The sequence below is a fragment of the Labeo rohita genome, chromosome 1 (assembly GCF_022985175.1).
Source record: "Labeo rohita strain BAU-BD-2019 chromosome 1, IGBB_LRoh.1.0, whole genome shotgun sequence".
In the NCBI taxonomy this organism is placed as follows: domain Eukaryota; kingdom Metazoa; phylum Chordata; class Actinopteri; order Cypriniformes; family Cyprinidae; genus Labeo; species Labeo rohita.
Window position 1 is genome coordinate 37,943,075 of NC_066869.1, and position 72,089 is coordinate 38,015,163.

The window sequence follows — 72,089 nt, forward strand, 5'->3', positions numbered from 1 at the left end:
ACAGAGTCTTTCTCAGGGCTTGACTTGGAAACAAGAGCCCTCTCTGGGCATAACTCGGGTACAGGAGCCCTCTCTGGGCTAAACTCAGGAATGGGAGCCCTCTCTGGGCTGGACAGGGGAACAGAAGCCCTCTCCGGGCTAAACTCAGGAACAGGAGTTCCTGTTCCTCCCAGTTACACGGTTCCAGATCCATAACTAGCTCACCCTCAGCCGTGATGCAGTAGGTGGAGCTCCTCTCTGTGACTTCGCTGCCGGCTCTCGCACCTGGTCTGATTTTAAAATGCAGCCTCGGCTCCGCAGCAATACTCAGCTCTATCGCTCCTTATGTCGATGGCTCGTCAGTCGTGTCGGGCTTGGGCTCTCCGTCATCGAGGGCTTTGGCATGCACTCCATAGGGAGATGGTGGGTTGGGCACTGGATCTGGCTATGTTCTGGATCCGAGATAGATGCTCAGCAGATACCGAATGATCGCTTCCCTCCAGTTTAATCCGGTGGTGTCTGATCGATGGAGCAGTAGTAATTTGCACCATTCAGAACAGTGAGTTCAGCGCAGCATGAACTCAACCACATACTCCAACCGTGAAAGGTCTTTGGGAGCAATGGAGGTGAATTTTGCAGCAAGGGGATCCATGGGGGAACACTACGGGAATGAAAAAAACTTGTGTGAAAACAAATAACAAAAACTGAGGCTTTTAGGTCGGGTCTTCTGTCACTGTTGCATGAAGCACACAGGCACAGGGGTAAATCCATGACAGGAGCAGGAACACATACATAACACGTAGATCCAACACGAGGAGAACTGAACAGGCAGGAACTTATGTACAAAGGGTAATTGGGAATCACAGGTGCATGGGATTATAATCAAACTAAACGGGGACAGGAACATGGCCAAACCCTGGTGAAAAAACCAGGATATGCTGGTAGGTATGTTTTGATGCTGGGATGCTGGTTAGGTATGTTTTGATGCTGGTTTAAGCTGGTCCTTTGCTGGTTTATGCTGGTCATGTTGCTGGTCAAAGACCAGCACAAACCAGCAAAGGACCAGCATAAACCAGCTAAGGACCAGCTTAAACCAGCATCAAAACATACCTAATCAGCATCCCAGCATCAAAACATGCCTACCAGCATATGCTGTTTTTTTCACCAGGGAATAGGAAGAAACAGGAACAGACGCAGAGGCTAAACAAGACATAGCAGGTCCATGATCCTGACAGTTCAGTAATATCTGGTAAAAGTAAAAAGGAATTTATGGGTAAGCAAGCTTATCCTGCATGCCAGCACTTGAGCAAATATTCAAAGGAAGCTGCCTAAACTACTATTTGAAGTGTATAATAGCTAAAATGCAAATCCAATACATTGTGATTTAAGATGTGCGTTTATTAATCAAGGAGATCATATTTCTCTGTCATGGCAGGTTATGTTGACTGACTGAACGTAGCTGAAGGGAGCGCTTGTTATTGAGTTAGAACATACTCTCTCAGTCATCTGATAATTGCGTGGGCTGCACAAAGACTTATTGCAATTATGTTGTTATCATCTTTTGATCTTAGTGACATTAAAACAAATGGCTTTTGCCATGACATGCTCTAAGACTTCTTGTAAATTTACTAACAATTTTCAGTCTTCAAAAATGCAGTTTATTTATTATCTGTTCAACTGGACACAATGCATGTGTTCCAGTAAAGCAGATTATCAACAATAAAATGAAAGGTTTCAGTAAAGGAAGTACATTTTTATATCCTAGCCATTATTTCACGAGACAATAAAGTAACTCTTGCCATTTTCTCTGCATTCTGTCTGTCTGATTATTGATTTGAGGTACAGTATGACCACATATTGAATACTATAGTGGGAAAAGATGTTCTATGGCTTCACAAAAGCAGAACTAGATGGTCATTTGTAATGCTGAAAGTACTGAATTATACAGGCAGGCAGAATGGCCCAGAAGGGCAGTGTGTGTATGTGTGTGTGATATCAGCAAGAAGCAGCTGCAACATCAATGAAACTGTGAACCTGCTCAAGGCTCTGCACACACTCAGCTTGTGTGTGTGTTTGGCCAAGTTGAGATCTGCTATGGCTTAAAATGTTAGCTATATATTCATATTTAGTCATTTTTAGTGTCGCCTTCTGAACAATGACAGTATCTTCTGTTGGGAAATTTGAGGCAAATATGAGGGTCTTGTATAACCTCTAGAGTATCTGAGCCTCTGATTATTTGGACTAAAAATGACTGAAAAACCCTTGATGATAGGTAAACAGTGGGACAGTTACAGTGTTGTAGCACTGAATATTTGTTTGTTTTGCCTGCCTGATCGAGTCGCTCTTTGGAGAAGAGGAACAGATGCTCTTCCATGCAGGAAGTGTGTGGTAGCAAAATCTCTGAGGTAACACATACTGGGGGTTCTTGGTCCTCTTCCAAGTCTGTGCAGATGGACCCGAACACTAGGGAGACATCACAATAACAAACCAATCACAATGAGACACCATAACCCAGACCAATCAGAGGCTTTTGTCCTGAAGCAGTGCTCACTGTCATATTACTACTGACAGGGGTATTTTCAGTTTACGGTACTGTGACGATTTTTATTTTTTTAATGAAAGAAGTTATAGTTAACAAGTCTTGCTAGTGAGTAGTGACATTCCATGTTTCCATAGGGAAATGCCCTATTTGCTGCAATATGATAACATGTTAAAAAAAACCATTACAAACATTAAAAAAAAATTACAATTTCTAATGCAAGTTCATTTATCCATTTATATATTGCATTTCAAATTGTATTACTATTTTGGCCCACTGTAAAAGGATGCTACCATCAGTCAGTGCACACACAGAAAAAAAAAAAAGAATAAAAAGAAATCTAATTCATAACAATCATTTTCAAATACTTGTCTTTGTAGTAACCTTGTTATACCAGTGCTTCACATTAAGGATGCTACAATTGGTACACAGATGATGCCAGCTGTCATAAACTCTGAAGCTTCTTACCTAAGATAACCTTGAACACACTCTGGCACATTATTGCTCCTCCACCTACAATTCTTGCACAAACAAATGCTTTCTTTTATTAAACCCCAAAGATTAAGAGCATTATTGAAAACTGAATGTGGCATTCCCTTGCTGTATAATCATATCCGCTCTCATAAATGGATTTATTGATGAAACACTCAAACAATTTAGTTGTTAGGAGGATTCTAAATCACCCTGAACTTCAAACAGCTCTAAAGGGAAAAAGTAGAGACGTGTATACACAAGTGGCCCGTATATGTTTAACTTCACTCCGTATAGTCCATATTTACACGTTAAAACTAGTTATAGAACTGATGAATGAAAAAGCTCTCTGACCTAACAGGGTGTCGTACAGGATATTATTGTGCACTAGAAGGAAGGAAGAGTGAATTATACTCAATGGGTATGTGGGGCTAAATTCGTTCTTAGCAATCAATACTTAGCAATCAAAGTATGACAAATTTATCCCAGTGGCATCTGTACTCTTGATGGTGACAGGGACTCAATTCTCAATTGTCTTGGCTTGCATGTATATTTTTATGTAAATTACAGGCGTGCATTTGTTATTCAATCACCTGAATGCTGTCAGGTTTAAACTTGCGTATTGTTATAAGGAGAGTGAAATTAGTAACAGGATGTTTTTTTGTTTTTTTTTGTTTTTTTGTGCAGTTTGAGTGATTGCTAAATGCTACAAAGTGTGTTTGTAAGTGCACATACAGCTGTTAGCTCTGCATGGCAAGAGGTAATCAGCGGCTCCATCCAGGTGGTAAAATACGTTTTCTTAAAAGCCTCTTTGTGCAAAGATCACTCAGAAATGCCTGGATTTTACTTTTTTTTTTAAGAATAAAAATCTCCATTGTTAAACATTCAAGGTCATTTTAACATGCACAGAAAATGTTTTTGCAGTCTAATGTTTGATACTAGCTGTTGGAAATTCTGAAGTTTTCAAAGTTTTCAACTTCAAATGATGTCAAACAATTTTTAAAGTTGGAATAGATTTTGGTCTTTGCATAAAATATTTAGATATGTACAGGGTTAATCACAAGACTGCCATGTACACTCAGGAAAGCTGGCGATATGTAAATCCTTTCATGGGAACGGTGATTTAGCAATATTTATTATCTTGCTTTTACCAAGGTAATCTGTCAGATATTAACTTTTTTTGGCAAGGAAGATGGAAACTTTTCCGCTGGTTTATCAAGAAACGGCTTGAGGTTTAATTTTGTGCAGTTACTTTACAGTGCAGATCAGTGTTGTTTAAACTAAAACTATTAAAAATGACATACATCCATTTATTAGCCAAGTTGCTTGTCCTCTGTAGTGGGGATGCTAGACACTATCTATAAACTAAAAAAAAAAAAATCTATATATATAATATATACTGAATTTAAAATAAAAGCTTAAAATATAATAATAAAACCTATAAGTCAAATTGTTAATGAATCCTATAATAGTAAATAATTTGTAAAATAACACTGGTGCAGATATGTGTACAAGCCCTGAGGGAAAAAAAAGTATGTTAATTTAAAGGGATAGTTCACCTAAAAATAAAAATTCTAGGGCTGCCCTCAACTAAAGATTTTTTTGGTCGACTAGTAGTCGTTAATTTAAGTATTAGTCGACTGTTAGTCACATGCTTATTAACAAACCATATATATCATAATAATGTGCTTTTAATTGCCTACATAGCCTAATAAGCGTTCAAGTGCACACACAAAAAAAAAGCTTGCAACAGCACACCGGCAGTTATAATAATTATGAATGTGTCAGGGAAAAACTGTAAGGAGACTGCAATAACGTTTTAATAATTAAATTGATAAACTACTGCTTTCTTTGTTTTCTGCCTAAAAGATGAAGTTGGCGATACTGACTCGTCTTCTCCGCAGTAGCAATGTGCCTGTATCTATGTTTCATATGGATTACATAATCAGAGAATATTTGTTTTCTATTTGAATTGGTTCATTTAAAAGTGGACATTCAAAAAGTTGTATTATTCTTATCTGTATGACCAAAAATGAGCAAGTGACCGCACCAGCACCTCATCTGTCATGCAGTAAACATGCTAGTATTCAGCTTCCACACTCCACAGGTTTCAATAGCGCACATTTTTTTTTAGGTTAACATTAGATTGAGCAGCCACGTGAAGCTGCTGCTACTGACAATTCAGATGATAAGCCATATTTTAGGTTGATGAATGATAGGTGAGCATTTGGATGTCCTGCCCGATATACTGTATTACCACATAGACCAGCCATTAACGATCTGTCCGGACTGTGTGACCTTGTCACTTTTTTTTTTCTGTGACTAAGCAACTAATAAAATTTTGGTTGACCAAGCCTCTTCTCATCGACTAACGGTTAGTCGACTATTACATACATAAAGTTTATACTTGTAACTATAACTGTAGTCTATTTAAATCTGTGAAAGTGAAACTGAGCAGGAAGTAATCTATTTACACTCAAAAGTGTTTATTTTTTTATTATTATTATTTTTTTTTTGTGATAGCATTCAAAGCTGAAGTATCACGTTGTGATGCAAAATAACATGCTGCTTATCATGCTTGCTTTCTTTTTTTCGTTCCGTTTGTGACTGTAACCCCTAGACCCTCATTAAAATACTGCTTGGTTGTTATTTTTGCCTGAAATACCTTTTCAACCACAAGCAAAATTTGAAGTGTTCTGCTCCTTGGTCCTTAATCTTGACTTTTTTTGAGAAGACCTCTGCACTGCAGCCAAACCACTGTCAATGATTTATTGCTTTGTCCCAACAGGCCCATGCCTGGAAAAAAAGTTTTTATGACCTAGTACCATGGCACACATCCCCTGAGTACCAAAACCAGGGTTTCTGACTAGGTTTACATTTCTCATCATCAGATGCTTCTATTCTGATTCTAGCGAGAGCAGGATTGAGGGCAATGTCCGGCTGCTGTGGCATTTCTGTTTGATCTTAAAGTTGATCTTGACCAGTCCTTTTGGATGCTATGTTTAACACAAATGCCACTCCAGAATTCACACTGTGCTAATGACTTCGGCAGCTGCTTGACCAATTTAGCTGCTGTCTTGAAATGGTTCATGGGAGGTATTAGCGAAATACATATATAGCATGTTATTCAACTAAAACTGAGGTCTGCAATTCAGTGTGACTCACATTAACCTGTAATTTAAACATTAATTTAACTGAATTAAATACTAAATTTAATTCAATGCACTATATTTGAGACAACACAAACAAAAAAATGCAATATCTAAAACTTTCACATTAAAAAGCTCATTAATTACTGGGAAGCCTCCTTAAGTTTATGAGTAATTGCTTCCCTGTGTACTTAGTACAGTGTGTCTGACTCACGCAGAGAAGAGTTATGTGTTTATTTTTGTTTATTCAAATTATGGCCCTTAATTTCATCTAGAACAATTATCCTCATGACATACGCACATTAATTAATTAGGACCTTATTGACATCTGCTGTTAAAAGCAGTGAAGAAATTAATGGACTTTTACATAGAAAGTGCGAGCAAATGTTAAATGTTATTTACTTTTTTATGCGTTAATATCCTGAGGTCATAATTTTGCAGTTGGAATTTCTTTGTTTTGTCAGCCTAAGTTTATATTAAAAGTTTAAAACAATGGAGCATAATATTGCTTAAGATAAAATATAAAGAGAAGATTATCATCTATCAACAAAAGATGCTCATATCCAGCCAATATTCTCCTAAATAAGACAAAAAGAGCCACAAAGTGACCAGTGAAGTAATGTGTTTTTGAGTAATAATCTAAATAATAATCTGAAGTTTACGGTATAAACTACATTGGATTTACTTTACATAAAAATATAAACTATATGAAATGCACAGGACATATAAGCTATGGAAAATTTAATGGAACAGAGTTACATTCAGAAACTTTAATCTTTTCATTTAGTTTTGACACACTTCTGATTCTATCCAAATACAGATAATTTTGTCATTAAACCAGATATAGATATGTATACTCATAGTGGGAGAAAACACAGATAAAGACAGGGACAGAAGATAGCTGTGCATCTGCATGTTTCTACATGTGTATATATTATTTGTCCATTTCAGAAAGAGGTTAAACCAGAGGTTTTAGAAGAAAATAATGCAGGATAGTAGTTTACAATGCTCATAAGTGTTGCTGCCCACTTTGGAATGAGTGGGAAGTGTTAAATGTGCTGCTGCAGTAATAATGTACTGCTATAACAGAATTGGCCAGTTACTCTAACAAGTGTAGTATGCAAACCTCAAGACAGATTCTGTTGCGATGCCACTGGACTGAACCCAAACAGATTTTCCATGCAGTCAGGATCTTAAGAGCTCAGTTCGGGCACCTGTAATCACAGCATCTGTTAAAGACCATTTGAGGAAAAATCAATTGAACACACACACATACTGTTTAGCTAAACATCTGTTGATCATGTCTTTACCTGCACAGTATGAACCGAACCAGTGCCGGGCTCTACATTTGGCTCCTCTCAGACACACAAACACACACACACACACACACACACGATTGAACAAACACACATCCCTTCACAGTCCAAACCATCTGTCTGCACATCTGGGACTGAGACCTCCTATCCAATTGGCCACCACGAAATTGTCAAAAATCCAACAGTGTAGCGTTGGATTTGTACCATGTCGGAACGACAACCCATCTGTGGAGTTTTTTATTTATTTATTTATTTATTTAAACAAAGGATTTGAATTGACTTAACAAAGAACATCAAGTCACAAGCACTCCGAACATAGACACATCCTACGTAATTTTGCAATCATGTCATACTCATCACAAATACACTGGATGAGCTAAAGACAACCATCTAAAGGCCTTAACACCACTTTAGCCTGTCTTATCTCAAAAATTCATATAGAGATACACTGAAAAATACAACACACATACACAAAAAACAGGCCTGTTAGGCCTGTCATTATCAGGGATTATTATAGGAGCAGGGACAGAGAATATTTCTACATACTGGGCAGATTAAGAATGACCTGCTTTACATGACAATAGCAATAACATTTTATTTCCAGCCAGATTATTGGATTAAATGCAGGATCCCACTTAGGCCATGGACAATGCTTTGAGAACCCCTGACCTGAAAAAGGCTTTAGCTGTCCTGAACACCAATGTGAAACCACCACAGTCCGGTGCTTTTTGACGCATACTGCAACACAACATCAGCAAGAGCTTGTTAAAAATTAGTAGTTCCAATCTGATTTGATCAGATTCAGTAAACACCATTAGGTGGGGGCAAATAACTGTCTTTATGAGTGAATCACTGAATCTTACTGAACTAAAACACTTCATCAATCGTTCATGCCTCCAGTAGTGGGCGCTCATGCAGAGAGGCAGAGGGAAGCTAGTGAGGGAAGGACATAACGAAAGTGAAGTGGAGTGCACCAATAAACTGTCTTTATGGGTGAGTCATTGAATCATTCATTCAACCGATTTGTTCAAAATTTGATTCATTCAGGAATAAAACACCATTACTGCGCATTCAGGCCACATTCACACAGCAGCAGAAAATGGTTGTCAATCCTGTACTGTACTTGAAGGTATTTACGGGCATGAGAACCGCATCCTGTAACCAAACTCACACCCATACATTTCCAGGACCCACAACTGCATTCTTGGAACACATGCACTGTGTGAACGGAACAGGACTGGACAACTGGTTGTCTGCCACTTCATACAGTGCAAAAGAGGTGCACAAACGCACGTTTACCATGTGTTGCGTGTTTTCATGTGTGGCTTCAGTAACTTACAATGACGGAAAAATGAGTTGTGTGTTATCTAAAAGTTTTTACGTTTTTAAGTTAAGTTCTTAAGTTTTTAAATATAAAAACTGCTGTTGGTTCATGGAGATTTGATGGAAGAACTGGCAGCTTGATTGGGTTCATGTCATGACATGACAAGACATAAGATTTTCAGTTTCATGGATGTCGCCATTTTTTATATTACTTTGATCACTGCCGCTGTGGTTACTGGTAAGGAATACAGGCTTGATTCCCCTTGCACATTCATACAGACAGTATTTGAGATGCCGTGTTTATTTAACAGCTGCTAGTGCTGGATGATATACTGCTTCTAATGATAAGCCGGTTTGAATTACACACACTGTATGAATTTTTTTTAAAAACGGAATACCGGTGTTGTGTCAAATGACATTTTGACAAGGAATACGTAATAAATGTTTTTCTTCATATTACTGTACTTACTGTACTGTATCTACATGTATGTTATCTTTATTATTACAGATCATGTTTCCTTTCTTAACATAATACAATCAGGCAGGCAGCAGAGATATTAAACAGTCTGTGAGTCTTCAGTTGTTGTTCTTGTTTTTCTTTTTTTCTTTCCTTTTCTTGCATTGATAACACATCTAATTTAATTTGTATTCTGTTGTTCCTTATAAATGTGAACTAATCTCTACAAAGGTGGAAAGCTGAGGTACAAGCCGTTCCTCTGTGATTGTGCTCGGTGTATGCTAAAAGGCTCTCAAGGGCATTGGCTCTAATGTTGGGCTTTTAAGAAAAGTCACAGGGATCTAAAGTAAATGGTTGTCCTCCTCATCCTCTCAAACACTAGTCCGGTCTGAAAGTGTGTTTTACGCTGTAATTTCCGCCAAAGGCGCAAAGTGTTTTTTCTGTCTTTCTCTTTTTTCTTTTTATCTTAAATTGACTTTAAATTGAGCAGTAAAAAGCATCTTGCAGAGGACATTTCAGTGTCCATGAGCTATACTCTCGGTGCGTTCGGCTGCGTGAGTGCATGTAAACATTTAACAATGTCTATGTGTGTCCATCTTTGAACTCTCAGTCCATCTGTGTGTTAGAGACTAAAACAAATAATAGCTTGCACTGAATTGCATCACAAAATCAAAGCTTTTTGCTGCAAAAAGAGGTTTCTGATTGATTAGTCAGTTTGTGGTTCTAAAATTAAGTTTTTTAGAAGGTTTACTATCTGCTAGCTTGTGTTTAAATTTGACTACTCATTTTGTTTTACTAAAAACAGAGCTGTGCTCTGTTATCTTTGACTTAATACAAACTTCATATGTAGTGTGAGGTGATGATCATTCATAAGTTATGAAGAGAGATTTTGCTGACAGCGAAGAAAAATATTGCTGACATAAATGCCCAAAAGAATATTTCCTCAAGAGATTGCTCTTTTATTGCTCCCAAGACTTAATGGAGTTCATTAGTGTCAACAGAATAATCTTCAGAAATTCCTTATAGAAAATTAAAATAGGCACAAATGAGACACATATTAAGATCAGAGAGCTATAAAATGAATGTGAATAGCGTAACTCAGAAGTGTTTGAATATGATTTTTGATTGTGGACTTTGGTGTCTTAGCAAATTTGTGTACAGATTGAGACACTTTAGATCTGTTCTGAAGCTATAGAAGAGATGGGAGATTGCTGGGGACTTCTCAGATATTTCTTCTGAGCTGGAGATTTAGGCAATATGTCCATTTGATCTCATTTTATTCGCATTTTATGTCAGATTGATGTTTCTCTTCTTCAAGAGCTCTATTACTGAACCTTTCAGCTGGAGATAAAACAAATAAATCATCTGGTGTGACTGCATGTTCACATCCGCTAGACTTTCAGAGCTTCTTGGTAGGTCGACCACACCTTCAGTGGAAACAAGCATTCTCCGTCTGACCGCAAGGTCTCCTTCTTGGCTCTAAAGACATTTGGAAGCCACAGCATTTGGCTGGCAGATTAACAGTATCATGCTTTCATCCAAAGTGGTCGTCTGCTTGGCAGAACAGAGTCTGTCTGCAGGATGAGCTGACCATGACCCTTGGCACAAAATGAAAAAAAAAGAGAAAAGAAATGGGAAGAGGGCAGGAGTCTGAAAACCATGAACCATGTCATTTACAAACATATAATTACTTTAATAATATTATTTACAGTGAATATCAAGAATAACTGGAAAAGGTCTGTTTATTTACACACTTCTTGGCTAATCACATGAACGGTATTATTTTAGCAGGATAACAAACATCACACGTGGATTAATGTCAGATGCTGAGAGCTAAACACTGAGGCAATTGTGTTCAGTAATTATAAGATACATGACATTTCTGTGCTTATGTGGAGACAACTAATAATAAGTGTATGTATGTGTGTGTGAGAGAGAGAGATTGTACTCATACACATTATTTGTACTTGCGTGCTGTGTCAATGTGTAGTTACTTCCTCTCTGTCCAGACGTCCCTGCCCAAGAATTTCATTATTCACACTGTCTAAATCTAGACTCCCAGACTGACGTTTATTTTTCAATGAAAGGAGAGAAAGAGAGCGAGAGGATGAGAAAGAACAAATATCTCTCCCCTTTTGTTCCTCCAACAGTAAAGGCTGTGACAGTTCGTTGGATTTAACAGTGCATTTCATTTTGAAAGACATTTAGCAGTTCACTCTTTGAGCAGTCAATAGAGAGCACTGCTGATGTTCCTCAAGTCAATATAAAGGCTAGTATATGGCAAGATAGGGAAAGTGGGTCTGACTGCTTCCTATGATGAAAATATTAGGTGTGATTTATCAATGTAATCGCACTTTGCTTTGTGTAATGTCACCGTCGATATTCTACTACTCTCGGCTCAGCCATGTTGAACCGTAATTAACAAAATTAGAGCATCTATTAAAAGATCACTATTTCCTAGACCACTGAGGGAACTGTGCAGGAAATCCATAATGAAGCATTTCCTGCAGTGATGTAGTGGGATTAGCTTTAAATAGCTTTACGTTAACTTAAATATAAGGCTTAGTCCTCAGTGGCATCAGTCCAGTGGAAGTAAATTGGCATATGTATACAAATGAACTTAACATTCTGCCTGATATCTCCTTTTGCTTTCCAGGAAACCGAAAGTCATGAGGATTTGGAACAACATGAGGGTGAGTAAATGATGACAAAATGTTCATATTTGGGTAAGCCGTCCTTTTAAGTCCCTGACGCAATTTTATTGCAAATGTACACTATGGCAGTTCAGCCTCCCCTGATTTTTCAGAGGAATAAAACAAACATTTACATCCATATGTAGCACACCGTCAGAGACAATTGTTTCCAGTGTTACAGATTTTCCTGTGTTTCATCACACTAGTCATTTTTTCTGTTTTACAAACTTTGCTAATGCTACAGTATAAGTAAACCAAGTCAGATATGAAGTGCTAATGAATAGTTTCCAAAAAGTGTCATTGTTCAAAGTCTTCCTTTGAGATCACACTTTCAGGAGACTCTTGACAGGAACTGGTTGTGAGGTACAGATGCACACATTCTGACTTTCAAGCAGCCTGTTGGGTTTTTGATATGTGCAGGCTGCTATTAGTGAAGCTGAGGCTTGCAATCAATGAGAGTTTGGCTTTTCTTTTCCCATTTCTTTTGCAATTATTTCTGTCTGCATCATCAAATGAGTGTTTGATTTGTCTGGGTTTCATAGGTGTGTGTCTAAGATGCAGACCTGAGGAGCGGGTGGAATGACAGTCATTATTATTAACCTCAATACTGCAGTGTAGAGGGTTGTATTGCTAACTAAATTGTTGAAATGTCACCTGCCTGACTTTCCACTTGCACTGAGTAGAGTTTCAGTTTAGTTAGTTGCCATCAATGGTTTATTTAAATCTCAAATGGCATATGTAGCGTTAAGATATGGAGAGTGTAACTTAATTTCCTAAAAATCAACTGAAGCAACCCTAGCTGGGACATCAAAGGCTGTAAAGAGCTAAGCCCATTTCACACTCCAAAAATTGGGACCTGGTAAAGGATCTATTATAATAATGAAGCTGTCAATGGAGTTTGCAAAATTGTTATGGGATCTACCAGCAGGGGTCCAGTTGTCATCTATCATCATATAGTATTGGAACGATTTGAGGGTGAGTAAATGATGACAAAACTATCCCTTTTTTAGACAGAAGACATTCCGATAGAAGGATGGTTTACTCAAAAATAAAAATATGCCAAAAATGACTGAGTTTGTTTCTTCATCAGAACAGATTTGGAGAAATGTAGCATTACATCATTTGTTTACCAATGGATCATTTGCAGTGAATAGGTGCCATTAGATTGAGAGTCCAAATAGCTAAAAAACATAATAATTCACAAGTAATCCACATGACCCTAGTCTGACAATTTACATCTAGTGAAATGAAAAACTCTATGTAAGAAAGAAATCCAGGATGGTCTCAGCAAAGGAAAACCAGTCTCTTCTTGGCTTATATCATCATTTTTATTTACAAATCCTCATTTTGTACTTCTAATTCATGACTGGTGTTTTGTTTTGCTCTATTCTCTGCACTTCCGTGTTCATCATTTCTCATCAGAGCTTACTCCACGTCTACGCCATCCACTGGAACACAACTCTCTCATGAACGTGAGTACAACAGTTAGCGTAAGATAGAGATTACGGTTCATGAAGTTTTAAATATGGATATTTTTCTTACACAAATGCATTGATTTGCTTCAGAAGGCCTTTATTAACCCCCTGCATCTGTGTGGAGTACTTTTAGTGATGGATGGATGCACTTTTTTGGCTTCAAAATCTCAACACCCATTCACTGCCATTATAAAGCTTGGAAGAGCCAGGACATTTCTTAATATAACCCGTCTGTATTCGTCTGAAAGAAAAAAAGTCATATACACCACGATGGTTTGAGGGTGAGTAAATCATGGGGTAATTTTCATTTTTGGGTGAACTATCCCTTTAAGCCATTTTAACTTTAAACTGTTATTAAATGCGTAATCCACTGGGGAAAAATCATCAAAAACCACTTACATCATTGTTTAGACTATTTTTGGGTTGTTGTAAATGGAGCTAGATCTGTGCATATTACTTTCTGATTCAGTCAAGATGACTTTTTCACTGGAGAAAGCAATATTATGGTTGGGGGAAGCAATGGTTTGAAAGTAAAAACATGTTCATGATAGATTGGTTTATTACCAACGAGTACCTTTTCACTTCACAATAAATTAATTGATGAACTGTACCATTAACTTATGACTGTCCAATCGAGCAAAAATAGGAAACATACAGTCTGTGCGCTTTGTTGTTTACTACTCTTTGGCAAATGTAGTAGGCCGTCGAAATTTTCTAACGCTACAGAAAAAAATCTGCATACTATACACACTGCAGAAATGGTACATGGTAGTATGCTTTTTTGAAAATAGAAACAAGTACGTTTACTAAAACACATGCTGGTTAAAATCTTGTGATATCCATAAATATGCAGTCTGTTCTTACAACAGCATGATTGAAAAAAGGAATTAAAAAGTTAGATGCATTTCCATTTCTCTCACATAAGGAGGGAGCTGCAAATATACTTGATTGGATTCAAGTCATTTTGTAATTCCTGTTTGATTTAGGATGGCCTTAATTAGATCCATGCTCGTTTGTATGATAATGAGCACCGCTATATGAGCACTGATTTCAGTCGCTAAGAGCGACCTCGATCATTTAACATCAAACAAGGTTTTACATTTCCATGTTCCAGTGGGTTATAAAGGAAATTCAATGCACTTTAGTGTTGTAATGGCTTCCTGTCTTGCCTTAAAGGTGCGGTAAGTGATGTTAACCATTTCACTAACTGCATATCAGGAAACCCGATATCAGCAAACCCTTGCTGAATGACTGACAGACAGAGAGCTGAAAATGACTGACAGAACTTCCGATAAACAATAGATTGTTAAACAATAGATCATTCTGTGGTGTTTACAGGGCCTAGGGCTGTCACAGTGACAAGTCTGATATCTCATGACACTTATTTCAGTGATATCTGTCAGGTTGTAGGGATCTTTTTCTCAATGCTTTTCCATAAAAAAAGCACTTAGAGCACATTTAAACCAAAACACAGCCAAGCTTTATTTTACTATGCTTGTGCATATCTCTAATTCTATGCAAGCTGATCATTTTGTCTTAATTATTATTATTATTTAAGGAAGAGACAGCTGTGCATAGTTATTGTGTTTTGGATGTATTATTTACCTATCAGAGAATAAGGTTTAGCTGGCTAGAACACACATTGCCAGAAGGTAGATTTCATTTTGTACCTGTTTATGATTCCTGGCAGAATGTTTCTCACAACCAAAACCTGACATCACAGTGCACGTGTGGTGCCGGAGGGGGCAAGAAAGGTGACACACATCCTCTGACTGGCCTGAACTAATCCGATCCAGAAAAGGCTGAAAGCATTCACTCAGTCTTTCTGTCCACCAGCTGGTACGGGTGAGACTGAGAGAGTGAAGGAAATGCAGAGAGCGCCCAACTGTTAATCCAATCCCACAAAGAGAATTTCTCAACTCAGTCCAGTTCATGCCCTGTGGTGACAAACTTGTGACCAATAATTACTTTCATCCTACAAGTCATTTTTCAAAATGTGCAGTTAATATGTTCCAACGGGCAAAATCATGTTAGATGATACCAGCACACTGAATAACAACATGTTATATTATTTTTGACGGGCACTCGTACATGTAGCCTGAAGGCCTGCAATATCAATATCTGTGGTAATATTTCATTAGTTTGTAGCGGATCAGCACTTTATAATTCCATTATGTTGAATATGCCATGTTCTTAAAGGACCAGTTCACTCAAAATTAAAATTTGCTGAAAATATGCTCACCCTCAGGCCATTCAAAATCTAGATGAGTTTGTTTCATCATCAAAATAGATTTGGAGAAATGTAGCATTGTATCACTTGCTCACCAATAGATCATCTGTAACAAATGGGTGGCATCAAAATGAGAGTTCAAACAGCTGATAAAAATGTAACAGAAATCCACAAGTAATCCACATGACTCCAGCCCATCAATTAAAGTTCTGTGACATAAGGAGCTGTTTGTAAACGAATCATTCATGGAGGTGTTTTAAAGGGGTCTTGATTTTGTTTTGGGGGTGTACTAGAACATGCTTTCATGTTTAGTACTTAGTGGTACACTGTAAACCCAAACAGTATAACTAACTTATAATGTAAAGTACCTGGTACTCAAAATGTGCCAAAAAGTTTAGCTAACTATTATTTTTCAGTTTACACAACATCTATCAGAGTTTTAAGTTAACAGTAATTTTTAGTTTTAGTTTTTTACAACTACACTAAAGTTATGAGTTTAGGGAACTTGAAAAATAGATTCAACCATAATCAAATATTTTAATGTCAAACATACGCCCTCTAGTGGCGTCTTTTTTTTACGAAAAAGTGACGTCATCGCTGAACGTGCACTCAGGCGTGTTTCAAACAGATGCACAGAAGTTCGCGCTCTATTTGGATGTCTACAAACATATGCAAGTATTCAGCTGTTTCAAATAATGTTGCCGTCTATTTATAGTTGGTATCGGCTACACTCACACCATCCACGCTCGTTAGGTTTTCTAGTTAATGTGTACAGTTTTTCAGAATATTTAGAATAGAGCTACCAGTTAAAAGTGTACAAGCATATCTAAATTTCTCTAACGTTAGGATATTAAATGATGCAGCGCACATAAACATTTTTAAACATATTAAGTCGTGTATTCTTTCTATACGTGAAGTCAGCTGCAGGTTATCTGGTGAAAGTGCGTGTTCTATCTTTTTTCTTTGTGTTATGGATAGTTTTCTTCGACGATTTGATGCATAAAAGTAGTCTGAACTTAACAGGCCTGTCCGGTCCATCTGTCCACGCTGTTCCCGCAGTTTCAGTTCCCAAGGTGAGACACGAACATTTTTGTAACATAATCCTTACACGAACATAGATTTTGTTTAATGAAATTTCCCCCGTTGACGCTAAATGTTTACGTAAATCTGAAGTTAAAGGTTATTTCATTGGCATTATGTTTTTAGGATTGTCACTGCCTGTTAAAATTCAACATTTTTTAAGAAATACCAAATAAGGTTGTCTTTTGTTTTGAAAGAATATTACAAAAAAAAAGGATATTAAATGATGCAGTACATATGCAGTCTTACAGTTTGGACTTTCTGAAAATGTGTGTATTTTTGTATAGGTGGAGTCAGCTGCAGATCATTTGATGAAAATTAGTTTTCTTTGTGTTATCTTTTCTTCGACCTTTTGATGCATAAAACTAGTTTGAACTTCACAGGCCTATTGAGTCCACGTTGTTCCTATTGCAGTTCCTAAGGTGAGACACACATTCTTGCAAATATAATTCTATTACAAAATATAAAAATTTGTAAAAAAAAAAAAAAAATAAATAAATAAAATACTGAATTAAATGTTTATTTATTGCATCTGAAGTTTAGGTTTAATTTCAACTTTTTTTTTTTTTTTTTTTTTTTTAGGATCTCTGCTGAGCAAGTTGAAAGTTACAGTTACAAAAATTGGGACAACTTCCAGGTAAATTTGTCTTAGATTTTTGTTTGGTGAATTAGAGGGATGGCTTGGGACTGTAAGCTGTGTACAGCCTCATTTCAATCCAGAACACACTTGCTCACACACATTCAATTGCAGCATAGTCATTATTCAAAAGTTAGTCCATCACCAGTGAAAGAGATCCTTGGATGCTGGCCAGCTCTACGTTTGGAATCACAGATATAATAAACTCTAATTGTGTGTTTAAAAATGTATTTAATATATTCAGTCGGTTTGTGACATGCTTTTCTTGTCTTCTGTTTCAGGTATGTGCTGAATTTCAGCGCATTACCAACCAGAATTTAACAAACACATTTTACGCAGAGCTAGACCGCCACAGTTTTCGCCTGATGACTTTATATCGACAGAGAGCAGCGAAGACTGGAAAAACTGCTGATGCACTTTTATGACTTAAAGGTATTATCATGGTATTATTGTTGTTTAATGCTTCAACAGACATTGTTTTGACTGTATATACTGAATATTATCACTTGATCCAAATATATAAGTCTAACTATGACTTGGATTTATCATGTACTAAGTGATGAGTAAACATTTTCTGAATTTTTGTATTTAATTTAGAACAGTGGTTCTCAAACCTTTCCTGGAGGACCCCCTGCCCTGCACATTTTGTATATCTCCCTGATCAGACACACCCAATTTAGTTCTTGCAGTTTCTACAACAAGCTGATGAATGGAATCATGTGTGTAGATGAGGGAGACATACAAAATTTGCAGTGCAGGGGTCCTCCAGGACAGGTTTGAGAACCGTTGATTTAAAATACATTAAAAAAAAAAAACTTTTAAAGGGATCGTTCACAGAAAAATGAAAATTCTGTCATGAATTACTTGCTCGTTGTTCCAAATCTGTATAACTTACTATACTTTGTTTCGATGAACACAGAGGAAGACATTTGGAAGAATGCTGGTAGTCAATGGGGTCCAATAATTGTTTGGTTATAAACATTCTTCTCAATATCATCATGTGTTCATCAGAACAAAGACATTTATACAGATTTGGAACAACTTAAAGGTGAGTAAATGATGACACAATTTTTATTTTTGGATGAACTGTCCCTTTAAGAGTTTTATCTATGCCTTGATCAACTTTTTGGCATTCATTCTGTGTCAAGTTAGCATTGTTTGGTTTTGTGCTGGCTAAAACGTGTGTGTTCCACTTTTAACATTGTTTTCAATGTGAACTTTAAGGATCAACATGATGTACACACAAGGCGAACAACAGCGCTCTGTGCACTTCCTGTGTATCTGAGAGAAGACACCTCAAAATTCTTTAAAATATGCACGGTAAGTCACTTATTCTGCATATTTCTTAGGATTATATTTCAGCATTTTTTTTTCACACTGGTAAGATAGCATTTGGTAATTGTGTTTCAATACTTTTTACATCCAGATTGAAGATGATTCAGAAGAGCCAGATGTTGATTCATCAGTTGCCCTTTTGACAGTCATCCGAGAACTCCCAGACATTGCAGTTCGGTACAATACAGAGAAGATTTTGATCATCCTTGAGAATGGAGTTGTCATAACAAACCTTCAGAGACTCTGATGCTTTCCTTTTGATGTTTGGCTTAATCTATGCATTGGATCTCTCATATCCAAAAGAGATGGCCAACACGTTTGAGTTTATTTAGAAGGTTCTTTTGGGTCTTGATGATGGCAAACTTAAGCCAAGGGTGCTGGCTCTAAAGAATGACTTGCTGATTCATGCCAGGTATGCCTTTTTTTTGTTGCACAGAACTGTGGTCACAGTTTTTGTTGGCATAATGGCTGTTAAGGTAATATTTTAATGTAATTTATTTGAGCTGGTGTGCCTTTTTATTGCACAGAACTGTTTTAATGTCTCATGTTTTATAATAAATTTTTGTACTTTGTTTAATGATTTCAGATTTGTAATTTGTACTGTTAAGTTGTAAAATGTAGATATTTGAGTACAGGAAACTTAAAAAAAACAAGGCAATCAGTTGCCACAAAATATTTAAGTAACATTACTACTACAATTTAAGTTATGTAAATTATATAATTTGATTTAATAACACTTAAAGCTCCTTAAACTAAGTTTAGATCAATTAAAAATTTTTATATATATTTGAGGGATATTTTAATTAAGTGAAATAATTAAAGTTGTCAGTACTCAAAACTTTGAGTTGCACTAAAGTAAAGATGAACAAAACACTAAATATATATTTTGATTTAAATTAATGTTTGTTTATAATTTACAGGTACTCAAAGTAAGTAGCTATATGCTTACTGATGATATTTAAGTTTGCAAACTTAAAAAAATAGCGGCAATCAGTTGCCTCAATTTTTTTAAGTTAGTAGAACTTATCCGGGTTTACAGTGTATTATTTCTTAACATAATTTACATTATTACAATACATTTCTCCCCGCACAAATGGCTCGATTACACTGTAAAAAATAAAAAACACAATTTGTTGAGTCAGCTTAAAATAATTTGTTACCCTGCTGCCTTAAAATTTTAAGTTCAGTCAACTAAAATAAGTTTAGTCAACTTGAAATGTTAAGTTGTACTAAGTAACAACTTTGATATTTGAGTCTGCTAAACTTAACAGATGGGTAAGTAACCCAGCTGCCTTAAAATTTGAAAGTCAAAGTTGTCACTTAGTATAATTTAACATTTCAAGTTGAATAAACTTTTTTTGAGTTGACTGAACTTAAAATTTTAAGGCAGCCAGCTTACAAATTATTTTAAGTTGACTCAACAAATTGTTTTTTACAGTGTGGTTCCGGGTTTAATGAAGGCCTGCCTTTTGAAAAATTAAATACTGTGATTGGTTAGCTCTCCCACTGCATTGCGATTGGCGAACAGCTTGGACGGTATTTCAGTACTGCCATGCCCCTTGTCAAAGAAGCAAGTTCCGTGTAACACAACTGATTCTTATGTTTTAATTATGGATATTTTTCTTATAAAAATGCATCAATTCACTACAGGAGGCCTTTATTGACCCCCCCGGAGCCATGTGAGGCACTTTTTATTATGGATGGATGCACATTATTTGACTTGTTTTGGACTGATGAGGAGAAACACCCATATGCTATTCTAAAGCTTGGGAGTGCCAGGATAAATTTTAATATAACTCCGATTGCATTAGTCTGAATGAAAGTAAGTCATATACACCTAAGATGCATGGAGGGTGAGTAAATAATACGCTCTAATAGTGCTGGGTCCTATCGTCAGCCTGCGAGATCGCCAATACATGATATTACTGTGCTAATTTATTTAATTATTTACATACACTGTAAAAAAGTTTTCACCAGTTTCAACTTAGTTCAACAGCTGCCCTGAAATTTTAAGTTAAATCAACTTTAAACTACAAGTCATTTCAACTCGCTACAATAAAATGAGTTGAAAATGACTTGTACTTTTAAGTTGATTTAATAATTTAAAAATTTTAAGGCAGCTGCTGAACTTTTTTTAGTTTTTAAGTTGAAACCGGTGAAAACTTTTTACAGTGTACTTAGTTTCATTGCCCAAAACCAGCTCCAGCATAAGGCTAAAAGCAGCCTAACAATATCAAAGTACATCATTACTGATTAGCCTAGCCTATTCTAGTGCAAGTTTATGCCTTTAAAAAAATAACACTCACGTTATAAGTGAAGCTGTCTACATTGTATGATGAATGTATCTCTTACCACACGTTGCAAACGTCTGCGGCGTGTTACAGCTCCGACACAGCAACCGGAGCAGATCACGGCCTCAGCATGTGTTTGGACCCCCTGTACTGCACACGTCTGCACCTTGTGTCAGTGCTTGTGTTTATACCCGCCGCGCTGCGGCTTGTTGAAGCGGCTCTCCGTGCTGCATCGCTAAAGTTAGGCTAATCCCCCACCTCATCCCTACCCTGCCTCCAACAATTCAAATTTCCCTAGGTGGGATTTATTTCAATATTATTCTAACGGGCCACGTAGTGATATCGTAACATGCAGAAAACAAACGCTGTAGTTCAAAGGAGCTGTTCGTTGTAATTCTTGAATAGAGATTTTTTAAAACTAAATATCTCCCTTTGGAGTGGACTTTGAGATTGTAACTTTGTAGATCTTTTTTATGCCCAAAGATACACACCAAACACTGACTAAAACTCAAAAAGTGAAAAAGCATAATAGCACCCCTTTAACTTTTTAGTCCATGCACCTGGCCAAAATATCAATCCATAATCCATAATAAAGTTCCCTCCACTAAAAAAATCTATCCTCTGTGGCCTCTCACCTTAAAACCCAATAATTTTGTTGTTTAAAACTGTTTTGGACTGCATTCGCTTCTAAACTCTGTATGTGCATTTTTGTCTCCTGATTCACACGAGGTGACTTTTTTCACTGGAGAAAGTAATATTATGGACCTAAAACTCATATTTTAGCCAAAAGCAACAGTTTTAAAGGGACAGTTCACCTAAAAATTTCAATTTTGTCAATAATTACTCACCATCTTGTTATTTCAAATATATAAGACCTTCGTTCATCTTCAAAATACAAATTAAGATATTTTTGATTAAATCAAGAGTGTTCTGACCCTGACAGCAATGCAACTACCATGTTCAAGGGCCAAAAAGGCAGTAAGGACATTGTTAAAATAGTCCATGTGACATCAGTGATTCAACCTTAACTTTATGAAGCTACGAGAATACTTTTTGTGTGCAAAGAAAACAAAAATTCCTGACTTTATTCATCAATCTCTTCTGTGTGAGTACAAACCATAATTTAGATAAATGATTTAAAAAAAAAATAATGTATGATATAAATTTGTAAATGATTATTTATTACAAACACACAGCACTTCACAAGATGTTAACTGATTGGAATATTATGGACAGTGCATTATTATTTTTAGCAGCTGTTTGGACTCTCATTCTGATGGCACCCATTCACTGCAGACAATCCGGTAGTGATTTTTCAAATCAGCATGAGTCTCTGGATACATTTTCAGCAGATTTTCATTTTGGTGTGAACTATACCTTCAATGACACATACTGTTGAAATAGTATGATTTTTGCATGTTTTCTCACAAGATACTGAGTGATAATTTTACAGGAGCTGTAGTAACTGAGATGTTTGAGCTGTTTTTAGCACATTGTCTATATTAATTGTAATGTGCTGTCATTTGGTGTAAGTTTATTGGAGTGTTGTCATCTTCAGGGGGAAAAAAACATTGAACATGTCTTTGAAAAGTAATAGTACCTTTGCTTATTAGAACAATTTGACATATTCATGTTCAGTATGAGCAGTATGAGTAAAACAGTCAAGACAGAAACAGACATACACACGACAGACATTATTTTGCATTTGTCATCATGACCTATTGCATGGTAAAATGATGGCTCTTGACATTTAAAGTTATCTAGAACACAACCATCTTGTATAATCATAACACCAAGTAGTCCAAGTAGACTAAAATAAAACATAATGGGATTGAAATGGGGCTTTTGTCTTTATTGGTCCTTGATATAAAGAACTCGAGTGCTTAATGCCAAAGGGACCATGCGGCTCTAAGAAAAGTAGTTATCCTGCAGTGCTTTCAGTTTTATAATGTATTCTCTTGTTAACACTCTTCTTCAAAGCTACCCTTCTGACAATTATAATGAGCACCGAGCGACTTTATAATGTATGTTAAAAACAGATGCAAAGGTGTGCAGCTCTCAATAATCTTTTAATCGCATTAATGCATTTTTGCCTGCGTGTTTTACTAATTTTTATGCATTCTTGCTCTCTTGCTCTCTCTCTGAAGTTAGCGGGCCAGAACGATATGCAGCAAACTTTAACAGGTTTAATAGGACTAAATGCCTTGATCTCGTTAGCATAATTGAGGTTTCTGAAAGGAATTCAAGGATTGTGGCTTGCAGCTCAGGGGCTGTAGGAAAAAATTAATGAACCATAAACATGGTAATTCGACGAGCCCCTGGAAATACATATTTTCATGCAAAATGTCCTGCAACAATGTTTATCGCAATTATGTGCTACAGTAAAGAGAGGAAACAGGAATAAGCAGAAATTGCTTTTGCTGTTCACAAGCTGCTTGTTGCTTGTGTCATTAGATTGAAGGAAAAGCATAACATAAGTGGATAAACTACAATAATGAACAATATGCTTGTTGGTGCACAAAGAGGCCAATTCACTTAACATTACACCACAAGAAAAGAAAAAAAAATACTACCTGATTTGCAAAATTTATACTCTAAAACAGTATGTGCAAATAAACAATGCTATCAGCAGACACAGTTCCCCCTAGTAAGCACAACAGATCTTTCCAATCTCATGTGCACCACACAAACAGCAATAAATCACTATTTCTGCCATCTTGTAGGTTTCTACCTCGCCTGTTTAAAGTTTCAACAGCCTCTTATTTTCTTCAAAAGTAGCACAACACTATAAATCCAAATTTATACACTCATCCAGAATGTGTTATTGTCCTGATGGGTCTCGAGATGCAGTAAAAACCATTCTTGAAAACATTTCAAACTGCTCCAATGTTATCAGAGTGTCACAGGACACTGGATTCGGTCTTTTCATGGCTGTGTGTATGTGTGCGTGTCTGCTCTATCTCTTTGTAAAAGCGAACAGTCTGTGTGTATGTGTTCACCGATAAGGCGGCTTCTTTAGTTCCACATCCAAATGTTTCATTCTGGCTCCGGTCTGACACCCCATTCATGTCTATTTCCGCCACATGCAGTCAATTAGGCAACAAAGGCGCTGTGCCTTCACCCTGCAGCTGCTAGATGTGGCACTAGTAAAAATCTGCACATCCATTATGGCTCTCTTAGCATGAAGATGTTTTTTCCTCTGAATGTGCATCAAGGGATATGTAGCCCCTATGCTGCTGTATTCAGAAATGGTTGGGAAAAAAAAAAAAAGATTTACAAATGCATAGTGTCTTATGCTAAAATGTACTGCAGGGTGTTGCTTTTCTTCTAATTCCTCTTCTTCTCTTCACTATAGAGGCTTTTTTGTCTTTTACATTCTAATTCAGTTTCTTAATTTGAATTGTATTTGAACTGACGTACTGTAGCAGATGATGCAGAACTGCATTTGAATATAATGTAACTAGAATCAAAGAGAAAAATCTAATAAATTCTTATTTATTTATTTTTTTATGTTTGTTTGTGTAAAGACAAGCTTTAAATCTTCCTTGGAATTTTTTAAAGATGGTATAGCCTTATTTCTATTGTATATTTTATTTGTGGATCAGGTTGGAAAAATATTATTTCACAGAAAGCATTAACTACACTGTTTTGTTTTGTATTTTTTTTTTTTGTTTTGTTTTTTTTTTTTTCTTTTTGTGAATTACATAAAAAAAGATTCACAAAATTTGTAATCCTACACTGTTTTTGCTTTGTTTGTTTTTTTTTTTTTTTGGTTTTTTTGGTTTTTGGTTTTTAACCAGTGTTTTACATGGAATGTCCATAAAATGAATGGATAATGTGCTGCCAGTGCATTTTTCTTTTTCTTTTTTTTTTTTTTTTTTTTGATGTGTATAGTTTGGAATTTATTTGTTTTCTTTGTTTGTTCTGCCGCTGAATTTAAAAAAAAAAAAAAAAAAAAAAAAAAGGTAATTGCAACTTTTTTTATCTCACAAGTTTATTTATCGCAATTCTGACTTTTTTCTCACAATTCTCAAAATACATTTTTTTGTGTGATCCAAAGTTGACTTTTTTTTTTTTTTTAATTGCGAGTTTATATCACACAATCATATATAAGATATAAGCTCACAATTCTGAGACCATATCAGTCTTTTTTCCACTCAAAACTGGACTTTATAACTCAGAATTGCGAGTTTACATCATGCTAAGAAAAAAGGTCAGAATTGTGAGATAAAAGTTGAGAGGGCATTCAGGGTTTTTTTTCACCCAAGAAGAAATTTCATGTAATCAGCACCATGTGTACTGCCCAACGGGGTGTCTAGAATGATTCAGGTCATTACAGGTAAGACCTGGTATTCAACTTGGCTTTAGTTTCCCAGTAAAAAATGGGAGAGCGAGAGAAACATCTGGCTTTTTCTATTTCTGTCAAAGAGAGTGTTCATTTGGCTCTTTGACTCCACACCTGAAAATATCAGTCAGAGGGCTTAAATGGCGGAGAAAAAGCGAGATGGAGAGATAGGTGGATGAATATCTTTTGCACTGCTGGACAGTGGAGTAATAACAGTAGTCAGACCTTCAGAAAGGTACAGTTCTCCACACTGCAATTTCAGGAGGGTAGGAAAAAAATACTCTTAGAATCCAAATGTGAAGTTTTCAGAAATACAAAAAAAAAATTGACAGAATTTAAACGTTTTCCTGGATTAAATGAACTCCAGATCCACACTATTACACTCTCTTGTGTAAATTATATTGCAAATTATTGTTAAATATTGCATATTATCGTTTTTTTTTTCACATCAAACTTTTTAATATAATTTTATTTACATACAATATACTTTTTAATTTAATAGAACAATAACACAAGATAAAGAATTCTAGAATAAATGCTGTGTAACAGATCCTTGAAACTGGAGTACAGAATGAATGGAGACTGATATCTGTAACCACATGGGAAATGTTCTGTCAGCCTGCAGCTCATATGTCAGTCTGCGTCCTGTTGTTACAGGTGTTTTATTCAAGGTTGTGGATGAGGTGATGGAGGATGTTGTACAGTGACATCAAACTCTGTCCAGCAGCACACACGGAGGTTCAGGGCACAGCAAAATGCTCACAGGGTCTGCCATCTCGACTCTCTAGAGATGCGGTACAAGGCTGTGCTTTGTCTTAGACAGATCAAATTCATCTTCTGCAGTCCATTCGCACACACACATCTCTTGTCTTCGCTGACTGATGATTGCAAAATGGACACTCAATTATACTGTCATATTTCACTTACAGCAAGCTCTTCATGTGCTTAAGAGCTCCTGAGCTATTCTGTGTAGTTCAATGAGCTCTTGAGGAAAGTGAAAAAGCAATCTAAGTATCTTGAAAGCTATTATACTTGCAGTTATTCTAATATAATATTGAGCAGTTCTTGACATTTTACATTTGCTGTGCTAAAAATCTTTTACCTACTTTGGTGTTCCGGGTCAAAATGACCGGACTTTTAAAATTTGATGTAAATCTCTCATTATGCTGTATTATTGCTAAAACTTGTCAACATGTTTTCTTTCATTTAGCACAGGTTTTGTAAATTATGCACCTTAGCAGTTAGCAGAAGCTAGAGATTACGATTTATAATGTTTTAAATATGGATATTTTTCTTTCACAAAGCATTGATTTACTTCAGAAGACCCTTATTAACCTCCCGGAGCCATGTGGAGTACTTTTTATGATGGATGAATGCACTTTATTGAACTTCAAAATCTCAACAGCCATTCACTGTCATTATAAAGCTTGGAAGCTTGGAAAGCTAGGGCACTTTTTTAATACAACTCCAATTGTATTTGTCATTTTTCATTTTTGGGGGAACAATCCCTTTCAGTCTGCTTTTTAAAACAAAGGATGGTTAATATGCAGAAACAGTGGGAACATTTAGTACATTCATACAGTTTGTGCAAAGATTAAATACAGTTTGTACACTGTAAAAAAAAAAGTAAAATTTACAGTACAAAATCGACAGCTGTAGTTGCCGGAATTTTACCATAAAAAATATGGTAGCAACATTTTAGGTTTTATGGTTTTACGGTTTTAACTTATATTTAAATACCATCATTTAATTTGAAAAGACGAAATACTCCAAGGCACTCATGTAGAAAAAAAAGCCTCTGATAGACTGGGCTAAATCATTAAAACAATTAAAAGTGTAGATCCTTAATAAGATCCCATAATTTCATTATGTGTATATATATATATATATATATATACACACACATACACATACACATACACATACATAAACATATACATATATATATATATATATATATATACATATACATATACATATACATATACATACATATATAAACATTCATTATAATGCAATAAACATTCATTTAACAACATTAGATGTAACATGCAACCCTAATGTACAAAACTAATAAGAAAAAACGTAGAATATAGTTATTTCAACAAAAAAAAAAAAAAAAAAACATTAAATTTGAAATGTAACACAGGGAATTTTGGGAATGTCAATTTACAGTTATTCACTGTCAATTTTACACTCTTTTTCCACTTACAAAAATGGTATAATATTGTAAAATTACATCCTATGTCCAATACAGTTTTTCACCGTATATAGTAGGGGAATTTACTGTTAACCATTTTACAAGGATTTTACAGTAGCATTTTATTGGTCGTCTTTTATCGTTAAATTCACTGTCATTTTTGACAGTGTAGCTTGTGGCATATATACGCACACATTAACCCGAATACTTTATTTAGCATTCATGTAAACATTATGTTCTGATTCATTAGTCCGAATGATTTCAAAGAAATCACAATAAACAAAGAAATTACCAATGGCACTTCATGACAAAGATGTCAAGATGTTGCTGAGCTGCTGCCTAATGCATGAACAACAAAAACACAGAAATTATGTGTTGTTACTCAAAGTGATTTTCTGCTTGCATCTTCACTTTCTTTGTCGTACTGTAATGCTTTGTAATGGATTTGTACACATACACGCTCATTTGTGATTAATTCCAAGACAGTGTGCCATGATTAGAGCATTGCTCTAAATCAGCCTCATCCAGTCCCTCACTTCTGTCTCATCCAATGGAATCACAGGACTCGTTTTCTAATTAACTCTGGGTTAATTGCCTCCAAGGACACAAGACTTGCTGTTATGTACTCTGCATGAAATAGTGAGGATATTTTGCCATGGAGATGCTGGTCATTGGTTGTGACTTTGCATTGATGGCAGCAGTGGCTCATTTGGAATTAATTACTAACAAGAGGGGAGAGCAGATTTGCCCAGATGCTTTGTAATTACACAGAAATGTAAATGATGATCGTCACTGCGCCATGATGTTGGGGAGGCTGTGATGTGTGTAACTGTAGACACCACATCAGGAAGAATTTATTGGAGCTTAAAATGTGTTGAGTTAACATGTTTCTTTGAATAGAGAAGAAGCGTGTCGACAGAACGTTGTGTTATCATTCAGGCTCCTGGCGGCGATATTGTGCAATCACACTTTTAAAGCAATAGTTCACCCGAAAATGAAAACTGTGATCAATTACTCATCCTCATGTCATTCCAAACCCATCAAACTTTTGTTCATCTTTGAAATTCAAAGATATTTTTTTTTATAAAACCTGAGAGATTTCTGTCCATCTGTTGAAAGTCAGTTCACACAAAACTTTAATGCTCTTAAGAAAAATCACATTTTAGTCTTCTGAAAAGAGCCAAATGAAACATGGTGAGCAGATTTAATTTAGACTTTTATTTAAATATAAATAATATATGGAGCACATAAAATGTGGTAAACTGAAGCTGAACCATGCTTAAATCATTTAAAATATCTTCATTTGTGTTAAGATAAACAAAAGGTTTGAAGTGGCATGAGGGTGAGTGAATGATGACAATTTCCATTTTTGTGTGAGCTATCCCTTTAATGCTATTGTTTTTGCTAAAGGATATTTTTTGAAGGTCATGTTGAAGAATATCTGGGAATTAATTAGGCCTTTTTAGAAATTAAAAAGGTCAATGGGTTTACTAGACGTTGCTTTCCATTGTATAACCACTGCATGAGAAAGTTTTTCAGTTAATTAAATATCAGTCTGTTTCTCACACAAAGCTATTATATGAATCATTCCTTTGCAGTACATTTTTATGTATTAAGTACATATGTTAATATAATAGATAAAAAAAATAATAATAATAATAATAATAATAATAATAATAATGAACTCACATTTTAGATGGAGATCTTTGATGAATTCAGTCATTTTTAAAGCTTTTGTTTGTCACAATATTGTAACCTAATAAAAAATATTTAATTGAACATCCCTATTTTTTATTTTTTTAAGGTTTTTTAATATTTCATTTTAATTTTAAACATTAGCTTGAATATTAAATATTAAGCTTAAGTATTAGCTTATATGATATTGATGTTTCTTCCTTTTTTTTACATTTTCAAAAACATTTTCAAACATTTTCATTTATATATATATATATATATATATATATGTGTGTGTGTGTGTGTGTGTGTGTGTGTGTGTGTGCGTGCATATATGTATGTATGTATTTATTTATTTATTTATTATTATTATTATTATTATTATTACTATTAACATTTTTTTTTTAAACATTTTAATATTTTAAACATTTGGGTGTTCTGGCTTTTCCTACATTAAGCGGACCAAATGTCTCAACAAGGATAATATCTGTAAATATTGGGCTTGTGGAAACATCAGATCATACAGAAATAACTTCTTGAAAACAATTTTGAAATAGAAAATACAGTTTGAAAAGTATAAAAACCATTACACCTTTGGAATGTCCCCACAAAACATGGAAACCCAACATATATGTACACTGTAAAAAATTAAAAATACAATTTGTTGAGTCAGCTTAAAATAATTTGTTACCCTGCAGCTTTCAAATTTTAAGGTCAGTCAACTAAAATAAGTTTAGTCAACTTGAAATGTTAAGTTGGACTAAGTAACAACTTAGATATTTGTGTTTGCTAAACTTAACAGATGGGTAACCCAGCTGCCTTAAAATTTTAAGTTGATTCACCTCAAATATCTAAGTTGTCACTTAGTATAATTTAACATTTCAAGTTAAATAAACTTTTTTTGAGTTGACTGAACTTAAAATTTTAAGGCAGCCAGGTTACAAATTATTTTAAGTTGACTCAACAAATAGTTTTTTACAGTGTATATGCGTATGTAGCATTTGCTAGGTTGTGTGTGTGTGTGTTTGAGAGAGAGAGTTTTATTATTATTCAAGATCAAAATTTCAATTATAAAAACACAAAATCCCAGAGAAAACCTCAAAGTTCCTGACATGATCTTCAAGAGGGTGAACAACTTCTTTAATGTGACCTTCCTAATCTTTAAGTGAGTGAGTTTCCCATTGAGGAGTCTGTACTTATTTTTTGGACACTGATCAATGTTATTTTGGGCTCGGTGTGCTGGGTGCTGATAAACAGACAGCAGAGCATGAGAGGTGGAGTGCTGTGTCTTAACCTCTCATTACCCTCTTCTGACATCTAACATTCATTTACTGACACCCTCAAAGAACTTCATCCTGATAACCAAACACAACTAATGAGCCTGCAGAGCATCAAAGCTAATGTCTCCTCCTTGATCAGCTTGCTCTTGTCTCTTTATTTCTTTGTCTTGATCCCGCTCCCACCCCCTGTTTCTCTATGTGTGTCTATCAGTTAATGCTGGAGGATAAACAGAACTTCCATTCCTGCAGCTGCCATATATACATTGTGATGCTTCTATTAGAAATGCCATTGTTTCTTTATCTATATGATAGAACTGCAGAGAGACTGCAGTATATGGATATATGCATGTACATTTTAATGTTGGTTAGTCACTGCAATGCAAAGATAGTTTAAGAAAAAGTGTTGCTTCTTTGGCTACAGGTGCTTTTTCAGTTGAAAAATGTCTGTTAAAGTGAACATGCTTGAGAGATCTGATAAATAAATTAAGAAGGACCCAGACTCTAATTAAAATAGCGTTCCATCTCCTCACGTTTGCTACTTAACAAGAGAAAAGCTGTTTGGGCTCACACTCCTGTTAGCAACTGTTAGTAATAAAGAGACAGGTGTTATTACCATCAGTTTCTTTGCTAAAGCAGAAATTCAGTTGAAGATGAGGTACTATTATTTACATCTCACAAGATTTTATTCTTAGATGTACATGCTCATAAGAATGAAAACAATAATAATGATTGATTTAATGTGGCAACAGCATCATTACAATTTATAAATACTTGATTTTTTTCTGAAACAATGTTAATCTTTGTCACTTTTGTATATCACTGTTCTACTAACTTGTGAAAAAAAATAACATGGCATTTTAACTAAAACCTTTATTTTATGGAAAACACAGTGATCAGAATTAGAGAACAATAACCTTTACAGTGCAAAAGAAGATTCCTACTAAAATTTTGGAGGATTACAGCTGTCAGAAATTAGTAGGAACTTTAAAGGCTCCTGTTTTGAATGACTTCAGCACACCTGCGGCCGCAGGACATCACTATTGTAGTTTCTCACACTGCGCTGGTGTGATCTTGTCCACTTTTCTTTCACTCTCTTTCCATAATTGTAGTGGGTTTCTTAGCCATAACTTTTGTCACCAAGTATTTTCCAGAGATTTTCAATCGGGTTTAGATCAGGACTCTGGGCTGGCCATTTCATTATTTCAGTGTTCTTAGCTTCAAGGAACTGCTTTATCTATTTTGCAGTGTGACGGGGACATTGTCTTGCATAAAAATTGCAGATCAGGAGATGCTTACAGGGAAGGATCTGCATGCTGCTGAAGGAGCTTCTGATACACATTTGCATTTGTAACCTTTCACTGACTTCTTTACGCACTTGGGCTTCAGTCTTACCTCAGTTTGATGACAGATCCAAATAAATTAAACTTGGTTTCATTACTAAAGTGAACTTTGGACCAGTTCTCCTTTGTCCACACAACATGCTTCTCAGCAAAGGTGAGCTTAGCCTTTAGATTTGTTTCAGCTGATGAGAGGTTTGGTCACTGCAGAGTGCGCTTTCAGTCCAACTTCTCTTAAACATGCTGAGACAGATCCAGACCTTGTTCAGCGATGAACTGGCAAACAATTCCAGCTGCAGTGTTGAACCAATTCGCCATTGAAAGTCTCTGCATTATCCTGTCTTCTCGTGCATTGGTCTAACATGGACAACCAGCCTTTTGGGTGGACTTGAATGAATTAGTTTCATTGTGAACCTGCAATATTCGAGAAATTAGATTCATCAGATTAAAAATGGCCAACTTCTCTTGCAGTGGCTGAAAGGGTCATCCCTTGGCCTTCATCTTAGAGCGGCCTGCCATCTTGCAATCTCAGTGAAAATTGGAGGAATACTGCCAGTTAGGGTTTTGTCATATAATTAAGGAAATCAGAACCAGATGCCAGATTAAAGGAGAAGTTCACTTCCAAAACAAAAATTTACAGATAATTTACTCACCGTCTTGTCATCCAAAATGTTTGTTTTTCTTTTCTTTTGATAAGAAATTATGTTTCTTGAGGGAAAAAAATCAGGAATTATCTTCATATAGTGGACTTCAGTGGTGCCCCCAAGTTTGAACTTCCAAAATGCAGTTTAAATACAGTTAAAGTATGTTGAAAAACTCAAATCTTGTTTTCTTCCCCAACGTTAAAATCATCCTACATCGCTGCAGAAGTACCGACCCAGTGTTTACAAAGAAGATCAAATGCCCTTTACAAAAAAAAAAAAAGGTAAAATAGCAATGTTTTTGACGTTGAAGAACAAAACGAGACAGAAATTTGACCCGAATTACACAAACTACGCATGTGCACTGCAGAGACGAGTCAAGACAAGAATTTGAGGTTAAAAAGTATTTCAATTGTCAATTTTTTTGAAAATGACCAATCTTTTTGCTAGATAAGACCCTTCTTCCTCGGCTGGGATTGTTTAGAACCATTTGAAGCTGCACTTAAACTGCATTTAAACTGCATTTTGGAAGTTCAAACTTAGGGGCACCATTGGAGTCCTCTATATGAAGATAATTCCTGAAATGTTTTCCTCAAGAAACATAATTTCTTATCGACTGAAGAAAGAAAGGCATGAACATCTTGGATGACAAGGGGGTGAGTAAATTATCTGTAAAATTTGTTCTGGACGTGAACTTTTCCTTTAACACCAATAACTTGAAGGTATCTGTAAGTGTTCTCTAATTTTGATAACATTTCAGTTTGTTTTTTTGTTTTTTTTTTCCAAATATCTCAATTAGGTTTTTATACTGTACTGAAATATGCCTAAAACAACTGCCCTTTTACTCCTCTAACCCTTTCAGAACTGAATTTTTTTCACTGAACTTTTTTTTTTTTAATCCACTTGATATTTACTCTTCTCCAACATATAAATGAGTCTAAAAAAAAGATTTTTGCCAAGCCATTTTTTTGTTAGATTTTTCTCATGTTCACTAGAATGGACGCCAGCCCAGGACTGAAGAAAAATAAAAATCTGCATATTTTAACTATACATAATAAGTAGAGTTTCTGCACTATAGTTGAACTAGTGTTTGAGATTTTGAAAAGAACACATACTGTAAGAATGAACAACGCAGTAAGAATGTGGAAATAAAGGTAAGATGATATGAAGTCTCAAAAAAACTTGTTTGATCCTTTTTTTTTTTTTGGTTGAAGTGTGAATATGAGTATATGTATAAATGTCTTTGTGTGTATGTGAATGGGTTTATGTGTACTTGCTGATTGTATTGATGATTATATGATTGTGTGCACTATAGCATCAAGGCATCAGTGTGTGTGGAGGGGGTGTGAGTGTGTGTGTTGCTGTGTATTCGCTGATCACACATCCACTATGCCTGTTTCTCACTAAAGCCAATGAAAAATTGATTTACAGGCTATAGTCACTTTGAAGACATAAATGAAATAATATTAATATTATTTTCATTAATTAACATTAATGTTCATAAAACATTAACATTAGAATTTGTAGCTCTGTACTTGCCTTTGAAATGCTTCAACAAATTTCTCAACCTGTTACACAACTAATACATGAGGTTCCTGCTGATATCGTTTAAGTCCTGATGTCCATTGCGACATAAATTTTTTTTTTTAAATCCTGTGTTTTGCAACTCTGAAAGATCTTCAAAATAACTTTAAATATTACTATTTGATAGCCCTAATTTTATAATAGTTGCAAGTTTATGAGGCTACCATTAACATAACTCTGCATATAAAAGGTAAAATGTGGGCTTCCTCGCCTTCCTGTCTGGTTGGTTATCATATCTGTCTTTTGTGATGCCTGTAGTTCAATCAGATTAAGTTAGGAGTCATATATTCATTGTGATTTGTTGACCAGCGACCAATCAGTGACCAGGCATTGCTCATATTATAAAAACGTAAAATTGTATTGGTTTAAACAAAATATCATGTGATGTCCATTTCAATGGACGCAGGGTCTGAAGGGGATATAGCAGTGACCCTGAACTTAAAAAAAAAAAAAATTGTAGGTTGTTCTCTAATTTTGATCTCCATCCACCATCCACTACATTCCATCTCAAAATTCCATCACTTTAATTTTGTTTGTTGTTGTTGTTGTGTTGTTGTTGTTTGTTTTTGCTTTCTGTTTTTTTGTTTTACATTCCTATATTACAGTTCACATTCAAAGTTCATTTAATTTTTCATATTACCCATACATCTCTGACAAATGTGACAGAATTAAAAAAGTTCTGATGGCTAATGGCTGGTTTTATTTATATTTTATATATATATATATATATATATATAATCAATCTAAATACAATTATAATACAAATAAATTATTACTTTTTTTTTTTTTTCAACGAAACTAATTTATATTGGTTAAATTAGGTAAAATGCTTCTTTAAGGTAACAGCTGCAGGTTACCACTTCTTCCAGTATATTAATTTTGAAGTATATCAGAATTTCCTGCTATTAGGGAAAAAACTGATGTAATTAGTCCAAATGAAAGACAGAATTTTTGTTTTTAATTTATCCCTTATTTGTGCTGTGACCAGTTCAATTTAAACTTAAACTCATAAATTGTAACAAGCCAGTTTAAGACAATTCTTAAATTTGACATTAACTAAGGCAGAACAGTACAGATCAGTTTAATAGTGGTGTGTTAGGCTAAATGTGATTCAACCATGTAAGGCATGTTTTCTGGTCAACATCCTTGTTGATCATGGATCAACATTCCTATCAATCAGATTTTAGTGTTAGGTTTAGAATTAGGATTAGGGTTTAGCTTTAGGGGCTTGAACAACATTCTCATCAACATGAACACCATTTACTTGTGATCTAAATTATGATAGATACAGGACTATGGATGTGTGTTTCTTGTGATACTGTTTTGTTTCTACAGGCAGAAGATTAAATGTCCATGTGAGTTAGTATGTATGGACATAAATGATTTAAAAAAGAGGCCAGTGAACATTAATGTAAAACAACCTAGAATATATGTACTGACCTTTTGGGAACATTGAGATCTCTGTGATTGAGATGTCGAATTTCATTATCCGTTCTGCATATTCAAACGGGCACATGACGTTTGGTTACGGCACGTCAGAATCAAGATGCCATGTGTGAACTAAACACAAATGCAAATGAGATTTTTGAGCAAGTGGCTTCAGTAAATAATGACAAAATGTACATTTTTGGGTGAGCTATTCCATTAAGATTCAGAATTCCTTTAGCTATTCCTTTAAGTATGTTGGCTATACTAACATAATGAAGTGTACATGCAGTAACTATCCAACTTTAAGGTTTAAATCAGAAATCACCTCGGGTCAGGTCAAAGGTCAGGGTTTCTGAGGCTGTTCTGACCTTCTCCAGTTCAGCAGGTAGCGTGTGAATGTGTGTGTGTGTAGAGTTACTTGTGTATGCATGTACATGTGTCTGTGTGTGTTTTAGCCTATTTGTTTACTAGTCCTTATAACACAATCCCTTTTCATCCTTTCAGGGCCGATTCCAAAACCTGGCGGAGAGCTAGGCTTAAGCTGACCAATCCCTGTTTCGCTCCTCCGATCAATTTTCCAATACGGCTGAAACAGCAGCGCCTCGTCCGAATTCACACGAGGAGAGATTAATCTGTGCCACCTGCTGATATAGAAGCCAGGGCTGCTGGAACTTGTATTTAGTACTTTCTCTATTACATCTCTCAAAGTGTTTTTCATGATAACAGGTGCTTGTAAGATAAGAGAGAGACTGAAAAAATAATAATTTGTTTTGAGGAGCTGGCAAATTGCTGGCAGGCGTAAGGGGTTGGTGTTAAAAACGGGGCTGATGTTTTTAGAGCGTGATAAACTAGGCTGATTTAACCACACCATAACAGTCTTTGGCTGAAAGCATAATTACCGTTCCGCAGTAGGTTGTAGTTGTTGGGGTTTTTTTTTTAGAGTGTTGCCGATTATTTCTGAAATCTGCCATCGTGCCCTTAAGCAAAGCCACTTAACCTCAGGTTGCTCCAGGGGTTCGCCCCTGTAATAAATTCATGCCGTTCTTCTGTGGTGACATTGTGTGAAAGTCGTGGAAAGGTATTGCGCCAGTCCTAGTGCACCTATCTGTACTATATAAGAAACCCAAGCTCATTGGAAATGAGTGACTCTGCCAAAAATTCTGCAAAAACTATGTACTATACATGCAATTCACTGTAGTGTCTAGCTAAAGTGAACACTACAGACAGTAAAATATAAATATAATTTTATAATTACTAGGAAAAAATATTAATTTGTTTCAGCTTTTTTTATACATGGTTCTGTGCACAATACTATGTCAGGACCTTGGAACACTTTTAACATAGTGTGTAATTTGTAAACTAATATATTTTGAGGTTTGCATCACATAAGCAGCTGCACATCATTTTAGTATATCTTCTCAAGGGACAATACTAAATTAATTAAAAAATTAAACTTTTATATATATATTTTAGAGTAGTCAATGTGCAGCTTGTATAGCAGTGTATATTTACTGTTCCTTAAAAATAACTCAACATACAGCCATTATTGTCAAAATAGCTGGCAACAAAAGTGAGTACACCCTAAGTGACAACAGCACTATGTCATTTAACCATGCAAAGCCACATGTCCTATTCATCATGTTCATGCTTTTTTCTGCTTGACAGGACAATACAAAGTTGTGTATCTTGTATTAGAGCAGTTAAAATTTGGTGCTTTGAGTACAATTCTCTCATACTGACCACTGGATGTTCAACAAGGCACCTCATGGCAAAGAACTCTTTGAAGATTTGAGAATTAGAATTGTTGCTCTCCACAAAGATGGCCTAGGTTATAAGAGGTTGAGCAACAACCTGAAACTGAGTTACAGTCCTATGGACAGGGTCATACATAGGTTTTCCAAGACAGGTTCCATTCAGAATAGGCCTCGCAAGAGTTGATCAACGAAGTTGAGTGCTCGTTCTGCACGTCAGGTGCAGAACGTGGCTTCAAAAAACAGATGCATGAGTGCTGCCAGCATTGCTTTAGAGGTTGCAGAAGCAGAAGGTCAGCTTGTCAGTGTTCAGACCATATGCTGTACACTAGGATAAACTTGGTAAGATAAACTTGTTTGGCTCAGATGGTGTCCAGCGTGTGTGGTGATGCCCTGGTGAGGAGTACCAAGACAGTCAAGCATGGTGGTGGTAGCATCATAGTCTGGGGCTGCATGAGTGCTGCTGGTACTGGGGAGCTGCGGTTCGTTGAGGGAAACATGGATTCCATTATGTACTGTACATTTCTAAAGCAGAACATGATACCTAGCTTCAGAAACTGGGCCAAATGGCAGTTTTTCAACATGATAATGACCCAAAACACACCACCAAGATGACAATTGCTTTGCTGAGGAAGGTGCAGGTGAAGGTTATCTGACCTGAACCCTATTGCGCACCTGTGGGGCATCCTCAAGCGGAAGGTGGAGAATCACCATGTGTCTAACATCCAGCAGCTGCATGATGTCATTATAAAAGATTTGAAGAGGATCCCAGCAACAACCTGTGAAGCTCTGTTGAATTTCATGCACAGAATGATTAAGGCAGTGCGAGATAACAATGGTTTGACACAAAGTATTGACACTTTGGACACAGTTTTGACAGGTTCACTTAGGGTGTACTCACTTTTGTTGCCAGCTGTTTTGACAATAATGGCTGTATGTTGAGTTATTTTTAGGGGGCAGTAAATATACACTGCTATACAAGCTGCACATTGACTACTCTAAAATATATCCAAGTTTCATTTCTATAGTATTGTCCTTTGAGAAGATATACTAAAATGATTGCTGAAATGTGAGGGATGTCTCTCTTCTGATATAGTAAACTTGCTTGGTAGCTCACCTGGTTACAAATGCATTTTATCTCACTTTTGGGGTGAAAACTTTTGAACAGGATGAAGATGTCCAAATTTTTAACCTTTTGTTGAAATATCTTTTTTTTTTTCATTTAGTGCTATCCTTTGGAAGCAACAGAAGATACTTGCATGTTTCCCAGAAGTACAATTTACCTTGATCTTCAAATCCAAAAAGTTTTCACCTCCCAGCTCTTAATGCATCGTGTTTCCTTTTTACGAAGCATTCAGACTTTCAGGTTTTGTAAACTCGACTTTGATGCTTTCCACATTAACTCTAATAAATGTGCCAAGGAATGCTATAGGATTCATTTTAAGATTTTCAACTATTTTACATTTTTTAATTCCTTACACAAAGTTATTATATGCCTTGTAATATAGTGCAAAAGTTCACTGGGGGAAAAAAGAAAAAAAAAATAAAAAATAAAAGTAGAAATTGCTAGTATTTCAAAGAAACAGCAAATGACACATTGAATTAAATATGAAATTTGGAAGTAAAAATACTGAAATAGTGTTTTCTTGTAAAATAATCTAAATAATATAACCAATGTTTTATTTACAACCTAAAAATCTTTTTTTACAGTTGTATGGATTGGTTGAAGCCTCAATGCTCCCTAGTTATTGCTATATCATGGAAAAGAGTGACTGAAACATTGTTCCCAACTTCTGTTTTTGTTCCATAGAAGAAAGAATGTCAAACACGTTTGTAACAACATGAGTGTGCAAAAATGCTTTTAAGTTCTGGGTGAACTGTTTTTATAAAATAGGTTACAGCTTGTATTTTTTTGCAATCAGCCCTGTAAATGCTTATCACGTGTAGGTTATTTAGGTTTGCAGCAACTTTTGCCTGGAGGCTTCTTCTGCTGACAGCTCTCTAAAAGGCTTCCAACAGGTTAAATACTCAACAACTCTGCTACCAGGGAAATCACCATGGTGAGCAACACTGCGTCAGTGACAAAGTCTTTTGTGGATGAGGTGTCAGCGTACAGTCAGCTCTATTCAAATAGAGGGCTGAAAATTTAAAGTGACACCGTGTTGATGAAACAAATGGACTTGCAAATGTGAAATTTTCATTTTGTTGAGCCAGGCTGACAAGCAGCCATGAAACAGATCATGTTAGGATGTTTTAACAGAGCAGAGAGTTGTATAAATATTTTAGGACACATGCAAAGCCTCTCTTTTCAGGGAAAATTATTTTAGAGATGAAAAATCACTAGTGCATTAAAACGAACAGTTTTAATTGGCCTGGTTTGCAGCTCTGTTGAGCTGACTTGACTTTTTCGTAGATAAGTATTTATTTAGAATAATCTTCATATCCCATTAAAGGAATAGTGCAAATGAATATTCTGTCCTTACCATGGTGTTTCAAATCAGTATACTTCATGTTATTTTGTCTGGAACATATAATATTTTAGATCTTTTCTATACAAACAGAATGCACAGTGGCTGGACAAAGGCAGAAATGAATGACTTGCTTATTATATAACAAGTCTCCCTTGTAGCGTGTACGGAAAACTACTTAAAATTTGTAAAAACCTTGTGTTTTTGTAACACCATCAGGAAGTGCACGAGTGAGCAGGTCAAATCACTGTTGCTGCAAGTTGGTCTGAGAACTTGTGTATACTCCCAGACCACAAACTAATATTGCTGAATCTGACGTTTGCAAGCTCTAGAGATTTCCACCGGAAAACTCAAACGCGGAAGTGCACGAGTGAGCAGGTAAATCAAGAAAGATTTCCACCAAGAAATCTCAGGTTCTCACACGCACACAGACAGGTAGATAAGCGCTCCGTAGAGCAGAGAGTTTACTCACGTGAGTTGAAGCGATGAAGGGACCTGACGTGGAGTCGAGCATGAACTCAATGTCTGGTGCAAAACAACACCTGCTTCCTGCTTAAATACCTGCGTGAAGTTACTTCCGGGTCCTCGTGACCTCACGTGATCTGGTACGTGTGACAGTACCCCCCTCCAGGACCGGCACCTGACGGTCCCGGAACGGAGGATACCCGACGACGGTAGTCCTGGATGAGAGTGGGGTCCAGGATGAACCGCCCGGGGACCCAAGAACGCTCCTCCGGACCGTAGCCCTCCCAATCGACGAGGTATTGGGTGCCACGGCCCCGGGTTCGCGAGTCAAGGATCCTCCGGACGGTGTACGCAGGACCACCGTCGATGATCCGGACCGGGGGAGGGGCAGTGACCTGGGGAGACAGAGGGGAGAAGAAGACATGTTTAAGTTGGGATTGATGAAATACAGGATGGATCCGGAGGGAAGCAGGCAGCTGGAGCCGGAAGGTGACAGGGTTTAGTCGGTGAGTGATCTTGTAGGGTCCGATGAATCGTGGGGTGAGTTTTTTAGAGTCCGACTTCAGATTGATGTTGCGTGTGGAGAGATAAACCCTGTCACCCACGTGGAACAATCGTCCCGGAGGGTGCCGGCGGCGGTGTTGGGTGGTGTAGCGTTGATTGGCTCTTTGAATGGCAGTCCTGGCGTGATTCCAGAGCCGCCGGCACCGGCGGACCAACTGTTGGGCGGACGGGACGTCAACCTCCGGTTCTTGATGTTCGAACACCGGAGGTTGGTACCCGTAGCATACCTCGAATGGGCTTAGCTTGGTGGCCGAAGAGGTGTGTAAGTTGTTGGAGAGCTCGGCCCAGACGAGGTAGCGCGCCCAGGAGCGCTGATGTTCACCCGCAAAGCATCGAAGAAAGCGCTCCAGTTGTTGGTTGGCCCGCTCCGTCTGGCCGTTCGTCTGAGGATGGTGACCGGACGATAGGCTGGAGGTGGTGCCGACCAGACGGCAGAAGGCCTGCCAGAACTTGGCCGTGAACTGGGGCCCTCTGTCCGAGACGATGTCCTTGGGAAACCCATGCAAGCGGACTACGTGCTCGAGTATCAGCTCAGCGGTGGTCTTGGCAGAGGGGAGTCCGGTGAGAGCCACCAGGTGCACAGCCTTCGAGAAACGATCCACAATGGTCAGGATGGTGTTCTTGCCTTGCGAGTCAGGGAGTCCAGTCACGAAATCGACAGAGATGTGACTCCAGGGGCGTTTGGGGATGGGGAGGGGCTGCAGCTCGCCGGTCGATGGAGAGTTGGAGGTTTTGGAGCGAGCGCAGATGTTACATGCCTGGACGTACTCCTGTACGTCTCTCCTCAACGTCCTCCACCAAAACGCCCGGTCGATAAACGAGATGGTTCTCTGGACCCCCTGATGTCCTGCCAAAGTGGAATCGTGCCCCCACTGGAGAACTTCTCTGCGGAGGTGGTCAGGAACAAAGAGTCGCCCAGCGGGGGTCTCGGGTGGAGGAGGTTCCAGGCCGTGACTCTGGCGGACTCTCTCTTCTAACCCCCACTGGAGAGGAGCCAAGATGATGTGAGGAGGCAGGACAGGCGCGGGCTCCGAGGAGATGGTGTCGCGCTGATGTTGGCGGGAGATGGCGTCTGCTTTAGTATTCTTCGAGCCGGGCCGGTAGGAGAGGTGGAAATGGAAGTGCTCGAAGAATAAGGCCCACCGCGCCTGCCTGGGGTTAAGCTGTTTGGTCTGGCGGATGACGGTGAGGTTCTGGTGGTCGGTCCAGACGGTGAATGGGTCGCTGCCGCCCTGGAGCCAGTGACGCCATTCTTCCAGAGCCCACTTGATGGCCAACAGTTCACGGTCCCCTACCCCGTAACGCTGCTGAGTGGGATTGAATTTTCTCGAAAAAAAACTACAGGGGTGTAGTTTCTCGTCTGGACCACGTTGTGAGAGGACCGCCCCTACGCCCACATCGGAAGCGTCCACTTCGACAACGAAAGGTTTAGCCGGGTTGGGATGGATGAGGACTGGAGCGGTGGTGAACAGATGGCATAGCTTCTTGAATGCTTGGATGGCTTCGGGTGTAAGTTGGAATTCTCCTCGTGATGGCTTGGTGAGAGCAGTCAGAGGTGCTGCAGTTGCGCTGAAGCCCTGGATAAATCGCCGGTAGAAATTGGCGAACCCCAGAAAACGTTGCAGCTGTTTGAGCGACGTGGGTAGGGGCCACGAACGCACAGCCTCCAGCTTCTGGGGATCCATGGCCACACCCTGAGAAGATATTACGAAGCCAAGGAATGTGGTGGTGTGCTGGTGAAAGGCACATTTCTCCAACTTGCAGTACAACTGGTGGGCCAGCAACCTCCGAAGTACTGCTCGGACATGCTGGGTGTGCTCCTCGAGGGTCTTTGAGTAAACGAGGATATCATCCAAGTAGGCGTAGCACCACCTACCCAGCATGTCCCGGAGGACGTCATTGATGAACTGTTGAAAAACGGACGGGCTGTTGCACAGACCAAACGGCATAACCAGGGTCTCGTAGTGGCCAGTGGGGGTTATGAAGGCCGTCTTCCACTCATCACCCTCCCTGATGCGGACCAAGTTGTATGCGCTCCGTAAGTCCAGCTTCGTGAAGAAGCGGGCACCAGAGAGGGCGTCCAGGGCGGTGTTGGTAAGAGGGAGTGGATGGCGGTTCTTGATCGTGATCTGGTTGAGCCCCCGGTAGTCGACACATGGACGGAGACCCCCGTCCTTCTTCTTCACGAAGAAGAAGCCCGCGGCCGCCGGGGAGCTGGAAGGACGGATAGTGCCGGCCCGGAGTCCTTCAGCCACGTACTCCTCCATCGCCTGATGTTCGGCGGCCGACAGGGAGTACAGGTGGCCGCGGGGAGGTACCGCGCCCGGCACGAGATCAATAGCAAGATCGTAAGGGCGGTGAGGTGGTAGGCGAGCGGCACGTCTCTTACTAAAAACCTCGGCCAGGTCGCGGTACGGAACGGGGATCCCCTCCAGCTTGACATCGGGGACCTCGGACTCCCCTGAACACGTCCCAGCCTTCGCCTGGAGACAGAGCTCCTGACAGGTCGCCCCCCAGTGGACAATTCTGTTGGTGGTCCAGGAGATGAATGGATCGTGCATAATGAGCCAAGGATGTCCCAGGATGATCGGCGGTGATGTGATCTTGGTGATGAAGAGGTGGATCTTTTCAGAGTGGTTGTCGATGAGTAGGTGAAGTTCTTTGGTGCGTTGGGTGACGGGGCTGAAGTTGAGGGGGCGACCGTCAATGGCTGTTATGTTTAAAGGCTGGGATAACACCTCAGTCTCAATCCCCAATTGGGCAGCATAAGCCTGATCGATAAAATTCCCAGCCGCACCTGAGTCAACAAATGCGGTGGTCACGATCCGTCGGTGGCCCATGAGGATTGATACCTGAAGGAGCAGCCGGGAATCGGCGGGGTAGGATTGGATGGCAGCGGAACCAGATGAAGACCTCCCCCTCTTCACCTGGTCTGGCCGTTTCCCGGACGCAGAGGGCAGATGGCACGGTGGTGATCAGGGGAGGCGCAATAGGCACATAGACCTTCGCGGTAGCGTCTAGCCCTCTCTGCTGCCGTCAGGGAGGTGCACCCTATCTGCATGGGTTCCCCGGCTCCGGATGAGTGGGCCTCTGGAGCGGCCGGTGGAGGAGGAGATGGCGCAGCGACAGCGTGGGTGAAGGGTTGATCCGGATGGCGGTGACGGAGGGTGGAGCCTGTGGAGAGATGAGAGAAACGTTTAGATGTGTGACCCATACGTTGATCCACCCGGAGGGCTAGCTGGATCATGCCCTCCAGGGTGGCCGGCAGCTCACGCACAGCCAGCTCGTCTTTCAGACGGGTGGACAGTCCTTCGTAGAAGGCTGTGCGGAGCGCCGCGTCACTCCACTGTGTTTGAACTGCGAGTGTGCGGAAATCCATTGTGTACTTGCTGACGCTGCGCTCGCCCTGCCTCAGGTGGTATAAACGGGAATCCACCTCCACCTCGCTCTCAGGGTGTTGGAAGGCGGCCCTGAGCTGGTTGGTGAACTCGGGATAGGAGTGAGCAGCGATCCCGTCAGCTTTCAGGACCGCCGCAGCCCACTCAGCTGCCTGCCCGGTGAGGAGAGAGATGAGGAGAGCGATCCTGCTGCGGTCGGAGGGATAACGTGCTGGCTGAAACTCAAATAACAGTGAGAGGTTAGTTAGAAAGACATCACACCGGGTTCCGGACCCATCCCATTTGTCCGGCAGTGCAATCTTGGGTTGAAGGGCGGGGCGGACCGGTTCTGCGGGGGTAATCTGTGCAGCAGCCAGGTCATCGTAATCCGCTTGCAGAGCGGTGAGGTCGGACTGGAGAGCCCCGCACTCCGCCCGAAGACCCGCGGTTTCGGCGCGAAGCGCGTTGACTTCCGCCCGAAGCCCCACCAACTCCTGCCTCAGATTAATGATTTCCCCGGACTGCTGCTGGATCACACCCCACAGTTGCTCCAGATCCGCCGGGACCATTTCGGGACCAGACATTCTGTCACGGAGGCTGGACGAGAAATGAATGGTCGAGATGAGTCCCCTTGTAGCGTGACGGAAAACTCAAACGCGGAAGTGCACGAGTGAGCAGGTAAATCACGCAGTTGGTCTGAGAACGCACCCCACGATTCATCTCACACGCACACAGACAGGTAGATAAGCGCTCCGTAGAGCAGAGAGTTTACTCACGTGAGTTGAAGCGATGAAGGGACCTGACGTGGAGTCGAGCATGAACTCAATGTCTGGTGCAAAACAACACCTGCTTCCTGCTTAAATACCTGTGTGAAGTTACTTCCGGGTCCTCGTGACCTCACGTGATCTGGTACGTGTGACAATTTTTAATTTTTCAATATTTTTTAATATTACTTTTTAAATATTGCTTTCAACTGTTCAAAAACTGAACCAATATATGGTTAAACTGAGCGCTAATGTTTAATTCTCCATATCAGTAACAGGAAGTAATGGCTTTGACTCAGATCAAGGCATCAGGCAGCCATAAACATCAGACACAGAGAGACCATGAAACTGTCGTTCACTTATGTCCTCACTTATGAATTATTCTCACTGCTGTTCACTCTTCATGGTTATAATATATTAGCCAACTCAGATATGATCTGTGTCAGACTCTTATGAGACGTTATGATTGCCCATATTTATTATTACTCTGTCAAACACAGGGAGTTATATCACTCTGTGGACCATCATTTGATATTGGTTTATTGACTTTAAAGGCCTCCATTTTCTGATGACACAACTACAAACTACAAACTACATACTGTTTATGATGGGTCAAGAAGCCTGTTTTGCTGCTGATTATTTATTTTAGCCTATTCATCACAGTCTTTCACTGCCGAGTCATTTTTGTTTATTGATTTTCTTGTAGAGAGAAATTTAAATATGTATCTCCCATACGAGATATGTACCATTCCTGTTTTGTTTTGTGTTTTTTTTTTATTTTATTTTATTTTATTTTATTTTATTTTATTTTATTTTATTTTATTTTATTTTATTTTATTTTTTAATTTATTTTATTTTATTTTATTTTATTATTTTTTTTTTTTTTGTTTTATTTTTAACCCCAATACACTCTTAAAAATAAAGGTGCTTCACGATGCCATAGAATGCCTTCTTGTCTAAATGGTTCCATAAAGAACCTTTAACATCTGAAGAACCTTTCTGTTTCACAAAAGGTTCTTTGTGGCAAATAAGGTTCTTCAGATTATAAAAAGGTAAGCAAGAAATGGTTCTTTAAAGAACTTTTGACTGAATGGTTCTTTGTGGAACCAAAAATGGTTCTTCTATGGCATCGCTTGAAGAACCTTTTGATGCACCTTTATTTTTAAGAGTGTAGGACTGGTGACATGAAGCTAATAAAAATTTAAGAAAAAAAAAAAAAAAAAAAAAACTTCAAGATATCACATAGCTGCTACGTAACAGACTTTTTTTTTCCCTTGCTGACACTTTTAGGTCAAGAAGGGGTAAAACTCTGAAAACCCTCTTTTCTTTTCTAACTGACCTCTTGCTCTCCACTAAACATTTTTTGTTTCCTCTTAGTGCACAGTCGCTCTCTCCTCTTTCTCTGTCTCCCTTTGTAGCACCTCTGTTTGTCAAAAGACCTTGAAAGAGCAAACATAAACAGCGACAGATCGATTCTGACCTCTGCTGTCAGCCACTTTCGTCCCAAATAGTTTTTTTTTTTTCTTCCCCTGTCTTTGTGGCAGATTGAGAGAGAAATATCTGCATTTGCTAAATCTGCATTCGCAAAAAATACCCACCAAAAATGCAGGGAAAGTGGCTATGATTTATCAAGCGCCATGTAGAAGTGCTGTCTCAGTGGGAAATGCTAACGATCTGGGGTTAGCATCCCGCTAAGTGCTAATTATTACAGATAAGGAGAAACTGCGGTGCCTAATAAGGGTCTGATTCATTATTCATAGTTTCTAGTTACCATGTTGAAGGTTTGTATACCAGAACGTCTGTGAGAATAAAATATCACCTGTTGGTTGTGATTCTTGCATTTTTGCAGAATGGGTTTCATTGTTGTTGTGTGAGTTTTATGTCAAACTTTTGTTTGTTTATGTCAATTTAAAAAGTTGAATTTTCAGCATCATTACTCCAGTCTTCAGTGTCACATGATTCTTCAGAAATCATTTTAATATGCTGAATTATTATCAATGTTTTATTTATTTATTTATTTATTTATTTTAGAAACTGTGATACCTTTTTCAGGATTCTTTGATGAATAAAATGTTAAGACAGCATTTATTTAAAGTAGAAATCTTTTGTAACTGTATACGCTGCCGTTCAAAGTTTGGGGTCAGTAATTTTTTTCTTTCTTTTTTTGTTTGTTTGTTTGTTAGAAAAAATTAATACTTTTATTCAGAAAGGATGTGTTTAATTGATAAAAACTGATCGTAAAGACTTATAAAGACTTATAATTTGATATTGTTAGAAAAGATTTCTATTTTTAATAAATGCTGTTCTTTTTAACTTTTTAAGAATCCTAAAAAAAGTATTGCAAGTTAAATATACATATATATATATATATATATATAAGCAGCACAACTGTTGTCAACATTGTTAATAAATCAGAATATTAGAATAATTTCTGAAGGATCATTTGACATTGAAGACTGGAATAATGGTGAAAATTCAGCTTTGCATCACAGAAATAAATTAAACTTTTAAGGGCAGACAGATAGAAAACTGTTATTATAAATTGCAATAATATTTCATAATATTAACTTTTTTCCTGTATTTTTGATTAAAAAAATTAAACTTTGATGACCATAAGAGACTTCTTTAAAAAACATTAAAAATCTTACTGGTCCCTAACTTCAAAACTGTAGTGTATGTTAGTTTCATATGAGTGGTCTGCTGTTTCCCTTACAGGATTAACAACATTTTTACCTTACCTTAACGTAAACATTTTATAAATGTATTAAATGAAGTAATATGCTCTTATTAACATTAGAAAGAATATCACAATTAGCTAAATATTTTATAGTATAAACAAAATGTATGGTGAAGAAAACATCATGAATGATGGTCGCTCCAATTTGCTGGAAGTCTGCAGAGAAAGTGCAGATTCTGTGTTTATTATCTGTCAGACTCTCTTACCTACTGTGCACAACAATATAACTTTTCACTACCGGGCTTGACATTAAAAGCATATTTATTTCAAACAGCCTTCAGCAAGAATGTCATTAGCAGCAAGAAACACAGAGAGAGGGAGAGGAACATTAACAGGACAGTTCTTTTGAGACCTTTGCTGATGAAACACAAGTTTGTCACAAAATTTGAAGTTCCTTCAATCAAATAAAATGTCTGTTCCAATCATATATGCTCAAATTTGACTATTCAGACCCAGTTTGTGATAGTTTGCCTGAATAACATAACTGCCTTTTTTTTTCCTTCTTTTTTTTTTTTTTTTTTTTTTTTTTTTGCTGTATCATGTACTGCAAAGTCAAAATTTGGTAGCTTGAGAAGCGAAAGTTTTATTTCTCCATTGTTACCTATTCAGAAAAAGTAGTATGTTGTTATTAAGGATTGTTTTTGTGTACTTTAAGCAACAAGAAGTTTGCATAATGCAGGCTGCATGTGTCAGTCAAGCAGCTGTCACTGAAATAAATGAGAATGCTAATGTATCGCTCTCTCCGGGTGCTATAGACCCCATTGCTGTATCACAACACAAACAAATGTTAGACCCCACTATGTGTCACATTCCAACCAACCGTCTCCTGAAATATGCTTTATGTCAATATTAAGTCATATTTCCTTATCAGAATGATTTACAGTAAGTAAAATTTGCGTTCAGCTGAGAGAAAAAAACACACTGGTGAATGAATTCATAGACAAATTTTGCAACAGTTTCATTATCCCCTTTCATTTATTAATCTCTGAATAAGCAATATTTGAAAATGGTTGCTTTCATACTTTAAAAGAATCTTTCAAGAAGTACGTACTTCATTAAAGCAGTCAGGCATGCTGTGTAATGCTGATAAAGTGGAATTCTTTATGTTGGTTTTTATGTATTTTGTCCATTTACAATGGTAAACTTTTTATCTCAAATAAAACAGAGCACTAGTAATGAAAGAAGAAAATTGTTGGTACTCAGCTGTCTTCAACAAGAGAAAAAGACAGCTAAAAACACTTTAAAGAGTTCTGAATATGTGCAAGACTAGTATCTTTCTCTTTCAAATAAGACCTTTTCCCGTTTTTAAAGGAAATTCATTTCAGTATGTTGTATATTTTATAATCATATAGAAATAGATTAAATGGTTAAATCAAAAGGCAATCAATCCACGTTGACAGTTGCGTGTGCATTTAACGGGTGCACGTTTCACTGGATTTGTTATGTTAATTAAAATGTCTGGAATACAAATCATTTGAACTGTGAGTCTGTTCATCTTGAAATATTTATGTACAGTCACAATTCTCTAGTGTTATAATTTGCCCTGGCAGAAGTTGAAATGATATGTGTGTAATGGTGTGTGACACTTTAGTATGACAAATTCATTTCTTTTAATTTACTAACAAATGCAATGAAGTTGCATGTCAGAAAAACAAAATCAAAGCGATTAATTCAGTCAAGCATCTTTTGCATTTGTAGCTGCAGGCATAAACTGGGACTGTGTAACATTTGTTGATGTTTACAGTATGGTCAATTGTGACCTGCCACCTTTATTTACATCTCAATGTAATGAAATGGAAAGCATTCCTTTATTTTTCATCTGCTGAAGCTGGCTTGAGCTGAGGTTTAATTAGCTTTGTACACAGCCTTTGCACTGTGTGCAAAGGTAATTGGTTTAACTTTGATTTGTGCATTATTTCACTTTTTTATCAGGAAGAAAGGGTGCAGAAAATATAATATGCAAATATTATGCAGACAAAAAATTAGCAACCAATTTGTAAGTTTTTAACAACATATAACCATGAATGCAGACATATCACATCACACTTTATATATATCATAAGTGAGGAGAAAATCTCATCAAATAAATGTTTTTCCCTAGTTCACATTTTTGCAACCCAATTATTGCAATCATTCTTTTCCCCAAATAACAGCTCTGAGTTTTCTCCTATAATGCCTGATGAATTTGGAGACTACATGACAAGAAATCATAGACCATTCCTTCATACAGAATCATTCCAGATCCTTCAGATTCCCAGCTAAATATTAGTTAGTTCATCCCACTCTTTTTCTATAGGGTTCTGGTCAGGGAACTGGGACGCCCATTTTCAGAAGCTTCATTTTGTGCTCAGTGACACATTTTTGTGTTGATTTTGATGTTTGTTTTGGATCATTGTCCTGATGGATGATCCAACTGTGGCCTATTATAAGATTTCTAACAGAGGCAATCAGGTCTAGACTTTTTAATCTGTTGCCATTTGATAGAATCCCTGATGCCATGTATCTGAATAAGATGTCCAAGACCTCTGGCAGAAAAATAGGCCCACAACATTAAAGATCCAGCAGTATATTTAACTGCATGGGGTACTTTTTATCCCTGTTTGTACCAAACCCATCTGGTGGGTTTTCTGCCAAAAAGCTCTTTTTAAGTTTCATCTGACCATAGAAGCCAGTTCCGTTTGAAGTTCCAGTCATGTCTGACAACTGAATATGCTGGAGTTTGTTTTTGGATGAGCGAGGAGGATTTTTCATGAACCCCCCTGAACAAAATGTGGTGATCTATGGGCGGCCTGTTTATTTTTTTTACACTTCCTGACCTCAAGACTCAACTAATCTCTGCAGTTCTCCAGCTGTGATCCTTGGAGAGTTTTTGGCCACTCAAACTCTCCTTCTCACTGTGCATTAAGGATGATATAGGCACATGTCCTTATCCATGCAGATTTCTAACTTCTTTATTAGGGGTTCAAGCATGTAGCGCTGAATCCCTATTGTAATTTATTTGAGTGCCCGAGGATCATCAATCTCCACATAAAACTGATCGGACAGACCAAAGTATAAGTCGTAGAGACTTGAAACTTGGAGGGATGTTAGTACTCCCACCTACTTTTGCAAACCAGTGCAGGAAGATTCTCTGGAGAGTGAATATCAATAATTATCAAAAAAAAGTTGAACTTTCGACTCTCCATCGCAAAGAGATGCCAAAATGTTTGAAAGGGGAAGGGCCGACTATAACTTTTGAACGGAATGAGATACCTTCGCTAATCTCACAATACGTATGTAAGAGCTGAATCTGAGGTCACATGAAAAAAGTCACAGAGCTTGGCCACTTGGTGGCATTATAAGCTAAATAGGGAAAAAACATAAAATCGCAACCATTCGCAACTTAATATAAATCGCCACTGGGTGGCGATATAAAATTTTTTAGGTTGTAAATGATTGTATATTGCGTGTTTTTTCACACATACACATAATATCCATATCATATCTAACAACAGACCTCTTCATTCCAAACAACTTATGTAGTACCACTGCGGTCAATCAAACTGTTTGTTAAATAATTGAGAAAAACTTACTTTTGCGAACTAATCCTAGGTTTTTCACTCAATCTGGAAAAAAAACACTGCAGTACAATTCTCTAGGCTCTCTAGATCAATCAAAACAATGTTGAAATTTACCCTTTGGGAAGCTATAATGGGGTCGCTTAGAAAAGGGGCCTGTCCAAATATACCTAAAAGCCTATAAAGCTTAAATGAAAACTCAAAACTTCACGAAACTTGTGAAGTACATGCGACAGGTGATTCTAAACAAGCATGCAAAGTTTTAGAGAGATCGGACCACAGCTGGCGCTATAACGTTATAATATACATTTAAAAAACATAGCTTTATGGTAAACTACCAGAATTTGCCAAAATGCTTATTTAATCATTGATTTAGGTGGTTACAGGCTTGCGAAATAATATATAATGTCTTTTTGCATATTTGCTTAAATGTCTAAAAGTGCTTACACCCTGGTAATCGCTGCTTGAAGCTATATTTCTTATTGAAATTTTTAAAATACTGCCCTGATGGTGGAAATTGGGATTTTTAATGCTTTATCTATTTTCTTACAGCCACTTTCTAAGAAAAAAAGCTCAACAATCTTGTTCTGCACATCAGAACTATGTTTTACTCCTTGTGATGGATGTTTAAGGGAAGTTAGCCTTTGTGTTCCTCATCTTAATAATTCTGTGGAACAGGACGTCATGAATGGACAATTCAATGCTCCTGGTCACTCTGGTATGCTAAAAAAAAAAAAAGAAAAAAATTTATATGAATGGGAATATACTAAAGAGATATTTTACCCATAAGAATTTCTAGGGGTGCCAATACTTGTGGCCAGCATGCATTGGAGAAATATGTTTCATAATGCGAGTTTCCCCCCACTTTCAATTGTTTTACTTAAATACAAGGTTTGAATTTTGTGATTAAAAAGATAAACTATGCAGATTTATGTTCACAGCCACCTCATATTTACCAGTGGTGCCAATATAAGTGTAGGGCACTGTATATATCTTAGTATTTTGTCAAAATGTCTTATACAGTTCATTTTGGTTGACAAATCCTTCTAGCTTTTCAGCCTCATCTATCCAGTTCGCTTCATTGTGGCATTGTCTTTTCCCCATCCCATCAATTCCCAAAATATAGAACCTAGCCTAAGCCTCAGACTTTATGCCCATGACTGACTGTCTGATGCATAAGGCACACAAAATGATTGTTCACGATTGAAGAAGACATTCTGAATGAATCAATAATTTATATTTATTGACTTTACATTTTCACGGCCCTGAAAAATGAACAAAACAAAAATGGACTGTGAATGGTTGGTTTACATGCAGGTCGGATTACCTCTTGGGTGGTCCATGGCCAATGAGAGCTGCTGTGGGATCCAGACCTTCTGCTGTTTGAAGGTCTGGCTACACAAATGCAAAGGTTGCAGACAAGTTTCATATTGAATCACTTAAATTTACTGCTTTGGGAATCATCCTACAGCTCTGCATAAATATATATGTACATAAGATTTTGGTTTCAGTTTTAGAATAAAATAATATAATTACGAGGTAACACAATACTGTAGTCTTCGATGACGATTTCATTGATCCAGTATTTCCTGAACATGTTGGTCCCTTCCATTATAGTACACCAAATTCAGCTCTTCAGCTTGTATGATCCTCACGAACTGGTCCGTCAAATACAGATTTAGTTTTGGATTGGTCCAGGAGCGCTATTGGGAAACATTGCATTTGACGTATTACTATTAGTTTCATTCATACAGACACGTAGGCTACTAAAATGTCCCTAAAATTGGAAACCATTCGTCCCTCAGGACCTTAAGGAAATTCAGGTGCAACTGCAACAGCTTGTGTCAAAATATAAGATTGTACAAGTATGTGTCAGTCTGCTCACTAAATGAGTTTTGATGGGTTCAGGGGCCCCTCATTATAGCTGATATGCTCCAGTGACACAGTCCCAGGGGACACAGCGGCGGCCCTGAGCTAAAGGATGATGATAGAGGCATGTGATAGCATCGGTAAGATTCACTCCACTGTCCTTATGGGAACTTCAAGCATTGCAGGGTATGACAAGTTTCCTTGAGGAAGAGAGTGACTAGCATCATTAAGGTGTGAGTTTGTGTGTGTGTGTGCGTGCATGTGTACATGGGATATGAATTAATTCATAAGACAGACACTATAGAGTAACAGTAGACGGTAGACTATGTAATAGAAGTGTACCTAACAGGGTATGAAGAAATTTGTTGGATGAGAGTGTGTGGAATATGTTAGGTTGCTAATAGTTTGGTTTATGGGTCATTGACAAACAAGAGTTGAGGTTTTTTTACATTGATTTTGCATTTTTAAGAGATTTGGTTTCATGTTCACACAAATGTCTATACAGTTGGCAAACTGAGTTGTGTGGGATCACTTACATCACAGTATAGGCAAACATCTTCTATATGTCAGGGTGTTTTGAGAAGTGAAGGATGGTGAGTATTAACTCACCCAGAGTGGGAAGTGAGATACTGGATTACCATTTGAGGAGCCATCAAAGAGACCATTTATATCCCGTTGCGCTCTGCCTATCTCAGCCGGCCAATTACTGTGCCATGAAAAGATGTATCTCCGGTTCTCCAACAAGCATGGAAATGTTCTCTTGCTTTTCATCTTCATGATCGATGGTGCTTGAGACCATGTAATGCATCATGCAACATGGGTTTAATTTTCACCCCTCTACTTTGGTTGAGATTTGAAGGTGGGTTTTGGCTGAATAGTTACGTAATGAATGAGCGAGTGATGGTGGATGACTTGTGTGCCCACCTAAGGTCTGCTTGTATTTTTGCTATCAGCCTTAACATATAGTTAATTTAACAGCGGCGCTTTTTACGATGTACGCATTACTGAACTGATCGATAGTCTCAAACGGCTGGCTCTGGACTGGTTTAAAGAGATTCTGTGCACAAATTGACCTTTAATTAAATACATTTCAAATCAAAACCAAGCTAAAACTTCTGGAGTGACATTATTCCTTCTGAGAAAGGTATTTTAATGGTCTGAATTACTGCATTATTCCCTGCTGAATAACTGCCACATTACAGCCAAGCCTCTGATCTATGGAGTCTAGTCTGTCTTATAGCTGACTATTTGCATGTTGTAATAGTCATTAAATGTTCTTTCTTAATATAAAACTGTGAGGATGTGGGAGGAGATGTCATGTAATTTTACTGCCCCTGTCACAAACCTATGATCTCAGTCCCTCTAAAGACTAAAACCTGCCATTGATATATGGCGTCCAGTCACCTCATGACCAGAAGAGCATCTCTGATCACCAGCACACTGGACTCCACTTAAGCATGTGGTAGACTGTATGTCTGGCATCATCATCCTTAGAGACTCATTCGTTTGTCTCAAGTTGACAATAATTAATATTTTTAAAGGAGAGGTGAAAGCACTGATCTGCTGGAAGTTTTAAGTTATCTTCTTGTCTACCTCAGCATCGATCTGAAATGTGGAGCCATCATCTGTGTGTGAGAGGGTGGAGGTGGTTAAAGTTGCGGTTAGATGTAGATTAATTAAATATATGTATAGCCAACTATACCACCTTGGGAATTTCACCCATGAAAATAAACTGTGCTATAGACCTTATGTGCAGCCATCTTTAGAATTTTGTCTGTTGAAGAATAATTAGAGTAAAATGGTGAAGTTACTTGTTGTAGAGTTAAAAAAAAAGTTGTAATGTGCATTGTAATGTCTGAAGCAGATGTCATAACTAAATGTCAGTAGATCAGAAAGATTTTAAAACAGGTGGTTCAGTCATAACCTTAACTTCACTATATATATATAGATATATATATATATATATATATGTATGTATATAGGTAGAGTGTCAGTTTTTTGTCAAAATTAGGTTTTCATTAAATTATTATTCTGTAATAAAATATCTTGGTGAAATGCACTTGTTTAGTGCAGAAAAATAGTAATTTACTGCAGCAAGCAGAAATGACTGTGTCTTTCTCTGGCCCTGTCCCAAATGGAACACTTCATGTGCACTTGTGGTCTTTAAGGACTTACAATGGCTGCCGCGTGCGCGTGTCCGTTAAGTCCACGAGACCATAGAATGTCCCATTCGTCATTTTAGCGTTCAGAAGGGTGCTCGCAAGCGCCCCCTTTGCAGCCGTTATGCCCCTCGTCACTAGTGATGGGAAGTTCGGATCATTTTACCAACTCGGACCTTCAAGTCTCGTTCAACAAAATGAACGAATCTTTTTTCAAGTCATTTCGTGCATTTCGTTCATTTTAGCAAAATATAATTAAAATGTTACGTGTTAATTTCCTAACACATCTACTGCTTACACAAACATTGATTACACTACAAACAAGACAAAGCTATAATGCTATAAGCAGGCACACAGATGGCACTAGGGATGGTGGGGACATGACCCCCCTGCCAGATTCCAATGCTTCAGAATCAGTCGCAGGCTGACCAGGGCTCTAGACTCATTAAATTTTCGGGTTCGAGTCGATCGTTCATCACGTGACAGCCCCATAAGGTGAACGAACGACTCCAAAAACCCAAAGACTCGAAACAGGTGAACTAATTCCAGTACAGAACCTAATAGGATGTTGCGCATGCGCGACTGAATGAATCACTCCCCGAGACGACTCGTTCTTCCCGAGTCACATTAAAGATTCGTTCAAAATTAACAAATCGTTCAAGAACGACCCATCACTACTCATTACGCACATCTGCTGAGCCTGCACTGGTGCGTTCTCCAAGCAGACTTCTACCCGACAGTCAAAGTGGCATTACATCACGAAAGTGCGGACCCACAAGGGTTTAGGGTGCAATTTGGGGTGCCTCTTGAACACGCTGCGGAGGTGCTTTCTCTGAACACCACAAAAACAGTTAACCTATCAAAATAAACCACGTAACATATTTAACAAAGGTGTATCAATTCACATTCTCTGCCAGTCCTGTGTAAACTACAGCACACAGAGTTATTTTTTTATTTTTTAATATGATGGCGGAGCACAACAACGCAGTCTGAAGTACTGTAGCTGCTCACAATTAAACAATCTTATTACTCGTCTTAATCTGCTCAGTCTTGGCGATGTCAGTGCCCTAAACGATGTTATAATGGACTATTTCACATCCAGAGATGAAGGATCAGATGATGAAGTTACTAAAGAGGAGGACAGTCTGTTTTTAATCACAGTGTGCCAACAATTGCGCTGCACTCGCTTTTACTACAAGGTAGGCTGCATTATTTGTGCTATCTAAACATAAAAGGGGTGATCAAAAGATTATGCCCATGACAAACAACGGACGTTAGTCTGTTTGTGTAATGATGCAGTATAGCGCTCCTGACTTGACAGACAGCTCTCGTTAAACCCATAAAGTAAAAGCCGTCTCACTTTAAACCAGTTTTTCTCAAAATTCCATTCCTGAAAATCATCGCTATCAGCCAACTTAAGATAGCCATAACTTTGGTTATATTCAAGCTATGGACAAAATTAAAACAGTTCTGGAAAGTTCTTGAACCCAGCTTTCGTATGGTAACAAAAGGTAAACAGTATGGTAAACAAGGTAACAAAACCTACAAAAGGTAAAATTTCACCATGTGTTGGGGTTTCCTAGATCGCATCACATATATATGCATTATATATATTTACATGTAGACATTTAGCAGACGCAGATGTGTATTTATTTATTTTATTTATTTATTTATTTTTTGCCCTTTTGCCTTGCTCCACTTTACCATGTGCACTTAATCAGGTCAACAAAAAAGTTAATTACACAACAGTGTCGCAATAAAGTGAGTATATAAATAATAAATATTATAAACATAATACTTAATATACACTACTGTTCAAAATTTGGGATCAGTAAGATTTTTTAACCTTTATTAAACCTTTTATTCATTAAATTGATCAAACGCTTTAAACTGATCAAAAGTGACACTATTTATAATGTTAAAAAGGATTTCTATTTAAAAATTGCTGTTCTGTTTAACTGTCTTTTCATCAAAGAATCCCAGGGAAAAAAATGCATCACAGTTTCCACAAAAACATATTAAGCAACACATCTGTTTTCAATGTTGAAGGACACTGAGGACTGGAGTAATAGCTGCTGCAAATTCAGCTTTTTCATCACAGGAATAAATTACATCAAAAAATTAAATGTCAAATAGTAATATTTCACAATAATACAGTTCTTCCTATGTTTTTGATCTAATAAATATATACTATATTAAAAATAAAGACCTTGGCTACATCCAAACAGAGTGTGCCAGTGCAAGCAGCTTTGTATGTGTTATAATTACACATTATAATTGTTTGGATGCACCTGGTTATCTTTTTATTGTTTACTTTTATTGAAGCTTATACTTTTAACCTTTAGGTGTTTCAGTTTTTTTCTGCAATCTCACATAAAATAATCCTGTTATACCTGTCAGCAGTGAAGCCTCACAATGATGGAACACAAAAACAGTGCCGTTGTCCCAGTCATGTGAACAACGACTCCCACAGGAGTCCTAGTTTTCTCAGGTAGTGACTAGACTTGGCAGACCATTGTTCCATGACCACCCTGCTTGCCTGACACTTCCACAACATACCTGCACATCAGCACACTCCAGCAAACACCTGAGCCACTTATCCTGGGCCTTTGGGATTAACCAGGTCCACACTTCTTACCCTCGCCGTATTTTTTCCAGAATTGTGCACTATAAACTTTCCCTTGGGGGGAATCTGGATCTTTTGTTTGTGTGTCATTCATCTGCCAGAATGCATGTAAAGATGCTGTTCAGCAGCTACAGTTTGCATAATATAATTCCTGTCTGTCTGTCACACTCTAGAGCAATTACTAGAACAGCAAATGACAGGGCTATAAATCACCCTCAAGCCAAAGTTCAGGCACCAACAGAGAACAAGTATAGCGTTGTGTGCATAAAGCCAATAATGACATGGCAGACTGGGGGCCTGAAAGAAAATGCTCAGTACACACAATGTACAGTACACATACATAGCATAGGCTTAAAAATACTTTATTACCAATATCATTTTGAAAATAAAACAGTAGTTTTATTCCAGGAGACTGCATCTGTTATGAGTCATAACTCACTGCTCCAGTCTCACAAATGTTTTCAATGTATAGATCACATTAAAACAGATTCACATCCTTGTGATAGATAGTACAAGGGACTTTAGCATGTTACATGATTACATTAAGTCATATTTTTTTAACAGAATGGAATAGATTTTTTTTTTTTTTTTTTTTAAATTGTGGAAGAATGCAGTAAAACTTAAACTTATGCAATAAAACTAATTCAAACTAACTTCAGTTAGTTGCTTTTTAGTTGCAACTTTCAATTTTAACTTTAAATTTGTTTAGTTTAAGTTGAAGCACTAAAACTGTAAATAAAATAAGAGCAAAAAACTGGGCTAACCCTACTGTAAGTGACACCTTGGATATTTGAGTTGACTAAACTAAAAATTTGGTTTGTTAAACTTAAAAGCTGGGTTGGTTACTCAGCTGTCTTAAAAACAAGCAACTCAAAAAATCAACTCAAATATCTAAGTTGTCACTTAGTAGAACTTAACATTTCAAGTTGACTAAACTTTTTGAGTTGACCTTGAACTTAAAATAACAAATTATTTAAAGTTGACTAAACAAATTGTTTTTAAAGTGTAGCTGAAATAATAATAATAATAAATTACAATAGCTTATAACTAATACTAAAATAATAATGTGTTATACCTGGGATATGACAAATCAAATTTTATGAATAATTAAAAAATAAACCTGATAGTTAATTGTTTGAGCCCTTACAAAAGATTTGGTGATAAAACATGAGGGACACATTTGAAGAGTTATTTTTGGTTGTGTGTTGGTAGTGTGGTCTTTATTGTAGCTTTGTTGATATCACTGGTAGCTGGTTATGTTGCATTCTGTTAGTGGTGGGCCTACATAAATTCCAAAAATGAAAATCTAGAAATTGTAGAAAGTAAAAAAAAAATGAATCACTTAGAAGTTGAGGATGTTCAAAAAATATTGTTGAAAATATAAAACAAAAACATGGCGAGCGCTCACTTATAGTTGATGATGTGTCATTTGTTCATGAGTTTCATTCCTCTGCATTGCTTTGTTCTCTGCTGGCTGTAGGTAATGGATTTTACTCCCTAAACAATTAGTCATGTCATTTTCCCATTTATATGATCTGTAGAGAGCCGCAAGCTTGAATATTTCTCTGCGTTATCGATCTGAAAACATTATGAGTTCCATTTCATATCACATGTCTAATAACCATGCAAATGATGGAAAACAATGGTGACTACAGTGAAGCTTTGCGTAAGCAGAAAGTAAGTGGTGCTGCAGCATAACTGCAACAGCAGGTGCGCATTTTGCTTTCACACTGACAGGCTTTGTGCTGCGTAAGGCCAGTCGTACACCAGTACAAGTATAAATATTTGTTGCAAATATGTACAGGGAAAGAATCCCTGTGTCTAAATGTCAATTATATTCTGCACAAAGACTGTTACTACAGACACCAAAAAAGCTTTTGGGTGGTTTCAACAGGAACTCACACATAGCCATCCTGCAAGAACTCTGGCTTCTTTCAGATATGTGGATGACACCTTGGTAAAGATCAAAGCAGAAAAACAAACCTTCACAGAACACATCACTAAAATCCTGCGACTGCCCAGACAGGACCTTTGCTAAAATAACAAAGAAGGCCAGTAATAACAATGGAAAATCAGGAACATCAGCCTTGAAAAACTCTGGAGGACAAATACGTCACAATACATTTCAAACCCAACAACGTACAACGGCAGATGCTCGTACAACCCTAGCATTACAAAACAAGTACAAAGTAATACTTTTTATTAGTGCTTTTTTATTCGTTTGAGCAAAATCTGTATCATAGATTTTTTTTTTCCAGATTCTGCTGGTTTTGGTGGTTTATCACAGTTTGTCCCTCACTGTGCCTACTGTGCCTAATGCATGAAACAGTTGCAGAACCACTGCATTTTAATCACGATCAAAATAAACTTGCTACTTATTGCATAAGCAGTTTTTGATGTAAATTAGATTGTATCATTTCAAAACAAAAACAGCAGACGGGCTAAATGAGAATGCAAATTCACTCTCTGACAGCAGGTGGCGTTTATGGAACAGTAGCAATACTGTGTTACAGCTGCAACAAAGCAGCACTGCGCTTTTAAAGGAGTCATGACATGAGTAATCAAATTTGCCTTGATCTTGAATCAAATTTGGCATGTAAGAGGTCTTTGTACCATTAAAACTTACAGCAAGTTCCATAGCTTTAAAATGTCCTCTCCATTATAAACATAGCATTTATTTAATCAAGTTTCAAAAATGGCATGTTTGGATTTGAGGTGTAAGGTCACATCACCCAAGCACAAACATGTGCATAAACACTACTTCTAAAAGTCATATTCTCACCATAAGCCCTGCCCACTGACGCTGAATGTTAGCATCGTGTCACTTCAAAAGCAAACAGAAATTAGAATCACTTCTGCTATCTTGTCTACACTGGATACAGCAGACAGAAGGGTGTTCGCTTTCTGGCGCAGTCCACGTGCTCGAGTTGGACAAATCGAGTGAAAGAACATTCGCTTTGACACGTTTGATTTAAACCAAACAGATATCAGAAGGATCCCAGCATAAGGAACAAGTGGATAGTTTATTTTTAATGGCATCCCGGATTGTGTCAGAGGAATGTCTGTAGCGTTTTGTTTTGTAAATGAAGCACAGTAACATGGAGAGTTCACAAAGAAACATTTGTTAAACCAGATCTGACCGCAGCTGCATCACAAACTGTATGTAAATTTTTCCATAATGCTTTGTCTGGAAATGACCATCATGTTGTGAAAACACTAACATGCAAAGCAAGGGGGGCGTTTATACAATGGCAATGGCAATGGCATTAGCCAATCATAACAGTGGCCAATTACGGAGAAGCTTTAAAGGACCCGTCCATTAAACCTCTGGGCTTCTTCTGTTATTTTTGACAGACAAAAAAAAAAAAAAATTTATATTTTGAAATTTTAAAAATTGTTGCTTCATCAAAATGAGATAACACTTGATGACTTTTGTTGCATTAGCTATGTGCACACACAAAAAAATCATGGACATGATTCTGATATGTTAAAGGGATACAAAAAAAAAGTCACACTTGGCTCTGGTCAAAAATACCGACATAGGAAATGAATGGGAAATACAAAAAAATACGAAAACTCAGAGAATCTTTTGGTGGTACCAATTACAAATCAGCCGCTCAAGGGGTGACACTAAAATATCAAGAGTGCAAAATAGACACCCACGCACACATACGAGCACGCACGCACACACAGAAAGACACACAGACTCACATAGAAATGAAATGATAAAAATGCAGCAGAACAAATTTTGAGAATATGTGAAATAATAATGAATAAATGGAAAAATACAAAAGAGTCTCTCTCACAAACACAACACACTCAGAAATTATCTAACGAACAATATCTAAACCTTGACAAAAAGGTCTTTTAGAATGTCTAAACGTATATCTAAAAGCAAAACCTAATAAAACAAGTAAAAAAAAAAAAAAAAAAAAAAAAAAAAAAAACAATGGTAATCCAAAAGCCTCTGTATATATGTATAATATATAGGATATACAGATATACAGGAGCTTACATGACATTACACAAGTTTTTATTTTTTAATGACACCAAAAAAATGGATTTTAAAAACGTTCACTCTGTTTTAATGTGAAATCTAATATATATATATATATATATATATATGTATGTATATATATATATATACATATATATATATATATATATATATATATATATATATATATATATATATATATATATATATATATATATATATATATATATATATATATATATATATATATATATATATATATATATATATATATATATATATATATATATATATATGTGTGTATATATGTATATATATGTATATATATATATATATATATATATATATATATATATATATATATATATATATATATATATATATATATATATATATATATATATATATATATATATATATATATATATATATATATATATATATATATTAATTCTAATGGGGGGGAAAAAAGCTAATTAAAATTATATATATTATAAATAAATATTGCATATTGTCATAAAATCCCCTCAAAATTCTAAATAATAATCAAAAATGTTATTGAACAAAAAATTTTTTACAATGATTACTTTTTTGTGTGTAAAAAATGTATTAACATTATAAGTAAACTTCACGGAACATATTAAAAATATTTTTTTTAAAAAATCCATGTTGTGACAATGTCATAAATACTACATTAATCTGCATTATACGGAAGTAAGATGAAAAGAAAATATCATTGAAACTTTTCTGAAGACATTCAGTCCCCCTTAGACATTTATATAGACCACTCACTCCCAGTTCAGTATTAAAATTTTTCTTTCTATATTTTATGCATTGTGAACAGTAAGCTTGATCTGCCTGCCCTTTGCGTTCATCTTCAGCATCTCTGGCTTTTTTAAATGGCCGTTTACAGTTGGCTTATTTGCCCAGTTAAAGAATTAATTGTGTGTTATTAATAGTTCTAAAAGTTTTCTATCCGTTAGTCAGAAGTGTATACAGTTAACAGGGATCTCCACTCAATTAACAACGCTGCAGACATTGCTTAGGCACTTGTTCCGGTATTCGAGGTTTTTTTTTTCTTCTTCTTCTTTTTCATACTGTTTGCTCAATTCAAACCAGTTTACCATTTGAACCGGTATATCGCCCAGCACTGCTTTTTATCTTTCAATATTTTCTTCACCAATGAAGTAAGGTGAGAGCAGAGGTAGTTGTAGCATTTTTTTTTTTTTTTTTTTTTTCAATTATTCTGAACAGTTTATACATCTTTGACTGTCAGCAGTCATTACATGTCAATTAACATAATCATACAGTTAAACTAGAAGTACGTAAAGGTCAATGTTAAATTCATAACATCAGACTATGTAGTGAATGAAAATGCTAAAATGTCAATTGCTCAATTGTCTAATGCATTTTGAGTGTACAACACATACTACTTTTTTCATTCTCAAACACTGGATACAAAGCATAAATATGGATTTCTAAATTGAAAGTAATTACTTCAGATGATATTGTAATATTCCCATGATACAATGAATCTGTTTGGATGAGCACTGAAACAAAAAATAAGAATTCAAATTCAAAAATTGGAACAATACCATTGTCTTTGCACATATTCCACATATGCTGTTATTTGACAAGGTAGAGCAATGGGTAGTAAATGTTTAAGAATAATTTTTTATCAATTAAAATATACCTTTTAATGTGTTTTTACTTTTAAAACTGACTTGAAGGTGAATAAACTATAATAGTGTTCAATTTTTAGGGTGAATTGTCCTTTTCGCTTAAAATCATGATACAATTAGCACATTTTCCATTGTGTTATTCAGCACTCCCACATGTGGATCCTAATTATATGTGCAAATAAATATAGTCAGAATTGAACAACAGTGAAGTCAGCAGCAACCAACAATTAAAAGGATTCACAAGGCCGTGAGACCTATTTGACTAATTAATTGTCCAATTGACTCACACAAGTGAGCGCTGTGTACAGAGTTAAAGGCCCTAATTAAAATCTGGAGCTGATAATGAAGTGATTTAGGGAAGGATGTTGGTTTAGAAGAAGCAGATTAAGAGAATCACTTGGGAATGAGGTCGCTTTTTAAGGTTTCATCCCCACTGACTTGAAAACAAAAAAATAGCGTTAATTTCAGGTTAAATGTACAAGAAGATTGGTGTACATCGACTGGGCCACATTTACGAAACACAAGCAGAACGATTTCTGTGTAAATGGGCTGTAAAGCCATTCTTAGGTAAATTAGTGCAATAATTCAATGCCTTTATTTACGTAATGGATTTATAAACAATTTACAGTGGTTCAATTCAATCCAGTTATGTTTCATTAATCATTCATTTCGTTAAGTTTTCCATTACTATGAAAAAAAAAAAAAAGATTAGATGACTGCAGGTTTTGCAAATTCTTTTTGGATCATTCAACTTAAGATTTTTCAGTTGCTGTATTTTTTAAAATAATAAACTTGATTTTGATTTTAATATGCTGATATAATCAGCATATTCTGTCAATTAAACATTAACTCTAGTACCGCACATTCTTCTTTGCATCTGTGCTCATGGGGGCCGGATTAAACCATGTAATGTCGAATACATGAGCAGCCCTGGAATTAAACTATTCCAGCTTTGTTCTTCTTCTGTCAGTCTCTTTTCCTCTCTTTGATGTACCTTCAGCACCAAAGCTGACAGGCAGCTGCTTGATGGAAAAACTGGATTTTTTAACCTCACTCTGAATCAGATGATGTATCTTTTCTCAATCCTGTGCATTGTGCTTTTTTTTTTTTTCCTTTTTGCTTCAAAGATATTTCAGTGCATGAGTTTTGTTTTAAATGAAATGAAACACCAAAAGTTTAAAATGGAATGTAATCTCGCCTTTATTAGGTGAGTCACTATCGTTTGCCTCACAGTCACGAACAGTAAAGTTTGGCCTCATACAGAACGAGACATTGTTTGCAGATTAGTTTCATTAAATGGCCTTTTCAGCTGGGGAAGAATGTATTCAAATTACACAAAGTAATAGTTCACCCCAAAATGAAAATATTCTGAAAACATACTTTCCCTCAGGCCATCCAAGATGCAGATGAGTTTGTTTCTTCATTTGGAGAAATTTAGCATTGCATCACTTGCTCATCAGTAGATCCTCTGCAGTGAATGGGTGCCATCAGAATGAGTCCAAACAGCTGTAAAAACATTGCAATAATCCTGAAGTAATGCACACAACTCTGGTCCATAAATTAATATCTTATGAAGTGAAAATTGTAATCATTAAGGCATTTTAAGACTGCTTCTGGCCAAAAAAAAAAAAAAAACAGTCCATAATCCATAATAACGCTTCCTCCAGTGAAAAGGTCCCTGTTGTCCTCTAACATCAAAATCTACATGCCTAAAACCGTTTTGGACTAGTTTTGCATGTAAATGAAGGTTAATCTTTAAGACTTTTTAACTGGAGACTTCTTGCTTCCATATTTTAGACAGAAGCAACAGTTTGAAGATTCGTTTATTACAAACATGCAGCTTTTTGCTTCACAAGACGTTAGTTGATGAAGTAGAGTCGATTACTTAGTAGTAGTCTATTGTGATGTTCTAGCTCTTATTCTCTTATTCTCTTATTCTGATGGCACCCATTCACTGCAGACGATAAGGGTGAGCAAGTGAACCACGCAACTCTGTTGCAATGAAGAAACTAATTCATCTACGTCTTGGATGGCCTGAGGGTGAGTAAATTTTCAGCAAATTTTCATTTTCATTTGTGGGTGAACTATTCTACTATTTTATTTTAAACAATCAAGGTCAGATTGACGTGTATTCCTTCATCAAAAAGAAAGTTTTATTATTACGCAGAGATATAAATAATTTAGTAGCAGAATGCTAAAACGAAACTTATTTTTAAAATAAAATAAGACTGGGTCAGGGATAATGTAAGGCCTGCATGCCGAAAGCACCGGCCGGCACACTGCCAGCTAGCGTCCCTAAAGGCCCAGTTGTGGAGTGGAGCCCAGCATCACATGTTGAAGAAAAAGATAATTACAACCTCTCAAAATAGAAAACCCTTCATTTTCATTTCTGACTTGGGGAAACCACACACCGATGGAGAGAGAAAAGGAGGAGACAGAAGAAAAAAAAAATAGTTTCAGACAGCACATATCCTCACGGCAATTTTCTTGTCAGGAGCGAACCATTCAGAGAAACATTTAGATGACATCCTAACTGCATCATGTCATTCATTATGCAGTTGGTGTTTAAATTAAAATTTCTTTTTAAAGTAAAAGGAAACAACTACAAAGTCAAGCACAGACTTCTTTCTTCCTTTCCTGGTATAAATAATGGTTACTTTTTTAACGTAGTGTTTAAGCTTCTCTTATATTTGCTCATACTTTTTATGATCTTGATCTGTTTTTAAAAGAAATGATGAGGTCATTTCTTAGATGTTAAAATGCTTTCTCCTGTTCTAGTTTACACAACTATATTAAGACTAACTAACTACAACTAAACCATTTTAGGCTGATTTGTAGCAGAGTGATCAAAACAGCTGGAATATCTGTTTGTCCGACCAATGAGTCTGGAAATTAATGACTGAAAAACCTGCAATTACATTTGATGTTGAATATTTCACCTTTCTAAAAGTATTTGCTTTTATTGATGTATGCAAATGCTTTCAGCACTTATCTTTACAATACATATTGACGTAGAGCGATCACATGAACATCATTTTTAATGTTAGTATAATTTAAAATGTCATTCCTTTCACTTCCTGCCATTTCATGTGCATCACAAAACAAAAGTATGTTTACCCCCATTCATTTTATAATGTGGAGAAGACAGAAAAGGTACATTTTGCATCTGGTTATGTTTCATTAATAAGCATAAGCAAAAACTAATTTGTTTTCCATTACAGTAGACAAAAGATCAGATGTGTGGAGATTTTAGGGGGTTTTCAACTTCAGATTCTTCAGTTGCTATACAGTGCGTTTCAAAAGTATTCATACCCCTATCATTTTTTTCACATTTTAGTTTGCAGCTTTATGGTAAACTGCTTTAAATATATAGATTTTTTCCACATCAATCTACACTCTATACACCGTAATGACAACGCAAAAATCAGATTTGTGACAACTTTGCAAATTCATTAAAATTAAAAAAATGAAATAATTACATTGCATTATATTATATTTATACCCCTAACGCTGTACTTAGTTGAAGTACCTTTACAGCCTCAAGTCTTTTTGGGTATAATGTGTCAAGCTTTGCAAATCAGAATTTGGCAAGTATCTGCCATTATTCTCATCTCTTCCCCTCTCAAGCTCTGTCAGCTTGGATGGGGGCTAGCAGACATTTTTAGGTTTCTCCAGACATGTTTGATAGCGTTTCAGCCCAGGCTGTGGCTGGGCCACTCAAGGGCATTCACAGAGTTGTCTTTTGGCCACTCTTGCTGTGAGATTAGCGTCATTGCACTGTTGGAATGTGAACCTTCTGCCCACTCTGAGGTTCTGAATGCTCTGGACTGGGTTTTTATTAAGGCTGTCTCAATATTTTGGTGCACTTTCCTTCTACTCTGACAAATCCCTCAGTCCCTGCTGCTGAAAAACAGCCCCACAGCATGAGGCTGCTACCAGCACACTTTACTTTTAGGATTGTACTCTTCAGGTGATAAGCAGGGGTTGGTTTCCTTCAAACTTGATGTTTAGAATTGAGGTTCATCACGCCAGAGAATGTTTTTTCTCACAATCTGAGAGTTCTTCAGGTGCTTTGTTGCAAATTCCAAAAGTGTTTTCATGTGTCTTCGCTGAAGAGCTAATTGCGTTTGGCCACACCGCCATAAAGACCGTATTGGTGGAGTGTTGCCGTGATGTTTCTCTTCTGTAAGTTTCTTTCATCTGCATATATGATCATGAAGCTCAACTAGAGTGACCATCAGCTTCTTGGTCACCAGTCAACCAAGCCCCTTCTCCATCAATTGCTCAGTTTGGCCAGGAGGCCAGCTCTAGGAAGAGTCCTAGTTACTCCAAACTTCTTCTGTGAACCTTCCATGCAGCAGATTTGTTTTCTGAACTTTTCCCCAGATCTGTGCCACGACACAATCCTGTCTCTGAGCTCTACAGGTAGTTTTGTTTGTTTGTTTTTTACCTCAGGGCTTGGTTTTTTTGGTCTGATATGCATTTTCAGCTGTTAGACCTTTTATTGAGAGGTGTGTGCATTTCCAAATCATACTCATTCAAATGGATTTGCCACAGGTTAACTTCACTCCAAGTGTTGTAACATCCCCAAGCGATTTGAGTGCTCCTAAACTAATTTCCATGTGTCCCAGAAAAGGGTATGAATACTTATGCAATGGAATAATTTCAGTTTTTTATTTCTAATAAATTTGTAAAGTTGTTACAAACCTGTTTTGTGCTTTGCCATCCTGGTGTGTGGAGTGTAGACTGATGTGGGGAAAAAAGTAATTTAAAGCAGTTTAACATAAGGCTGCAACATAAAGAAATGAATGGGGTATGAATACTTTCGCAGTGCACTGTTTTTATTTGACAAATTCAGTGTCTGTTTCCATTTGTCATTGCTAATTTATTATATAAAAGTAATATTTATTAACATTGTAATATATTATATAAAAACCTATATTAAATAATGCATATAAGAATGCTTATGAATGTATTAACTATTTGTAACATGCAGTTGCTTCCTGAAAAAAGTCTTACATTAATACCCAGTACTTATCTTTACAATAAATACTGACATAAGATCATTTAAGCTAGTTGAGGATGGGAGTTGTCTCCAAGATATCAGTGTATGACTATGAAAGAGCATGAATAAGCCCTCTGTGTGTAATCATTATTTCTCAGACTTTTCTTCAAGACCTCTGGCCATCTCATCTTGATGTGTCACCATCTGTAAAACTAATCTTTTCTAATTGAATGGATGAAATTGCTTCTTAAACCCAACCCTGTCACCCTGCTACTGCAATCTGTATCAGAGGACATGAAAAACACTTTTCTAACTGTTCAGAGTGCTAATGTGGCTATTAGAAAGTCATAATCCTGAAATATGCCCCTGCACCCCCCCCTCACACACACACAGACTGAGAAGAATATTTGTGTTAATCATTGCCTGAAGAAACACATTATATGCTGTTTAGTTTCTGACTGAGAGCGTGGGGGGTGTATGTTTATCATTTTGATCTTGTTGATATAATTTTGTCTTCTTTGAAATTTTGTGGCAATCATAATGGCATGTAAATGTCAAGTGACTGTTCTCCATAGTGAGATCTAATAATGACTATACAGTCCCAATTCATTACATATGCTTAATTAAAGAATCCTTTGGAGAATTTAACAGATTTGCAGTTCTCATTAATGTTTTCCTACGATTTCGAAAACTTTTCACAATCTCCTGAAAAGTCAGCTGCAAAGTCAAAAGTTCTTTAACAAGTGTAACGATGGAAGGCAAGCAACACTGTTTGAGGTTAATTGCTAACATTCCTTTGTCCAAGAGACAATTCTCTTAAGAGACCTAAACAAGCAATCATGCCTTCATTGTTTATTTTTTGTGTTCTTTCATGGAATACTGAAATACAGTTATGATACTTGTCCCTTAAAGCCTTTAGTTTGCAGTAATTTTGACCAGTTGTACTTATTTATTCCCTGATTATTTTATTTATTTATTTATTTTGTCCTCCCCGGATTTCTTAAGTACAATAGAAGCTATTTTATTTTATTAGTTACCTTGCAGTTGTATATTTGTTTATAAATAAATACATAAATACATATATACATAAACATTTGCCTTTCATTTTTTACAGAACAGTAAAAAAAAAATAAATAAATAAGAATAATTTTTCATAATTTTATTTCCCTCCAAATGCGTTTTCCACTCTTTTGGGATATTTAGAGTCATGTTCAACAACCATGCATGCGTAAACCACACTATGGAACTGAAGACTAATTTGTTGGAAATACATCTTGATTCTTTTCAAGTACAACATTATCCACTTTTCCACATTATCCACAGTCCCCTGTGTTGTAGAATGACCTTTAAGTAACTGTTCATTGGTGGTTTAATATGCAAGAAATCTTATGCTTTTCTTATGAAAACCTTTGACACCAAATGTGCTCATGATGCACTAAAGTCAATGCAGCGCATTCAAAACTAAGCTACCCTGCATACACAGCATGGGCTGCAAATATAGAGGTCTCTTCCTTGACCTATTTCAGTCACTAGGTCAATAAATAATAGCTACTCGTAACACATCGACACGCGTGAAGCATGTAATGTCAAGCAAATGGAATTGTGTTGTGTGATGAATCTATTTATGGCATTTATATCACACACACACACACACACACAAGCTACTCAATTTGCAGTGGAATCTCATCTCTGGCGCTTTCTGCTCCTGAACCGTAGCAGAAAAGTTAAACAGCCACTGGCCATGCATGCTCAAGGGACACAGAGAGACAACCTCCAACCCAGAGCAGTGAGGTAGCAAGGCCTCGGGAGACAGGACTGCTTGTCTTTCACGGGCACATCCGCCCTCCAGTGCTTCCAAGAATCACTGTGGAGAATCAACAGAGCAGCTGCTGGCAGAAATGCCTGACAGGAATGCATGGAGACAGAGAATTTGCAAGAGAATGGATTTGGTTAAAACATCAGATGTCTTGAAATGGTATTTGGACTTAGAAACCTTGCTCTTCCTTAGTTCAGCATCTAAAAGCCTGTTTTGAAGCAACCCTTTGCTCTAGATCAGTAGAAAAATCTGATTATGTGCTCTTTTAAAAGTTTAAAGAAATATCATGGTAACATAGTGCTAAGTATTTATTTTGACTTCTCAACTTTGACATTGAACATTTTGACTTTTCCTCAACTTGCACAAGATTTTTGAGTGCTTGAGTCCTCACTTGTTTTTTGTTTTTTTTGTTCACTGAATGCCTGCTTCATCTGATAAACTCTTATCACTGTATTTCTCATTTAACTAAGCTTATTAGCAACACTTTAATTTGGCAAACTTTAATTTGTTTTTATCATGTATCGCTTCTCTTAAGAAGATAATATCACACAAGCTATTTGTCTGTAGTGGGGAAAACTTATGAAAGTACAATATAAAAACGGAGATGGGAAGTAACAAAGTACAAATGCTTCGTTACTGTACTTAAGTAGCTTTTTCTGTTTTCAGTACTTTACTTCACTATTTATTTTTCTGATTACTTTTTACTTTTACTCCTTACATTTTACACAAATATCTATACTTTCTACTTCTTACATTTTCAAACCAGGCTCGTTACTTTAGTTTTAAACAGCATTTGGTGGATCACCATTCGATAACAGATCTCTAATAAATCATGGATCGGTTAGTCAGAGGCAAAACTACTGACCTTTCTACTAGGTCTAGTACTAACTACTGACTTCAAGTGCAGGTCAGTTTCATCTGTAAACAGGCTGCTAAGAGTTGCTAGCAGTTTAATGCTTAAGTAAACAAAGACTACAGCAGTAGTACTATAAATGAAACTAAACTAAATTACTATCATCACTCAGAATGCTCTATGCTAAAGGACATCATTAGTATCTACTGTAAAGTTAAAGTAGTAATTTAGCAAACAAATATTATAAAACATAATTTTATCCGTTCGGAGGGAGCTAGGGCAGATAACAATACAACACAAATTAAAACTAAAATCCATGGTTACTATAGTTAAACCATGGTAATCACAAATGAACTATGGTTTTGCTACACTATCCATACTCTAACCATGAGATGTTTAGTAAAACTGTGGTTGTCGTTAAAAAAAAAACAAAAAAAAACAAAAAAAACAAAAACAAACCATGGTTAATTTTGGTAAGAGAAAAATATGACTCATGATAATGCAATAACATGTTCAATATTAGGATTTTTCTGTAGAGGTATTGTCATGATGTAATCATTATTGTGCTAATTTTGACATTTAGGCAATTTAGAAAATATAGTTTTCTTAAATCTATAGTATTTAAGCCATTTTAAGATAAAACAACAACACCTGGTCATAATGTGCTACTTTAAATTAAACTAAAATAAAATTATTAATAGAATATAATGAGGTGGTTGTTTTGCAACAAGGTGGAGACATTTCTGAAAATTAGTGAAAAAAGCAAACACACACAAAGTGAGATGCAGAGAGATGTCATGAAAAATGGAAGTGAAGATGCAGTTCAAGAGAGAGCCTTTTTCTTATTTTGCACGGTCCCAGCCTAAGGTTTTAAACATTTATTTTAATGTGATGGCTATACAAAAAAAAATAGGGTTGTCCTTGGTTTCAGAAAT

At 36.8% G+C, this 72,089-nt stretch overlaps 2 long non-coding RNA genes across 3 annotated transcripts; both read left to right on the plus strand.

The window, feature by feature from the left end:
* Nucleotides 1–13,268: 13,268 nt before the first annotated feature.
* LOC127160886 (uncharacterized) lies at nt 13,269–36,254 on the plus strand. Its single transcript, XR_007826974.1, has 3 exons — nt 13,269–13,399; nt 13,493–13,683; nt 35,969–36,254. It is a non-coding gene; the product is annotated as an uncharacterized LOC127160886 (long non-coding RNA).
* Nucleotides 16,532–19,261, plus strand: LOC127159436 (uncharacterized). 2 transcript variants are annotated; one of them, XR_007826628.1, is made up of 7 exons: nt 16,532–16,705; nt 17,000–17,134; nt 17,295–17,349; nt 17,631–17,781; nt 18,269–18,397; nt 18,574–18,669; nt 18,776–19,261. It is a non-coding gene; the product is annotated as an uncharacterized LOC127159436 (long non-coding RNA). The 2 variants fall into 2 exon arrangements; XR_007826533.1 differs by lacking the exon at nt 18,269–18,397.
* Nucleotides 36,255–72,089: the final 35,835 nt, after the last annotated feature.